At 44.1% G+C, this 72,089-nt stretch overlaps 1 protein-coding gene across 7 annotated transcripts; it reads right to left on the bottom strand.

The window, feature by feature from the left end:
- Positions 1-772: 772 nt before the first annotated feature.
- LONRF3 (LON peptidase N-terminal domain and ring finger 3) lies at positions 773-40,954 on the bottom strand. Of its 7 annotated transcripts, none has more exons than XM_077888336.1 (12): positions 39,874-40,954; positions 37,060-37,178; positions 33,298-33,420; positions 29,262-29,417; positions 26,897-27,155; positions 26,042-26,135; positions 15,267-15,381; positions 12,746-12,867; positions 10,716-10,874; positions 9,893-10,055; positions 8,528-8,677; positions 773-5,601 (listed from the first exon to the last, which is right to left on the bottom strand). In XM_077888336.1, exons 1-12 carry the CDS (start codon positions 40,772-40,774, stop codon positions 5,446-5,448), a joined length of 2,517 nt encoding a protein of 838 aa, XP_077744462.1. In that variant the 5' UTR covers positions 40,775-40,954; the 3' UTR covers positions 773-5,445. The 7 variants fall into 7 exon arrangements, with proteins under 7 accessions (XP_077744462.1, XP_077744460.1, XP_077744465.1 ...); XM_077888334.1 differs by having other exon boundaries at positions 9,893-10,058; XM_077888337.1 differs by lacking the exon at positions 773-5,601 and adding an exon at positions 5,609-8,087 and having other exon boundaries at positions 9,893-10,058.
- Between the last annotated feature and the right edge of the window lie 31,135 nt (positions 40,955-72,089).

Here is a 72,089-nt window from a genome sequence, read left to right on the forward strand (position 1 = left end):
CCTGGGAGTGATGAAATCATCAGAGAGAGGAAGGAAAAGTTGAAGTATCTGGTAGCCTGTGGGTCTAGGGCATTTGTTCTTTCCTTTTCTTGCTCTGATCTCATTTTGAAACTGGGCGTTCCTCCAGGGTGGCATCTTTGGCCCCAGAGAACTCATAGGAGCTGTGCCAGGGTGGATCCCAGAAAAGCAGCAGAAAGTGTTGGTTTTGGCTTTGCTCAAGGCCAGGAAGACAACTGCAAATGAGACCTTCTTTTTAGATGACCCAATGCAGTTCTCCAGAGAGGGTTGTGCAGGCATTCTGGGCAGGACTGCCTGAGAGGGAAGACCGTGCCTTTGGCCAGGGTGCGCTCTATCTCCTGACCGCCAGAGAGTGGCAGACTGGGCACACAACTCCAAAAGAGCCAAGTGTCTCCTCCTGGATCTACTGGGATCTACGTGGTCAGGAGTTCTCCTTTTTCTCAATTACCCAAAAGACCTTGTCACACAAAGGTCAAGCCAAGTGGGATTTGCTATCATTCTAATTGTCCCAGCTCCACTTGTACTTTGTTTCCCAGGGGCAAAACAGAACTTGTGCAAAGTCACTGATGGCAGGAGACTAAAACTGGTACCGAAAAGGAGAGGTTGCTGAATCTCTCTTGCTGGACTCAGCTCGGTCAATATCGCTCACTATCCCAGGCAGTTTGACCAATTTTCTTGTCAAAAGGTTTGCGCTTTGGGCCTTAGCTTTAGCCTATCGTGGAGACTTGGTTTAATGGAAATAAAAACACGTAACTTGTTTTTCACAAACATTTTATAATGGCAGAGAAAACAGAGTAGGTAGTGTATTCTGCTTTAAGCAAACTCAACATACGAACAGATTTACAAACAAACCCAGGGTGGATTGTTGGCAAAAATGTTTACAACATAAGTCTTTAACAGGATTTTCTGGTGCATTTTTAAAAAACAGTTTATGGCCAGATTTTCTAACATATCAGTCACATTAACTAACTCACGGCAGCCTCACTCTCAAATACATGAGAGCTTACTCTCTGAGGGCAAGTCTACTTTCTTGAAAGATCTGGTCAAATGTATTATAAGCAAACAGGAACAAGAACAAAATAGATGGTCTGATAGCTTTCCTTTTTATTCTGCTTCCAACAAAATGATAACTTATTTTGGGTCATTCTTGACCTAAGGTTACGGGTACAGTTTCGTTAGATACAAAGTGAAACAACAGTAAACATTTCTAATGAATGAACAGCTTTCACAGCAACTGTCTGTATCAATCACATTGTTGTTACAACATAGATAAGCTGAAACTGCATTTTTGTACAGATCCGGAGGAAAGAAATCCCTAAAGAGAAACCAAGCATATAGAGGTAGTTGAATAGCAATGGGGGGGAAGCATTATCTTAATTCCCCTTTCAGTTTATTACAGTGCGAAAATAAAATGGCTGCTGAACAAACAACTAGACTAACAAACACACAGACATATTTGTGACTGTTTGAGTGGTTTGCTTGATATTTTAATCCTGGCATGACTGAGGGCTACATGAAATGATGGAACTAGTTTATCTAAGATAAGCCTATGATGCCACATTGACCTATTTGCTCTCCTTTTATTTTGTTGTTTATTGTTGCTTTGACAATAGATAAATGTTAGGCAATTTTGAACATGACGCATAAGCTACAGTGGTGCTTTGTAAACTTCTGTTAATCACATTTGCTGCAACAAATTTTTAAACGGCTATAGAGTCATGAAGCAAAAGCTTTCAAATGACACCAAAAACAGAGATTACAGGCACTTCTCTCTCAAGGTTAACTTAGCGCATTTATAAGTGAAAATGTCTTTATTTCACCTCTGGATGTGCACTATCCAGAATCTTAAACAGTTGAACAGTGGGAGCTATCGTTCTAAGAGGAACTGAATGTGTACACTTTATGTGACTCCTTTTCCTTTTTTCTCTCTGCACTCAGGAAGGGCCACAAACTGAAACCCATGCAGCTGGCTGCTTTTCAGAACTGCTTTCAATCATAAATCAAAGCCTCATTTCTCAAGCCCCAGATGGGCTGAAAAAATGTGTCCTTTTCCATTATTTGGGCTGCCTTCCATTTGTATCTACATTATACACTTCTGATATGATTTTGCCTTGGTAAACAGAAATGGATGCAAAGTCAATTATGTTGGGAACTCAAGGAATGAGTCCTTAAATGAAGCTCCCAATTTGGAAAAGGAGTTAGCAGGGGGGAACACAATCCCCGATGGATTTTGGTCTATCAACAGCATGCAATCTGTTGACAGTAAGAGACCTCTGGGTGCTGTGAACCAGCCTCAGGAGCTCCACTGCTCCAATGGCCAGTCACAGGGGATTATCTGAGCCAGGCCAGCCCCACAGGCAGAGCTGGAAATGCCATGGGGCTAGAAGCAGTCAGCCTTCGGAAAAGGCAAATTCTCAACATAGTCAGTTCTCTGCTCCATTAAGTCAGGGGCAGGCACTCTTTTCTCCAGGATGTCTACAGAGAATTAGTTTATCATTGTTCATTTTCTACATTTTGCTGGTTATTAGCTAGCAGCAGTGGTACAGTACAAAGCAGAAAGGCATAATATCTGCTTGGTACCATATATATACGTATGTATACACACACACACACATATATATATATATATACACACACACACACACACACAAACACAGAGAAAATAATCTAGGTTATGATAAGAAAATTAACCAAATAAACGGCACTATCTACCAAAGGGGAAGTCTTGTACTTCTGGCCTAGACTTAGGCTTATGTTTTTTCTCTGTACACTCTTTATACCAGAACTTGGCAGCAAAATGGGCAGCCGGGGTGGCTCAGTGGTTTAGCGCCGCCTTCAGCCCAGGGCGTGATCCTGGAGATCCGGGATAGAGTCCCACGTCGTTGGGCTCCCTGAATGGAGCCTGCTTCTCCCTCCCTCTCTCCCTCTCTCTCTCTCTCTCTTTCTCTCTCTGTGTGTCTCATAAATAAATAAAATCTTAAAAAAAGAAGCGATGAATTGGTTATTCTAACGGAGGTAGAACTTCAGGTTTCCACTATATCAGAAATTCTAGACCTCCAAAGAGCACTACTTTTTAGTCCTACTGAAATAGGGAAAATGTACTGGCCTAGAAGTCTCCTTTGTCTCTAACCTCATTTGTTTTCTAGTCTTTTCATTTTCCCAAGCAGACCTGGCTCTAAAAGGAATTAACTGTAAAGCATCAAGTTATGGTCTCAGAATCAGTGGTGTGGATCCCTCCAACCACATTTAAAGGGGGTAGATATGGGTACTGTGTATAAAGCCAGTGTTTTATGCAAATGTGGGCCCTTGATGATATTCTATGACCATGAATAACCTAATCATGGCTATTATGTTTTTAATGTCTCATAGGTGCTAGGCACTCTGCTAAGTGATTTACATATACTACCTTATATAACGTTCATAACAACCCTATATGTGATAATTACTACCATTTGCTATATGAGGAACCTGTGGGCTCAAAAACAAGTTAAATCACAAAACAAAAACATCTACCAAGGGGAGATGCTTATGACATTTTCTTTGCTGCATTTACACTAGATAACAGGAGAATATTTTACTAGGACTGTGCTACGATTAGTGGTTGGGCACCGAGTGGGAGGGGGAGCCTTTAATTTCCCACTCCCTGAGCCTTGTAGAGTTTGCTTAGGCAATGACCATGCCTATACTTCCATTCTTCACTAGCTAAGTCTGGCTGCAAACATCAAGCCTGGTAACATAATGCTCTGACATATAGCATCCACTTAGGAAGTACAGAAAAGATCATTTGGTTTCTGCTTATGTGAATCTTTTTTCTGTTGCCTGGATCACCTCACTCTCCCTTCTCTGTTTCTGGCCAGAGGTGAGGACGGAAGAAGTCAGATTGGTTACATGAGGCACTCACCTCTTCTCAATGAGGTGGATGGGCTGCACTGCATCCGTTTAGCATCTGTAAGGGGATCATTTGCAAGACAGTGCGAATGGTAGGATTCACTTCTTGCCTGCCCTAATCTCTTTACTCCATCACTGTATACCCCATTCTCATGGCATTTCTCAGATTCTCCTGGCACTAAAGGAATCACACCAGCACAAAGCAGGCTAAACAGGAGCTCCTTCTTACCTTCTTACTCACTATTCTTCCCCTATATTGAAATCTTTGGCCCACAGCAGCTAGGAGGAAAGGCAGTGCTTAGATAAAAACCACTGTTTCCTTTAAAGAGATTTACAAACCAAAACAACAGTTTGTTTTTTTTAAGGGTTTTACTTTTTCTACTGGCTTCTTTATACTTGTAGTAACAAACAGCCCCTTTTCATGTGTTTCTACACATGTTAGCCAGGTTGTGAATCTCAGAGCCCTGAGAAGAGGTGGGATATGGAGGCTATGATGTGACAAAGTGAAAACCATTCCCTCTGAAGGGTTAAATATCATCCTGCCTCAAAATCCCACTCCTAACTGCACTGAGGGGAAATGATTTACCTTTAGAATTAGACTGTTGAGATAAATGCCTATAATAGATCATACTAAATGATGCTCCTCTGATTCAACTCTTCATTCAAGGAAAAGCATTCCTTCAGCCCTGCTCTGTATAACATATAGAACATGTTTTATTTTACTTTACCATGGCTTATTCTATAACGTATACCAAATCGCTTATGTATTTTATATTGTTGAATTCAAACTGAAAGTCAAATGGAACCTGTGAAGATTGGTGATCTCAATGTCACTCTGAACTTCCTTTAAGCATCCAATGGGGTAGATAGAAAAATGGCTCAAGAACTGGGATCAAACATAGTAAAATGTGATAAAAGCAAAAATGGCACATTTCTAATACTGTTACTTCCCCCTTGGTAAATGGTAAACCACGTTAATAAATAAAGCAACTGGCTTTTCAGTAACGAACACTTAAATAGTTACATACTTGTAGAAAAAAGGATACAGTAGTGCAAAAAATAAATTATTAAAACAGAAAGAAGGATGAACATTATTTTACACAATACTGTATAAAACCTGAACCATTTGGAATGAGAACTCAAGTCAGTGAAATAACACAGCAACATTATTAGTATCTGTTCTTCACATTTCAATCACACACTTAACTATGCAAGAAAGAAAATTAAAAGCAAAACCACTTTAAACTTTCAGAGAAGTTTATGTTGAAATCAAATTAATTTTTTTTTCTGGGCTTTTAAACACCTCTGCTGAGCATGTAGTTGTGCAGCATGTCAAGAAGCATCTTAAGACAGAAAGTTTCAAACAGGTCCCATGCTTTTGGTCTTTCGACATAATTTCTCTCTGTGATCAACAGCAGGGAAATGCCTATTTGATACTTCCTTCTGTTAAGATGTTATTGCAATTAGATATATTTACAAGATGACTCCCCCCATGGGTGGTGGGGAGGATGGGAGCTCCTCTCCAGCAATCCACTCTCACTAGTTTTGGTTTCGGGATATAAAGGCCAGGACTCGCCGAATACCGTTCAGTCTATCCTTTAAGGACCTCATTGCTAGGAATGGGAGCTGAGCTCGGCTTTCCAATGGAAGAACTGCTAAGGTCCACCAGCACCAGGCTGGACCATTCGGGTTAATCTACAACAGAAAAACACGATGGGTTCATCCTATTCCCACAGAAATGAGATCAGTCTGCAGGTTTCCCAAGCCACAAGGTAAATATCCCAGGTGGAACTGCTTCTGTGTAAGGTAAACACTGCTATTTACCCCCCAGGTCTACTTCCTCCTTGCCTGAGCTGGTCATGTAGCCACGCAGAAAACAAAGGCTGCATTGCAGTTAGGGGAGGCGATGAGACAAAGTTCTGGCTAATGAGATGTAAAGGGAAGTTCTATGTGCAACTTCTGGGTCATGCTCTGGGAACAGGGCATGTGCCCTCTGCCTTACTCTTTCTCTCTTCCCCTCAGCTAGAGCATGAACATGGTGATGATCAGCCTTCTTCTATCAGGAAGACAGGGCAACATTCTAAGGATGGTAGAGCTTTGTGATGAACGAGACTGGATTTCTGAATGATCTCATCGAATAGAGCTGCTCTAGCCCTCTATCTGGCTCAAGCTACCTCTAGTTATTTTTAGTAGTTGTCAAAGTAAACAAATCAATATCCTAACAGATACCCTATACCTCCTAGCCAGTGTGATTCTGTGAGCTAGAATGTTCACTACTCCATTTGTTCTACTTTGAAGATTCCATTTAGATTCTTTGGACTGACACACACCACATGTGAGCCTTCAATTCCCATGATCCCTTGTGCTTGGCATGTCTCTTAACTCCCTTTATTTTCTTGCTTCTGGCCGAAGGCAATATAGTACACACACCGTGTCACTCTAGAAGGCCACAGTTAGCTTCTCCTCCTCTGAAACCAAAGCTTATGATCCATAGCCCAAAAGTACAACAATCCCACTTTGCAAAAAGTCCAATTTGAAAACACCTTCACATTAGAAATGTATTCTGTCCCCAGGTTTCTTTTTAATAAAGAGCTTTCCCATTCCACACGAATTCTTCACCAATTCTGCTTGTCAGCAGCTTCACCGGCACATGATATAGTCACTACCGACTTATTTCCTACAAAGTCTGAAATGGGCTCTCAGCTCACAACTCTCAGAAGTTTAGACTATAGAGAATTTCATTTTGGTCAGACCACCTACATGTGGGACTATTTGCCTCCAAATTGGTTCACCTAATTCTCCCCCAAACCTTGCTCTTTCTTGGCTTCTCTGTGCCTGTAGCTTCATTTGAATTCTTTTTTGTCCCTCACTGTGATCTGTAACAGGCTCTCCCTCCTATTATTAGTTCTGAATGTGAAATTAACATATTCTAAACTTCTTTTCCCAGGGCTATTAACAAAGATATTTAAGCTGATGTTAATACTTGTGGTTCTTTCTGAGAAATCTCCTGAGGCTCAGAACATTTTTATTAATGGGACCACTGGGGCTGCAGCACTGACTGGATCAAACTGGCTGTTGTTGTTGTTGTTGTTGTTATTATTATTATTATTATTATTTTTGCTGCTGCTGCCAAAGCAACATGATAACAGTTCTAATAAGAAAGGAAATGAACCCAAGATTTCAGCTTTCTATGTCATCGAGCCCTTATGAATCACTCCGTGGCATCTGTGTTTTCTCTTGTGGAAGATGCTGTATCATTGCTGATTGCTACCTTCTGCCTGACTGAGGGAGAATGCTTTCCAGAAGGTGAAGGGGAACATTACACTTGATCGTGAGCTTGCTCAGAGCTCTGATGTAGTCCTGAGTCACAGTGGCCCAGAGCCAGGAGCTAGGTCACTGGGAAGTACTGACTGGCCTTTCTCCCTTCAACATTCATGATGCCTTTGCATGGGGGAAAAGAGCCACCTTTGTGGTCTGGAGAAAGTGAGATGTTTCAGCTCATTGGGGAACAGATTGGTGTCTTATAGCCCAGATGCAAGAGGAAGAGGGGACTTTAGAGATTTCTTCATCTACCTCCCTCATTTTAGAGCTGGGAGAAAGGTTGAGAAAAGGGAAGGGACTTACCCAAGTTCACACAGCTAGAATGGTAAGGATCAGTCTCTTGGCAGGGAAATCAGAACATACATATTCTATGTTACTATTGTAAAAGAGTCGGGAATGAGTCTTAAGTAAAGAATCAAGGAAATCAGGGAGTGCTGATGTAGAGGAGCCAGCTCAGAATGTAGGAAAGGTGATCATGGGCAAATATTTGACTAGGTTATCTCCAGCCTTGTTCTAGAGAGAATATTGTCTGATTTATACCAAGCAAGCAAAGTTTTGTGAAACTTAACTATCTCTACTTCCCTGAAGAGCTTCTGATCTACAACTTGATATCTCAAATGGATCTGTCCTCCCAGGAAACAGACTGATCCAGTAGAACCTAATGAACTGCTTTCTAGTGTAATTCAGCCAAGGGTAAATTTAAAGATTGTGTCTATTTGCTCATGACCGGCTCACCCCTGATGAAGACAATGACAAGGGTCTAGACCTACAGGGCTAAGTAGGGAGAGACCCAGGTGTGAAAAGATTCTGTGGTCTTGCAGTTGGAATCCTGTAAGGTAGCTGGTCCCATATCCAAGCTCCTGCAGCAATGGGGGAGAGGGTTATGAAGCTCCCCAGAAGTGGAAGCTTTTGGTCTTAGCTCCCAGGATACCCTTCTCTTAAGTCTGGCCTTTGCATGAATCTTGTCACTCCCACACATTACCGTGGTGTGAATCTGGACTCCCACAGAAGGTTCTTCTGTTGTTGGTGTCTGTGTTCCCAATCTGTCACTTGGCTTCTTTCTTAAAACCTGTCTTTGGATCTAAGTTCCTACCACTTTACTTTATTACTTCAATTCTGATTTGGGATCCTTTGGGTCTTACCCATGATGCCCACTGCTCAGCCAAACAATATCAAATTGGACTCATCTTCCTCTCTGCACTTGCTCTGCCAAATGGCAACCATGCACCCGTCTAATCCCAAACCCTAGGTTCTCTCATCTGGTGGGGGCATTCCATTACAAAGAGACATTTTTATATACCTGGGGATCAGCATCTTTCTCTGGCATTGGACCAAAGTGACTGAGTATCCGATTCTTCAGAGATGATTTGAGCGAATGAAACCACGATGATGCCTGCTCATAGACACAATTATGTAATCCCATGAGCTCTGCACAATCTTCTCCTTGAACCTGAAAGTATCAAAGTGGAAATGAAGCGCTCTATATTCTCCACTGCTCCCAAAGCCGCTGCTGACACTGACTCCCTTTGGGCAATCCAGCCTGCCTCTCTAGGAAGGCTCACCCTCCCAGCCTTCTCCTGTGTGGTGTGTGAAAGGTTCCTCAGCCAGAGGATGGGCTGTGTGTAACTGCCCATCTGCCAAGGGTAGAGGATGGAGAAAGGTTCCTTTGGGTAAATTAGCTGAAACAGCAAGATAGACAAAACCAGAGATGCCAACTGGCTTGGGTGGAGGCGTGCTGTTAAACTAGCTTATGCTGCTTTATGCCTCTCTCCTTTTCATGTTTTATATCTGCTTTTCCATTGTCCAGCGGGAAGAGAGACATGAGTGTATCTGTGTCTCACTGTGTAACTATTTTGCAAGTCAAATGTATTCATTCGTTGATCAAACATTTACTAATCTTGTATTGTGTAGTGAATGTAAATATAAATGAACATGGGTTATTTACCTCTTCTATTCATTAGTCCAGAACACCAAGAATTAACCAGACATGGTGTCTTTCTGCTTTACAGGATGATGGGTTATAGGGAAGAACTCTTAACCAGGTTGCACATTTAAAAATACAAATGTATGGAGGTGCCTGGGTGGCTCAGTCGGTTAAGAGTCTGCCTTTGGCTCAGGTCATGATCCCAGGGTCCTGGTATTGAGCCCAGCATTGGGCTTCGTGCTCAGCGGGGAGCCTGTTTCTCCCTCTCCCTCTGCCTGCCATTTCCCCTGCTTGTGCTCTGTCAAATAAATAAATATAATATTTTTTAAAAATACACATGTATGTGTGAATCCACAATTATCTCCAAAGAAAAAGTTTGAAAATATAAATAACTCAATAAATAAAGTGCACATGTATAGACATCGCTCCAGATCTATCCCTTGGTATCTCTGGCAAAGACCTAACTCCTAGGCTGAATGGGCCCCAGCGTTGTTGGTCTGGCTTGGCATTTCTTATGCATGAATACAACTCAGGAATGAAGCAGGGAAAGCCTGGACATGGAGTGCTCCTGATGCCATTCTAAAATTGAGCAGCAATCCAGCAGCCTTCAGTGTTGCTGTAACAATTTGGTGAGAAATCCCAAGGCCCTCAACAGTGCTGAGAAATTCTTTTGCAAACATCTTTGTGTGCCAAGCTATCGGGTAGCCTGGCTTTGGGATTCTTGGCACTGGCCACCCTTACCTTTTGGTCTTCAATGTATTCAATGTCGGCTGTATTGTAACCATCTCGCTGGCCCTGGTGGAGGACCCTGAAGCGCCTCTTGCCTATACTGTCCACCACAGAGCGACCATCAGCAAAGAACTGAACATTTCTGATCTCCAGGATACACCCATACTCCGCGAACCTGCTTAATAGGCATGTATAAAAAAGTTAAATTCTTCATTTATTTCTGTGGCCTGGCCCCCAGCCATTTCTGTAATCCTAGGCTGTGCCTCGAGGGACTTCTGCCTATTTGCCTGTCCTGGGGTCCACAGCTGCAACTACACAACAGGCAGTGCCTGTGCAAAGAAAAATCTTTATGTAATAATATAACTGCTCTCATTTATTGAGCATATACTATGTGTTAGGTACTGTGCTCAGTGCTCTATGTGTATTAACTCACCAATCTTCCCAAAAAACCCAATGAGGTAGGCGCTATTATTGTACCCACTTTACAGATAAGGAAATTGAGTCACAGAAAGGTTAAGTAATTTGCCCAAAGTCAAACTTGCTCAAAGGCTGAAGCCAGAATATAAACCCAGGCAGTAAGACTCCAGTGCCCACAGTCTTACAGTAAAACAAATTTTATAGTATATACCCCTCATTTAACAAAAGATTAATCCGGGTAGGCAGCGTATTACATGGTAAAATAGAGACCAGGGAGACCCTGGTCTCTACAAACACACATGGTCACGAACTGGCTAAATCTCAGGAGCTGTGCCTCCCCATCTCCTGGGAGCATCCCAAAGTAAACCCAAATCCCTCTGCACCCAACCTCCCTTTACTCACATAGGTCCTCACTTACCCTTTGACAGGATCTCCAAGGCACATGCCAAACTGCCTTGTGCCTGTCTCAATGCATCTACGAATCATCAGACGGTAACAAGGCTCAAAGATGTGCAGGGGACAAGGAACGGTGGGATAGGCCATAGTACACACGAAAATAGGCACGTTCTTATTTAAGCTGTCAGGAAGAGCAAATGACGTGGATTTCTCAAAGCAATGGAGCAGAACACAGAAAGGTTGGTCAAACGTCACCTTGTGGTTCCCCCACAGGAAGGCAAGAAGACCTCAAGTTTTGATGGCTGATAAAAAAAAATACTGTGATGCAACCGACACTACAGGCTGAGTTCCACTGCCTGATGCAGAGGTTAGCCTGAGTACTGAGAGACTGAAACTGATACCCTGTACGTTCTAATTTGGCTAAAGACATCCTATAGTACCTTCATGTTGTAGGTGATAGTTATACCTCATATTTTTTTTTCTTTCTTTCCTGCTCTCTACTCAAAACAATCTCTTCAGGTGTCCTGCTGGTGGTAAAAGTGAACCTAGCTCTCCAGGGGGATGGTGGAAAAATCTCTGCAAGTTCTCCATAAGCATTTCAAATTTGCAAAGCCCCCAGGAGATCTGCTTGGCAGGCTCAGCTAGAAGGAGACGGGAGCAACAGAGGGGCAAGTGTAATCTAGCCCAGTGATGCTCAAACACTCCCGTGCATCAGAGTCACCAGGGGCCCTTAAATCCAGACAACCAGGTTACAGGACCCCCAGAGATACTGGTATATTAGCTCTGGAGTTAGGACCCAGGAATCTGCCCTTCAGCAAGTGCCCATGAAGATGCAGACACCCAGACTGATGGGAAACCACCAACTGGGCAAGCTCCTCCTGAATCACTGTTTTCTTTGTTGTCTGGTAAGTCCAATACTGGAAACTATCAATAGATATAAGACCATCTTCCCAAATCCCCAAAGGATTAAGTTTAGGATTTCTTCAAATAGATATTTCTCTGGTATCTTCCAGTGTTTATTAATAAGGCATTAAATGATATTGGAGAAAAGGGCTCAGAGAGACCGAGGCAAATTTAAGAATCAAAAATAAAGATGCCCTGAGTAGATCTACTATATAAGTCAATGGGAAAAAAAGGATTTAATTTTTAGCTTCCCAAGCAAACATCATTTGAAGTAAGAGGCCTACTCAAATAAACCAGGGGCAGTTTAGAAACGTTCTCTACAGGGTGGGCAGAAAACCAGAGCAGTTTTTGCCATCGGGAACCTTGCCCCCAGAATGCTATGAGGATTCCACTAGGGATTGGGAGGTGGAAGGGCAGCAGTAGGAGAGGCAGAAGTGAGAGACTGCCTCCTGCTTTTCCTCAGTGAGCTATTCTTCGAGACAAGCAGAAAGCTTGGAGCCCTACTTCCATCTCCCATCCTTACCCTTCACCTCCCATGTGCCTGGCAGAGGAGGCATAGAACAAACAGCAGTCTCACTATTACCATTGATTAAGTACTTACGTGCACCAGCTCATTTGATCTTCATAAGAAGTCCGTGAGGTAAGAACTGATTATTCCCAAGCTACAGATGAGGAAATTGAGGCCCAGAGAGGTCAATTGACTTGCCTAAGGCCCCGAAGTATACTCACTTTGTGGCAAAACTGGGTCAAAAGCCCAGGTATGTCTGGCACCAAAGTTCTTAACCTCATAGTACCTTCTAATGTATTTGCAGTCTTCTGTATGCTCCATAAGTTCCCCTGATTTAGCTACTACAACTTACTCCTACCAGCAACACCCAGTCACAAGGGCCAAGATGTGACCTGGTCTGTGGTTTGACTTATGCTTCTTCAGTGGTGTGCTGGTAAGCACTGAACAACTGGCTTATGGTGGGGGGTAAAGCTCTGGCTTATAGCATTTGCCAATTTCTGTAGTGTAGATACTCCCACCAAGGCCAATGTCAAGCTACCAACATGATATTGCCAAGTGAAAAGTTAGTACGAAATGTGCACATTCAATTCTGTGACCTGCTATGAGTGAAACTGAAAAAAGAGAAACATGCATATACATACTTAGAAAGTTCTTCCATCTCTTCTTCATAAAGCCGCCTTCGTTCCTTGAGTTCTTCTGGAAGGAATTTAGCTATTAGCTCTTCCATTATGACATTTTTGCTATATTTTCTGGATGCCAAGCACTATAGGGGGAACAGGGCAATGAGATATTATGCAGTCATTGGAAAACCACAAAGCACTTCTGATATAATGAGTAGAATAGCTCAGTGACCCACATATTGGAGTAACTTGGACCCACACATTAGCAGCTAATAACATCATAATGTGTATATTCTCTGGATGTTACATGCAACTAATTACTTTTATAATTAGACAAAAATATTTTAATAAGGGAAAAAGACCTGCATTGAAGTTTTAAAAAGTCTCACAGCTTTCCTAAACACCAAATTGAGATTATGTTCTTGTCCAAAAGGGGAGGAAACCCTTCCCTTTCCTTTTTCTGCTTACTGCATTTACAAGCTCACAAAAAAATGGTCTCCATCTGGGATATACTGAAAGTCTGTGGTCAAAAGGTTTAGGGAGGGATCCCTGGGTGGCGCAGCGGTTTGGCGCCTGCCTTTGGCCCAGGGCGGGATCCTGGAGACCCGGGATCGAATCCCACGTCGGGCTCCCGGTGCATGGAGCCTGCTTCTCCCTCTGCCTGTGTCTCTGCCTCTCTCTCTCTCTCTCTGTGACTATCATAAAATAAATAAATAAAAATTAAAAAAAAAAAAAAAAGGTTTAGGGAACAAAAAAGCCATTTTCAAGCACTTATCTTTTCCTGACCTATCCCACCCCCACTGTACCCCACCCCAATTCTCGGCTTCTGGATATTGCCAATCTAAATATTTTCCCCCCTTGCACTTCAGCTAAATACTGGTGATTTTGTCTATTTGTTTTAAAAATGTATCATCTAGGTATCACTGAAATTATGTTATAAACCATGAATTCAGAAGCAAACTCAGGTATATTTGTCACTGTTACTATCCTTCTGGATACCCATGCTTCATGTGTATCCAGGGATTTGTAAGCAGTGGGAATTCAACTGTATGAACCAGACAATGGGAGTTAAAAACATCTGCCAATTGCTTGCTATGGACACTACCCACACAGATCCAGCAGGGGGAGCTCCTGAGTATAAAAATTGCTGGTTTGAGACCCTTTTTCCTTTCCCAGTATGGGCCCATATGTATCTATTCCGCAGTGAACAGGATTGGAATACAATATTTCTCTCTCTTGGAAATAGTGTTAAGTGCGCCCCTATGTCAATACACAGAGGCAGACAATAAGATCTTCTAGTCTCTGAGTCTGGGACCCCACAGCATCTGCTTCTAGGACGCCTTCTCAGTCACTGCCATCACCTGACTGCAGAAGATGAACTGCTTTGCCCAGCCCCAATCTTTGGGGGAAAAGCAATGACTCAGGAGGTAGCTAATCCAAGAAAGAGGTGACTCCTCCGCTGATGCTAAAACAAAAACCCAGGAAAGCCACATACTAAAATGTTAACAGTGGTTTTCTCCAGGTGCTGAACATTTGGGTAGATTTTTCTTCTTTCTGCTTATTTGAGTGTTGTAGTGTTACCACAACACAATGTGTTTTTTAAGGACCATGGACTCCTCACCTACAATCAAGCCAGCAGATCCCATCCCCCTGATCCAGGCAAGGTGTGATGGTGAGCCTCCCCTCCAAGTCCACATATACCTCCAGGGTTATCCTGGATGACTATTTCACTCGATTTCCTTAGTTCAAATGCTTGGGTGTTGGGAAAGCTCAACATGGGACTTCTCTGGACCTATATTCACCTAGAGATAGCCTTGCATGTCTGACCTCTTCTCGGGGACAACAGAGGTCAAAGAACACTAAGATTGACTGTAATGTGTCCTGCATAAGTCCCCAAGGGAGGGCAAACAAGATGAGCTTCCAGGGATTCCTGTTTTATTGGGAATTCCATCAAGGCCATCTGAAAAACAACAGTGGCAGCCTGTGTGGTTCCTTTTAGATGACCTGGAAGCCACAGAGCTTTCCAAGTAGCCATGTATCTGCTAATAAGTACAGTGGCTCCTGGGGGGGAGGGGGAGAAGGACCACACTGAAGATCTGTGAGGTTTTTCTGGGGACCTGAGAGTGATCCCTTCAAACCACAGAATAAACACTGATGATGATGATGATGATGATGATGATGAGACTTCAGAGCTCATCTAGTCCAAGCCCAGAGAGGACAGAGGATTCACCTAAGGTTGCAGTGAAGCAGGTACCATGACAGACTTAGCATCAGGATACCTATTTTTCATCAATTGAATACTTTGGTTTCCACCACAAATCGATTTCACTATTGACAGTTCATAAAAAGCTGGATGTTGCCTCATTTTCCTGAAGGACTGGGTGAAGAGGGGAGAGGTAGCTCTAAAACAGGAAAAATAGATAGATGGTCTGAGGGAGTAGTCTGTCCTAGCACAGTGTACTGGCTTGGGATCCAACAGGCCACCATTTTAGTATCCAATTCCAAATAAGCTAACCTAATCAAGAAAGAAAGAATGTCTTACCTGTGAAAGACCATCTTTGCATAGCGGACACTTTGCATTGTGATCTAGGCATCTTTCAAGGCATTTTAAGCAAAATGTATGCCCACAAGGTGTTGTGACTGGCTCATAGAATAATCTGAAATTTAGGAATCAAAAGGGAAGAAATATGAACAAGACAAAAGACAGAGATACTTAGTGTTAAGGTTTTATAGTATTATTTAGAAAATTCCGTATGTGTAAGGGGAGGGGTCTTTTCTTTTTAAAATAATTTCCTGCTATTGTTGCACTTCAGAAAAGCATTTGCTTTCTTATTTCTGACCTGGATTTTAAAATAATGCATTTATCAATATTTATGACATAGCTGGATCATTTTGTAACATCAGTTATAGTCAGGCTCTTCTGACTGGCATCCAGATTGTTTTTCCCTGCCAGTCCAGAAAAATAGAGATTAATTCCCAGAGTGTCTGAATAGATTAGGTTCTAAAATATTTAGCCAACCTGTTCTCCTAAGGTTATGTAAACACAGAGACAAACACACACACACACACACTGTCTCACACATTTACTCACTTATGTACTTTATATCACATATACAATGGAAAAAGACTTAGCTTCTTTGCTAACCTTGATTTCATTTTTCACCTAAGCAATGTTTACTGCCTGAAGGATCTCAATATTGTACCTGCAACACACACATAACTGCCCTTTATATGAATGGATTATTTTCTTAGAGGCAGTAGAGTAATACTATCAATGTGCTTACTGATACACACACATACACGTGTGTATGTATGTATATATATACACACACACACAAATGTAGGTATGCATCCATATACTTCAATTAGATCCTACTTTCATTGCTTTGCAGGAGCTGGATATTTTCAAAGCAATCTGGGGAATCTTTTTAAAAGCTGTTCTATACATTCAGAGATTCACAGATTTACTTTGCTTAAAAAGAAAGGCTCACCTGCAGCAGGACCACTGGATGAGGGCGGCTGAAGATGGTGGTTCAGAAGTGGGGCTCGCTCTCACCAAAGGACAGGCAGAAGGGAAAGACAGATGCCTGACCAGCCTATTTTGACCTCACAAGAGTGTTCAGTTGAGAGGAAGAGGCAGCCAGCTGCACATCCCCCTCGTGTGGCCAGGAGGTGCATCAACAGCCTGGCCCACACAGCCAGGCTGAGCAGAACCAAAATGTCAGAGCTTGAAAAGTACTCCAGAAATATTTGAACCCACCAACTAGAATGAAACTGAGGTCCAGAGGGGGAGGAAGTTACTTATCTGTTAGCAGACGAAAGTCTATCCAACTTTCACCTTCCAGTCGTATACTCTTTCTGTTAAAACAATGATTCTCAACCATTGCTGCGTGTGAGAATCATCTGGGGAGCTTTTTCTTTAAATAGGTTTATTGATGTATAATTGACGTGCATAAACCGCACATACTTAAAGTGTACAATTTGGTAAGTTTCAACATATGTGCACACCTATGAAACCACCTCCATAATTGAGGTCACGAGCATACCTGTCACCCCCAAACATTTCCTTGTGTTCTTTTGTAAACCCTACCTCCTGCTCCTCCCCGCACCAGCCCTCACCATCACCCGGGAAATTTTTTAAAACAATACATAGATCAATGGAACAGAATAGAGAATCCAGAAGTGGACCCTCAACTTTATGGTCAACTAATATTTGACAAAGCAGGAAAGACTATCCACTGGAAAAAAGACAGTCTCTTCAATAAATGGTGCTGGGAAAATTGGACATCCACATGCAGAAGAATGAAACTAGACCATTCTCTTACACCATACACAAAGATAAACTCAAAATGGATGAAAGATCTAAATGTGAGACAAGATTCCATCAAAATCCTAGAGAACACAGGCAATACCCTTTTTGAACTTGGCCACAGCAACTTCTTGCAAGATACATCCATGAAGGCAAGAGAAACAAAAGCAGGAATCCCTGGGTGGCGCAGTGGTTTGGCGCCTGTCTTTGGCCCAGGGCGCGATCCTGGAGACCCGGGATCGAGTCCCACATCGGGCTCCCGGTGCATGGAGACTGCTTCTCCCTCTGCCTGTGTCTCTGCCTCTCTCTCTCTCTCTGTGACTATCATAAATAAATTTAAAAATTTAAAAAAAAGAGAAACAAAAGCATAAATGAACTATTGGGACTTCATCAAGATAAGAAGCTTCTGCACAGCAAAAGAAACAGTCAACAAAACTAAAAGACAACCTACAGAATGGGAGAAGATATTTGCAAATGACCTATCAGATAAAGGGCTAGTATCCAAGATCTATAAAGAACTTCTTAAACTCAACACCCAAGAAACAAACAATCCAATCATGAAATGGGCAAAAGACATGAACAGAAATTTCACAGAGGAAGACATAGACATGGCCAACACGCACATGAGAAAATGCTCCACATCACTGGCCATCAGGGAAATACAAATCAAAAGCATAACGAGATACCATTTCACATCAGTGAGAATGGTGAAAATTAACAAGACAGGAAACAATAAATGTTGGAGAGGATGTGGAGAAAGGGGAACCCTCTTGCACTGTTGGTGAACAGTGTGAACTGGTGCAGACACTCTGGAAAACTGTGTGGAGGTTCCTCAAATAGTTAAAAATAGAACTGCCCTACGACCCAGCAATTGCACTGCTGGGGATTTACCCCAAAGATACAGATGCAGTGAAACACCGGGACACCTGCACCCCGATGTTTATAGCAGCAATGTCCACAATAGCCAAACTGTGGAAGGAGCCTCGGTGTCCATCGAAAGATGAACGGATAAAGAAGCTGTGATCTATGTATACAATGGAATATTACTCAGTCATTAGAAAGGATGAATACCCACCATTTGCTTCCATGTGGAGGGACCTGGAGGGTATTATGCTGAGTGAAATAAGTCAATCGGAAAAGGACAAACATTATATGGACTCATTCATTTGGGGAATATAAAAATTAGTGAAGGGGAATAAAGGGAAAGGAGTGAAAATATCAGTGAGGGTGACAAAACATGAGAGACACCTAACTCTGGGAAATGAACAAGGGGTAGTGGAAGGGGAAGTGGGCGGGGGGTTGGGGTGACTGGGTGATGGGCACTGAGGGAGGCACTTGGTGGGATGAGCACTGGGTGTTATGCTATATGTTGGCAAATTGAACTCCAATAAAAAAAAATTTTAAAAAACACAGATGTCAGGGACCACACCTGCAGAGACTCAGATCAGTTGGTCCAGGGTAAGGGTCAGGCACCAGGAATTTTTTTAAGGCTCCTAGGTGGTTTTTATGTGCAGCAAGGATTGAGAATCACTGTATTAAACAATTCTACTAATCTCTGCATAGGTGAATCTTCTCTGTATTGGTCTCCAAACCCAATTATCAGAGCCACTTGTAGAGCTTTAAAACCACAGACAGGGATCCCTGGGTGGCGCAGCGGTTTGGCGCCTGCCTTTGGCCCAGGGTGCGATCCTGGAGACCCGGGATCGAATCCCATGTCGGGCTCCCGGTGCATGGAGCCTGCTTCTCCCTCTGCCTGTGTCTCTGCCTCTCTCTCTCTCTCTCTCTCTCTCTCTCTCTCTGTGAGTATGGTAAATAAATAAAGATTTAAAAAAAATTAAAAAAATAAAACCACAGACATGGTGAAGCCCCGCTGGATAAGGTTTGTGATTCAGTGAGTCAAGGGGAGGGACAGAGATTTGATATTTTTAATAAGCCAATAAAAGACTAGCAGTTGCTTGCACATTCCCCTCTTTCTTTTTTTTAAATTTAAATATTTTCTTTATTTATTTGAGAGACACAGAGAGAATGTGAGAGAGAGCACGAGTTGGGTGAGGGGCGGAGGGAGAAGCAGACTCCCACTGAACAGGGACCTTGATGTGAGACTCAATCCTGGAACTCCAGGATCATGACCTGAGTAGAAAGCAGATGCTTAACTGACTGAGCCACACAGGTGCCCATCCCCTCCTTCTTGATTAAAAAAAATTCTAGTGGAATTTGAAGGGAAAGCATCTTGTGGGAAAGAAAGAAATAGTTTCTTAAAATAAATCAGTTTAAATTTAACAAGCTATCCACAAAACAGATTCTTACTTATTCATTCAGCAAACATGCTGTGTGCTGACAGAGCTAAGTGCTGGCAATATGACAAGTACAAGAAGGCATCTGACTTCTGGAAGATGACAGGATAGACACTGAACAGGTTATTGAAAAGGTGATATTTAATAAGTCTATACCAGTACAAATAAAAATTGTTAGAATGATGAAATTAAACAAAACAAGCAAATGAAGGTCTGGAGCAGGAGAGAGACTTTTGATAGATTCACCTTTTCTACTTTTTGAATGTTATATTCCTATTTTAGAAACTAGTTCATTTATTTAACAGAATTAATAAATTTTAGTTATTAAATCGGCCAAAAGTAAAATTAATTTTCAAAAACACTATGATGAAGGTCCTAACCAGTGTACTAAGGAAAGGTTTAGAATGAAAAAAAAAAACCCAAATCTGTCATTATTTACACATAGTGTGATGGTGAACTGGTCAAATCTAAAAGAATCTACGAGGCGTACTGGGTGGCTCAGTTGGTTGAGCGTCTGACTCTTGATTTCAGCGCAGGTCCTGATCTCAGGGTCATGAGATTAAGCCTTGTGTCAGGCTCTGCACTCAGTGCAGAGTCTGCTTAAAGACTGCTTCTCCCTCTGCCCTCTCCTGCACCCCCCATTCTCTAAAATAAATAAATAAAAAATTTAAATTAAGAAACCTACAGAATGATTATTAGAATTCATGAGAATTGCTAGTATTAGCCAGGATGTTAGATAAATATACATACACACGCAATTATATTCTATACACCAGCAAAAAAACATGAAAAACCCCAGATTTTAAGAAAGGTAACATTTACAGTTGTATTTAGAAACCAAGTATCGGGGATCCCTGGGTGGCGCAGTGGTTTAGCGCCTGCCTTTGGCCCAGGGCGCGATCCTGGAGACCCGGGATCAAGTCCCGCATCAGGCTCCCAGTGCATGGAGCCTGCTTCTCCCTCTGCCTATGTCTCTGCCTCTCTCTCTCTCTCTCTCTGTGTGACTATCATAAATAAATAAAATAAATAAAAAAAAGAAACTGAGTATCAGGAATAAATCCAACAAAAGTTGTACGAGACCTCTGTTGGAAAAAACTATAAACACCTCATTGAAAGGAAGTAAAGAAGACCTAATAATTAATCCTGATAAAAATCCCAGAGGCTTATTTCACTTGTTTGTTTTTATGAAACTTGACAAGTTGATTTCTAAACTGTATAAAAGCAAAGCAAAGGGTCAAGAGGAGCTGAGACACTTCTGAGAGCAGCAGTGTGGGAGGACTTGCTCTACCAGACACCAGACCTTATTATAAAGCTCTAGTGATTAAAACAGTGTAGTGCTAGCACAAGGACAAATAGATCCATGAATAGAACAGAAAGCCTAGAAATAGACCCAGACCCAGATTCTTGATTTATGACAACTGTGGCACTTCAAAGCGGAGGGGGGATTTTCAATACATGAATAGCATTCTCAATAAATGCTATTTGGGATAGCTGGCTGTCCATATGGAGAAGTGAAGTTGGGTTGTCTCTCACACCATACACAAAAATCACTTCCATGTGGGCTGGAAAGGTAAATGCGAAACAGTCAAGCTTATAAAAGACACAATAGAATATCTTGGTGATCTCAAGGTAAAAAAAAAAAAAAAAAGATTTCTTAGGCAAGACGTGCACCAAAAAAATCCCCACTAAAAAATAAATGAAAAGATTAATAATTTCCATTACATTAAAACAAAGAACTTATAAGTTCATTAAAAGATGCCATTAAGAGAGCAAAAAGGCAAGCCACAAGTGGGAGAAGGTGTTTGCAGTACACATGACTAACAAAGGACTAATATCTAGAACATACATAAAGCCCTTATAAGTCAGTAAGAAAAAGAGAGATAACCCAATTGAAGATGGGCAAAGATTTATATGCATTAGCATACATAAAAACTGCTCATAGCAACGTTGTCTGTAATAGCTCCAAACTAGAAACAACTCAAATATCCATTTATGATAGAACTGGTAAAGAAATTGTGGTAGACTCACACAATGGGCCACCCTACATGAATGAAATATAAACAAACTTCACCAATATGCAGTAACATGAATAAACCTTAATAGTCTGGAAAAGAAGCCAGAACAAAAAGAACTGTGTTCTGGATAGTTCGATTTATATAAAGTTTTTAGTAAAAACTAAATTACACCATTTAGAGATGCATACATGGGTGGTAAAACTATTTTTAAAAAGAAAAAAGTCAGGACAGTGGTTTTGGAGGGCAAAGGGCAAGGAGTCATGATTCAGAAGTGGCACAAGGAAGGCTTCTGGGATCCTGGCCATGTTTTATTTTTTGAACTGAGAATGGTTGCAGCAGTATCCTCTTTAAAATATTTTGTTAAGAGAATACATTTTTAATTTTATGTACTTCTCCATTGTGTATATTTCACAATTTAGAATGTGTCTCACAAGTGTGACTTGCAGGCTGATTTGGAAACCATTGCTGTGATCTACCGGAGCAGCCAAATCAGAAAATCTCACTTCTTCAGTAATTTGAGTCTTATGAATCTGAAAACTTGTTACACATTAGTCAATGACACTAATGATGGTGATGATTGAGGAATCCGTACCTGCTAAATTGTTTATCCTGAGAGCTTCAAAATTGGGCCTTTTATAAAACAGCAGTGATATTACTAGCTAATCAACTGCAATAAATGCTGACATTTAATGAGCAGATGAATGAAACAGACACAAAAGGAAACAGCAACTCTTAGCAAGAATTGTGATTAAAATGCCCCTGATCTGAGTGGTCACAGACAAGAAGACTGCTACAGATGCTATATAATGTTTGCTTTGAAATAATTCTAAGTTCAGATGCTCAGAATATATCACCATTCAAGTCTCAATTTGCTTCTATATTCAGGGCTACTTTGCTCCTCTACAGAGGCTGATGGAATAAAGTGACAAGAAACAGGTGGAATATATTTCTCTTGCTATTCTGGGTGTGTGTAATACTGTTTTTCAAATAAATTAACTTCATATGTTAATAGGCAATAATGATGACTAGTTCCATTTTACTACTGAGGAAAATAAGACCTAGACAGGTTAAATGACTTGCCCAAGGTCACACATCTAGCTAGGAAGTAGCTGGGCTTAGGGTATGAAGTCACACCTGATTCTCAAGCTCCTCTTCCTTCTCCACTATATGACACAGCTGCAACAGTGTGCACATCTCTTAGAACAGACAGCATCCATCCATGTGTAGACACACATACAGACAACACAGTTCTCTCTCTCCCTTCCATTTCTCTCCACCCCAGAAAGACAGAGAGAGAGAGAGAACTCTGTATATATAGATAGAGCTAGAAATAGGTATATACTTGAAGTTCTCTCCCTTTTATTTACCACTTTAGGTAATGATTGCAGGAAACACTTCAGGGAAGCATTTATAAATCAGAGTAGACACAGATTTTCTCACAAGAAAGCATTTTACATTGTCAAAATGGTGGAGTAAACAATAGTAATAATAAAAATAAATGCTTTCAGTTAGATGTCAGCCCGGATTAAATGCTTGGCTTGTCTGGAAATAGCTATCTTTTCCCACCAGTTACATCCTTGTATTGTGTTCTTTTGCTGCTATCAAATGAGAGAAGAAGGAATAAGAAGGAGGGGGTGGAGAAAGAGAAAGAAAAAGAGAGAGGGAAGGAAGGAAGGAGAGAGACAGTGTGAGGGGGAACCTCCTTAATACCCAGCTATCTGAGTAGCTAAAACTAGGTTAAATACAACAAAGTTTCATTTCAATTGACCAGGAGGTCACTGGGCCATTAGGTAAGTGGTTCAAATATCAAACATTCTTGTTCCACATCTCAAAATATCCTGTCACCCCAAAGGTGGTGTTCCACAACAGCTCCAGAGGTGGTCCCCAGTGTCAAGAGTATCCAGCTGGTAAATCTCAAGGGAAGGTTTCCAGTCACAAAAGATTGAGGGGCAGAGTTCCAAAGGATTAGAATTACGGAGCAACTTCCCTCAACAGAGCTCTCCCAATCCAGCCAGGGGGACTTGGAGATTGGAGTGTCTCATTAATGCATGCTCCAGTTCTTGTCCCATTCTCTTTTCCTATCCTTTTCCCTGCAAAACATACAAGTTGCTCCTGAGTTTCTCTCTAGAGTCAGATGGATTTCATACTCCAACTTGTCTTCTACCAGTGCAGCACCACAGGATTAGATTTCATTCTAGAAACTTGTACAGGAGGTACAAATGTCTAGTTTCATGACCCAGCAGATGGTTTGAAAATATCTCAACCCTTAAACACCCTCTCCCCAAAAGACACATGAAGGTCATAATAGAACCTGACAATAATCCTAATGACAATAAAAAGGGGGGGAGTACTAGAGAGGTGGATACAGGAACTTTGTCAAGACTCTGTTCAAACTAAAGCATGTATATGAAATAGTCTCTTTCAACAGCTGATTTCTGCATTACAGACAAACCCTGTTGGAAGGGGAATTACATTCCTCTGATCAAGGTCTACAGTTTTAAGAGCCTTGAGGTCAGAAATGTTCTCTGGACTTGGCGTGTTCCTTTGCTCCCTAAAGCAGCTAGAGTCCCCCTATCACCTACCAGCCTATACAACAGTTACCCCAGACAAAGATGGGCTTTTGTTTTGAAGTCTCACTTAGAACAGAGGGGCAGGATAAGGGAAATAATGGCTTTTAAACTCAGGGTGAATAAACCAGAAGGGGGTCTTATCCTCTTGGTGTTTATTTCTTGGAGCAAATTTCTAACCCTTCTCTGAAGCCCCCTGTTGAGATCAGGGACAAACAAGATGAAAGGGAGAAATCAGAGGAAACAGAACAAAAGAACTTCAACCCAGGATTCTGAGCCCTCAGTGAAAACACAAACAGGATGAGTCTGTGTGTTTGATTTTGTGTTGGCTGGATGTTGGGAGTAGTGTTAAGGAGGATACATCCAGCAAAGACTTGGGCTTTCTGAACAAGCTAAACCAAGTGTGGCAAAGTCTGACACCTGAAAGACTGTGGCTCACATTGCAGGCTTAGAGGCATGATGGTGGAGGCCCATTTCTCTGCTGCGAAGCAGAGTTTCTCTGCCTCTTACCTTGGCTCCACCATGACCCACCTGCTGCTTTGTTGTGAGGGGTCAAAGGTACCTGGTTATATAGTCCACCCCACTCTCACTCACTCCACCTAAAATTCCTGATTGTATCTGGAAGGCTTTCTTTGGGTGCTACTGCATTCCGTCTGTCGAACTGTTCGTTTTCAGGTCTGCCTGGGCTCAGCAGCCAATCTGACAACTCAATTTCTTTTTAAGAGAAAGAAAAAGTACATGTCCAGGTAATGGCCACCTTACTCATTTTTATGTGGACAAGAAAAGTCCTTCCAAATACAAATGCATGTGATTGATATGGAAGGCATACGTGCTTGCAAAGGGCAAGAAAACATCTCAGGATTCTTGGGAAGCTGGATCCCAGTGTGTGGTAGATCAAAAGATTTTTCTTGACATCTCTTGGGCCAACCATCTTTACTTTTATGCAAATACCTCAGTCTTTTTTTAATGCTATCTTGGAAAAAAAAAAGACACTTTTGAGACTCTACTGCAATCTGTGGACCTTGTTCTGGAAACACACACACACACACACACACACACACATTTTTACATAAAACTTCAGGGAATTCACAGATCTATTAGAATCCATACACAGAACTTCCTTCAGCATCCGTGGGCCTAAAGTTAAAGAATCTCTGGCTTAGAAAAAGTTAATATTTATGGAGTATTTACTATATGTCAGGCACTATTCTAAGTGTTTTAAATAGATTCTCTCAATTAATCATAACAACCTCATAGGATAGGTACTATTCTTCTCCATTTTACTGACAAGAAAACAGTGGCAGAGAAAATCACTTGCTCTAGGTCAAACAGCCAGTAAGTGGCAGAGCCAGGGTTCAAGCCCAGGCCATCTGGCTTTGGAGCTCCTCTTCTTAGCCACAAAGTCACAGCTGTGAAATGAAACAAATGAAAGTAATTTTTTTCACACAGCCCCAAAAAAGTCCACCAGCTTCTTTTTCTGAGGGCATGGGCAGGTGTGTGGATAATTTGCTTCCCCACTGGGTAGAGAAGGGATGCCTGGTCAAGTAGTACACGGCTACTACTAATATTGTTCAAAATGAAAAATCAGTCCTCTACTTGGCTTCCAAAGAATAGGCCTTTGGCATTCACAAGAGCCCTTGAGGTTTGAGATCTTGATCCAGTAGTTGAGATTAGTTCCAGGGTCATGAACTCAAATACCTACAAGGTACTAGGAAAGTAATGCAAATATGAGATACAGGCTGGTGTAAGGCAGTCCGGAGAGAGGGGAATCATGGCCAACTGGAGATTATATGTCCTATCTCCGAACATTCACATCTAACAACAACCAAAAAAAAAAAAAAATCTCAGGAAGGCCCAATTAAAGACATTCAGGATGTGGCCATCAGTCTATGACTTCTAAGCAGACCATTTTCTTCCCACTTTTTAGGTATTTCCAAGTCAGGAGTGCAGGTAATATAATCTGTAAACAAAGGAAACAAGCTAGCCCGTGTGACAAACAACAGAGTGATTTTCATTCTGTTAGAACTGTGCATTTCTGTGCTAACCAACTGAACAAGAGGTTACTGGCCGAAAGGCCAAGACTCCCCAGAAGAAGAAGCCTCAGGCAAGAAGTGATAGTACCCATCACATACCTCATGCATAGGGCGCATTCAAGGTCAGACGCGTCAACAAACAATGGCAGTGGAACACTGACAGCAGCTCTGGCCTCCTGGTCAGCAGGAGGATCTGTGATTGAGAAAGCAGTAAATCAGAGATGGACCAACCTTACTTTCACAGACAACACTTCTGAGGCAAAGGAACCGCATTCATTTTTCAGCTTGCCGCTCTCACCCTGCCTCCCAGAGAGTAGATTCAATGGCCCCTGGGAATGGGATCCCCTGAAGAAGGCTTCAGGAGGTTTCTAGGAGCCCCACAGGAAGAGAAATGCGAGCAGGGAATGTCTAAGAGCCCTGGGGACTTGACTCCAATGCAACAGGCATCTCACTCAACAGCAGCAGGAGCAGCTGCCATTCCATGGACCAAGCCAGCCCTGCAAGGCTGGTACCGAATCCTGGCACTGCCAACCTGTCCTGGAAAGAAGTGAGGCTGCCGCTGCCACTTCTGATGTCTACCTCTGGGCACCCCGCTGGGAAGGAGGAGGGCGAGGCCTGATCATATCTCCCTGCTCCCCCATTCCTGAGATGGAGATGAGAATAGGGACAGGTGGGCCTGAAAAGAGGTAATACCATTAAGGGCATGAGATGCCATTACTTGATACGGGGCCTGACCTCATGACTTGACTTTTCCTTATTATCAATGAGCCCTGGCAGTATGCTAGGAACTGTGCATGCTCTCACAGAGGCCTCATAGTGCCCTGAGGTGGCACAGCTGAGTGCCAGAGCTAGGTGGCACACCCAGAGCCCTCCAATGGAGGCTCAGTAACCCGCATACGCTGGTGAGCCCCGGCACCTCATCCAAGCCCCTTTCTCTCTGGGTAGAGTCAGTACCTGGCTTTGAGGCTTTAGTGGGCACCTCTGGATCTTGGGTTCCAGTCTGACAATGCTTCCTTTTCTTTTCTTGGCATTTGCCAGCCTTGGCAGAGGTAGCTTCTGCAGAGGCAGCGTCCCCCTTCTCCTCTCCTGCCTGGCCTTCCTGGTCGCCTTGCTGCCCCTCCCCCTCTACTTTAACTGGGTTTGCCAGGCTGCCGCAGTCTCCCCCTGCCGCTGCTTCCTCCTGACTAGAACAGTGTGGGAGCTCCGGATTTTCCTGGACGAAGAAAGAGCCAAATATTAGTATCACCTCAGGACCAGCATTGTCCTCTGACACTGCTACCCACCGGGGACAGAGAGAAAACCGCATAGCCCTGATCACTGAGTGGACACACAGCTTAACTGGGGTGTGTGTGTGTGGTGATAAGACATATCTCCTACTTCTGGCCACAGGGTATCTGCAACGAAGACATGCTAGGCTTGGGTGAAACAGAGGAACTTCCCTAGGCAAGGAAAGAAAGGCATGTAGGGGACAGACACCCTGGGCTATGGTGAAGGGGACAGATGTAGAGTGTGGCACCCATCCCTCTCCTAGCCAAATCTTTCCCCAGTTACCACCTGAGGGAAACCAAGGCATGCAGTGAGAGTAGATCCTATCACTCAATCCTTCCGGCAGCTTTCACTGCCATTCCAGGCCATCTGCCCCACCCCCAGCTCCAAAAGGACTTTTGCTAAGGCTTTGGCACAGGTTTGTTCACAGGCCTGTGGAGTTACCTCAGGTTCTAGAGCTCCGTGTTATACTAGTCAAAAGCACTAGGGACAAGCTACTCTTTTGACTAGATTTTGGGTGAAAAGTCTGAAAAAGATACAAGTCGTTTGGGAAAACGATCAATATCTCTAGCCTTTTCAAGACTTTTTGTCCAGGAGAGGGTATTTGACAATGGATCTGGAAATAAATCCAATGACAGAGTGTTTGTGCAGATTTACCTGGAGAACCCTGAACTGTACTCTAAATTCATAGTCCACGGATCCACATGCTCATGTTGTTTTCTTGCCCTCCAACCCCTAGCCACCCCCGCCCCCCAAATGGTAGATAGATGGAAAATAGTGTATAGTCAGGAGAGAACAGTGAGGTAAGGAGAAGAAGGATGTAGTTTTTCACAGTATCTAACCTGGGGAGTTCAGGGGTTTTGCAGCACCCCAGCAGGGCTGCACCCTCAACTTTCCATGAGCCCCAGGCATTGTCCACATGAGAGTACACTGCTTCACAAAGCAAAGTTGGTGTAGCAGCCCAATCCCTCACTCCCCAGCTGGCTCACCCTGGAAAGCCAAGGGTGCTATTTTTCCTCATTTCTGATTGAGCTGCAATGAGAAGTCACTCCAGGCACTTCTTCAGTTCACTATTAATGCTCTCAATCATGTACTAATTATTTCAAACATTACTGAAATGCACTAAGGGTCTCTGACTTCAGAAGATCTGCCTCCACTCCCACTCCCACCCCCGCCTTTAAATCAGGCACACCTGCATTTTATCACTTCTCAGGAGCAGGGAGAGAAGCAGGGAAAAAGTAAGTTTCCTGCCTATTAGAGAACCCAAGAAGCCATGGAGATCACAGGGCTTCCATACAGGAGAAGAACACATGGCACGAATGGAAGGTAGACTGTTGCCTCAAGGTGCCTCGGTTTTCAGTGCTAAATCCTGCCTTCACGTCTGGACTTCTGAGCCCCAGCTTCTGCCCACTTGCCCTGTTCTGGGAAAGCCAGAGCCTGGAGCCAATCTCTCCATGGTTCCCTATTCCCCTGTCTTCAAAAATGGGCATAAATGTCCATCCTTCCTTCCAAGGACTTAATTCTTCCCCAATTGCTTCCCTCTTCCTGGCTACAAATATGTACTGGAAGTCTACTGATGTGTAAGACACAGTGAGGGAATATAAAATTACTTCCACTTGGGGATCAAATGGAGTTGTCTCTGCACAAAGAACTCAGCTGGTGCTCAAAGACCAGCAGCTTGAACAAACAAAAAAAGCAGGAAAGGAGGGGTTGTTAGGCCTCTTCCCAGGCTCCGCCCCTAAGCTGATAAAGCCACCCAGACTGAATGGTTCCAGGGGAAGCAGGCCAACTCCTTTTTTACTTCTATCAAATCTCTCTCAGCTGGATCTGACCAAGAACTGAAAAATGAAGGTAATGAAACCAAAAACCCCCAGGACCATGTCTGAAATCCAGTTTTATCTGTAAGAAAGAACCTTCTAGCAAAGAACACAACCACTAGTGGCTCCATTTCTTCCTTCTCAGGAACCGAAGGAGAGGTAGGGCTCACTCCCACGTTTGCCCACACAACAGCCAAACGAAGCATCGCGAGCGAGCTGGGCGAGTTGAGTTTTACCTGTGACAACTTTGGTAGATTATGACTGGTGCCTTCAGTAGCCATTGATTCTACGTGTTCCTTTAATCTAGGGTGAGGTGCCAACAACTTCAGGATATCGGGAAAATGTTCCTGAGAATCCCCCGGGACTGATGGTGAAAAGAAACTAAGGAGAAGCTGTGACATAAAACAGAAGACTTCACTACTTAAGTTTCTACAGGTGCTTGGGTGATGGGGGGGGAGGGGAGGGAAGGGGCAGGGGACATGAATTGCAGGGTGAAACTCCAGGGAGGCAGCCTGGAACCAGAGACCCCAACATACCAGGGCGGGGGGGCTCCATTCAGCATATGTCAGAGGTACCTGGGGAGCTTATGAACATTCCAGGTTCCAAGTTCCCACGCCTGGCTCCCCCAGGTCTGAAGCGTGGCCCCAGAATCTGGATTTCAAAAAGGCACCACAGATGCCTCCGTCACCCTAGCCAAAGTTAAGAACCATCACTCCCACACTACCATTCCATAGAAATATCTGCAGTGGGAATTCAAGACCTATCTAGGAGAAAAGAGACAGGGAGATAAAGGTAGGAGACGAACCCCATCGGGGGACCTGCAATCACATCTATACACTCCCACAGGTAGAACGTTCACACGTCTTCTAGGTTCTTCCATGTCTTTCCCCTGCCAGCCCAGTTTGCTCATTCCTCCCTGGATTATCCTCCTTGGACCTTTAATCCCTTCCACAGTGAAGTGGTGGGAATAGCAGAACCCAGCCTCTCCTTCCTCATTCTGGCCTTCACTGTGCCAAGACTGTTGGGTAACTTCAAGGACTGGAGGCAGGCAGGTTCCAGTCTGGGACCAGTTTCCCTTGTGGCCGGAGAAGGTGGGGGGTGGGCGAGGGGGCAGCTAAAGACCCAGAGGCGCCAGAAAGGCCTGGGAGTCAAGGATGAGTGCAGGCTTCCCCATGAGCTTGCTTCAATTCTCCCCTGTGCCAGCATGGGTTGCAGACAGACATGTGTACATACTGCATGTAACATGACACACAAGCAGCTAGCTTGGCTTCTCACACATGTTGAAGTGTTTACCACTGGGCAGCTACTGCAGTACCTGGAGACCCACTAAAAGATGCTCCACACCCTTGCTCATTATTAACTGATCAAGGGGGTCTGACAGAAACTCTGACCATACTCTGTCCAGTTTGATTTGTTCCCTTGCTGGCCCCTAGAAGTGCCTTCACAAGATTCCTTCAGATGTCAGCACTTTCCATGTAGCCAAAGCCCACTCAGTCTCCAAGGCTAGCTCCAGGGCTATACCTCCAGCCTCCCTGATCTCACTCGTCCGATCATGCTCTCTCCCGCACCATAATGGAGTGCCTCATATTACATGGTCTTGCCTTGGTCTCAAATTGTGCCACACATGGAAGTCTTTCTCTCTAACCAGAGGGCCAGCTTTTGGATGCACAGGACAGATGTCCAATACATACTTTCACCCCGGGTGGAAGTGAATTAGGATACTTCTTCATCCTGGGGCCCAGGCAGAGGCTGAGCATTCAAGCCCAAAGCCCTGAGACAGATCACTGTCTCCTTCCAGCTCTGGGAAACCCATTTTCCAGGTCTAAGGTGGTAAAGGAGCAAGATGTGGAGGTACTCGCACCACCCAGGGCCATAAATGCCAGCTTTCAGAGGCCCCTCCTCCCCAGGAACCAAAGTTGGCCTTCAGGAAAGCCCTTCTGAGTGGCCCAACAGTACCAACCCACTTCTGAAGCAGTCTCCCTGAAGCTCTCCCCCAAAGGGCATGGTGCTTGCTTGTCAGGATGAACACCGGGTGATGTATGCAACTGTTGAATCACTATGCTGTACACCTGAAACTAATATGACAGTGTATGTTAACTAACTGGATCGAAGTAAAAACTTTGGAAAAGAGAGCATGGTGCTCTTCAGTGGCAGCCACATAGCATCCCAAGGTACAGGGTTAAAAGGGCAGAGCAAGGACAGGGGTGGGAAGGGAGGCAGAGGGGAGAAATCGAAGGAAACAAGGCAGAAATGGCAACAGCACTTCACTTCTTACCTTTACTACCTAAGACCTCATTCTAGACCTTCCCAATGACTTTGGAAAACAAAAGTTGGGGTCAATACAAATGCTAAAAAGAAACCCAGGCCTGGGAGTGTCTAAGGTAGCTAATTACTGCCAAGTGAACCTGAAACATCTTTGTCAAATCTTCTGCCCTGAAACTGGAAAGGTACAGTAAATAAGAACTGCTGAGGGCCCTCATCACAGTCAGTGGAAATTCGCTTCTAAATTCTTGGCTCCGCTTCTGAACTCTGGGACACTCATTATGGGCAAATGCTCCCTTTTGTATCGTCTGGCATTTATAGTGCCTTGTATAACACAGGCAGCATTGGAAGGTCCTTGAGGACTGAGACTGTGGCTTATGCCTCTTTGCGTCTCCAGAGCTTAGCACAGCGCCTTGCCCTGTAATGTTGCCCCAGAGAGAGGTCAACCCAGCTGACGACACTACAGCCTCTCAGGCCAAGTAGGAAATGGACGAATGGAGTAAAGAAACCCCTCGCCCCTGGATCTGACACTTGCCTCTGTTGGCTTTTGCACACTCTTTCCCCAAAGTCAAGATTCTTCTAACTAACCTTTATCCATCCCCCACCCCCAGAACTGGATGGTCCCATGGCTATTCTACACCACACCCTAGCAGTGACGCCAAACTCCCTGGCATGTCCTCCTGGGATAGAAGAATGGAGGAATGGCTAAGAAGACAGACTCTGGAAGCAGATGGAGTTGGGTTTGTATGCCCTTTCATCAATCACCAGCTGCATGACCTTGGGAAAGTCACCAAGTCTTGGCTTCCTCATTTGTCTCATCTGTAACATGGGGATAAATAACATCACCTATCCTCATAGGGATGTTGCGGGGATTAAATTATATCCTCCACAGAAAGCCCTAGCACAGTGTCTGGTGCACTGGAAATGCTCGATAAATGTTAGCTGTTATTATTATTATTCACACTATAGACTACATTTAAGATTCGGGGAAGGGTCCACAGCCTGGAATGATTCTCTGTCACCAGTACTCCTCTCAAGAACACCTTGCCCACTTTCCCAAACCAGGTCAAAACAACTCTCTAGAGAAGAAATATGTGTGAGGCACAACCTCCAGAGCTCAGCTTCCCCTAGTTCATTGGTTCTGCTAAAGATTCCTTTCTGGAGCTTTCAGAAACCAAGCTCCCTTTCTTCATCCATGGCTCTGCCAAACCTCACTGGGAGAGATGCACTTGAGACAGGTGGTGAGTAGGGGGAGGGGCACAAGGAGGGCAGAGGCTACCACTGATTGTCAGCATCCAACTTCCAGGCCAATTAGCTACATACCATGGAAGCACACTGCAGACCAGTAAACAATGCAGACCAGGAACTGAGGATGCTTGAGCCCTTTACTAATGCTAACATTTCATGAATTAAAAGGCAAAACAAAATAATCACATTCTCCTGGGATGCAAGAGTTAGAATGACTACTTAGATTATATCGTAATGATCCCTGACTTACATTTGTGAGATAGTGTGTATTCTATTTCTAGCAAAGGCTGAAGGCTGGAGTTCTGCATATAGCAGGGGAGATGGTGACCAACATTCCTGATGAGAAGCTGCCTGCCCTGTGTGGCTGGTGAAGCTGTGACTCAGCCAAAGCAAAGTTCTACAACTGCAGGCAGTCCCACACTCCTGACCTCTCAACAGCCAGATTCTCTTCAGTGAGACTCCATCCCCATGTTAACTTGTTTGGTTTGCTTTGGTTTGGTTTTCCTACTCACAACCCAGACTCTGGATCTAAAAAGCAAGAATATTCCTCAGAAGCTCCTCCAAAAATGCAGGAACTGCTCAATCCGATTGCGTATGCCAAGAGGCAATTGGCTCTTGTGTCTCCTTCCTGCCCCTTAACCAAGGGGGCCACACACTCAGGGCTTAAATGTCAGGGAGGGCAGTTCCCTCACTCCCCTCCCTGGAGAAGACAGAGAAGTGGGAGTCCACTGGGCAGCTGGACCTGACGTCATCTCAACTCACCCTCTGGGCTTCAGATCTTGCTCTTTTGTTCTTTCCATCGAGGGACACACAATATAGAAACTCCCTTAGTGCTTCCTCCACCTTGCCTAAGGTGGCTAAGGCTTGTGCTTTTCTGAAGTGTGCCTGGAAGAAAACATTAGCATTCAATCCTGTCCTTATTCACCTATTGACTTATTGACACTAGCCAAACACTTAGCGAGTGTTCACTACCATGTGAAGGGTTTTAGGACTACCTTATCTACGGCCCTATCATGTAGGCAAAATGTTCCAAAGCCCATTTTACAGAAGATAAAGCTGAGATCCAGAAAAGTGACTTGCCCAAAGTAACACAGCTGGTAAATTGTGGAATCAGGGGTTTAAGTCTGGGACTGATCAATACCAAAGTCCAAAAAAAAAAAAAAAACAAAAAAACAAAACAAAAAACAAAAAACACCAAAGTCCAGGGATCCCTGGGTGGCGCAGCGGTTTAGCGCCTGCCTTTGGCCCAGGGCGCGATCCTGGAGACCCGGGATCGAATCCCACGTCGGGCTCCCGGTGCATGGAGCCTGCTTCTCCCTCTGCCTGTGTCTCTGCCTCTCTCTCTCTGTGTGTGTGACTATCATAAATAAATAAAAAAATTAAAAAAAATACTAAAGTCCAATTTCCTAACCTCTGTGCCATACGACCTCCCCACTAACCCACTGTCATATTGGAGGCATTGCCAAATGTAGCAGGAATCCTCATTTAAGCACATATTAGCCAGCTTCCAGGACCCACCCAGATAGGCCTTCCTACTAACTAGTCTGTCAAGTGGAGACCTAGTCCACATTACTGGCTGAGTGATCACCTATACTAGCTGATCATTTTTCAGAAGAGGCCCAAAGGAAGGGGCATGATCTCTCCAAGACCTCAAGGTAGTTAGTGGCAAAACTGGAACTAGAACTGTAGTCTAGGACCCCCAGAATGCTCTTCCCCACAAAACAGACTTCACTTTAGAGGGTTAGCCAGGGACTGAGGACTGGTTAGTGCTTTCCCTCCTGTGGACTCAGCTCACTTCTGTTCCCTTCCCACATCTCTAAAAAGTATAAAGAAGTTTTAGGAGCACCTGAGTGGCTCAGTTGGTTAAGCATCCAACTTTTGGATTCAGTTCAGGTCCTGATATCCTGGCTCATGAGATCTAGCCCCGCATCTGGCTCCCCAGTCAGTGGGAGTCTGCTTGGATATTCTCTCCCTTTGCTCCTTCCCCCACTCCCTCTCCCTCTCCCTCAAATAAATAGATAACTCTTCTTTTAAAAAGTATAAGGTTTTAGGCCTCCCTGGGGTCCCTGCTCAACTGTCCTGGCAGAGAAACTCTAGAGGTAGCAGAGGAGCATCCTGGGAAAGAGCGGGGAACAAGAAAAGAGGTAGGAAGAGGGCTACACTCTGTGCCTCAGGACAGGTGGTCGTTGCAACTTGGCTGGGAGGGTATTGCTCCTGAAGTCATCTAGGGTGCCCCTGGGGGCCTGCTCCCTACTCCCTTGCCTCCATGGCTGACCCTGAATCTAACTTAGAGAAGGAAATGATCCAGATTGCAGCTGCTGGGCACTCCCAGCTTCCCCTCCTAACATGCTTCTACAGGCCCTGGGGTGGTGCCCTCTGGCTCCGGCCTGGCTACAGGCGCTGACAGGGATCTGCCTTCTCAAGCAGTGGCCCCCACTCCAAACCTCTTGAGGTCCTCCCCTGTGCCCCTCAAGCTCCTCCTGGAACCTAATCTCAGCTGATACTTGGGTGCTGACAGCTTCCCTCATTGTTCCTTTCTGCAGCATTTACCAGGGCCCCCTGGAGAAAAGCTTGCATGACATTTCAGGGGGCTAGAAGGGATAAGTGTTGGAAGACTGGAGAGGACTCTAGGACCCCTCAATCATACCAAATAGCAACCCATGTACTCCACCTGATCAGGGCAGCCAGCCCACCCACCAAGAGTTGTACCACCTGCAGGATATGTTGAGTACCACTGCGCCTGGCTGGAGTGGCTGGAATAGGGCTGCAGGAGGTGCACTCCTCCCCTAAGGGGCATCCTGTCTCAACCCTCAAGACAGTACCATTCATTTTCTACACTGCTCTCCCACTTACCCCAGCACTTTGGCCAAATGAAACTCCTGTTTACTACTTCCACCAACTCTGATTTCACTGGGAAGTCACTTTTCCCATTTCATCTGAAATGGTCCACTACTCAGCCCTGCTTCCCACTGTACTATGAAAGCTCCCACCCTTAGGCCCAAAGTTTATGGTGGGAGCAGAAGAAGGTGCAAGAGAAGTCCTCCTACCCCTAGGCAGCTTCTTCACCTGCACTGCTATAAAGCATGAAATGTTCTCACTGAAGCTCCTTTGGGTCAAGACTTTGGTGACTTTAGTAAACTATAAATCTGTTCCTTGGGAAGGAGAACATACAACTCTGCCATCGCCTGTGAAAACCTTCTCATCAAAGAACATAAGGGATTCAATCTGACACTAATGGCCCAGTATGCAGGTCCACAAATGCTTTATCTGAGGTTCCCAGTTCCAGAAACAGTCTGATAATCTGAAGTTTCATAAGCTTGGCATAAAAAGTCATTAGGTGGCAAAACCTAACCTACAATGATATGAAGTATGTTATAATCTTTATCTCACTTAGTATGAACCTTCACTTAACGTACTGCAGAAATATTAGTGTGTATGCCTATGGGATGCTGTCCAGAACTCACTGAGGTTATCACCTAGTATATGGTCTTTCTGAAATCAGAAACATTCTGGACTCTGAACACTTCTGGCCCCATGGGATGCAGATAAGGGATCACAGATCTGGACATAGGTAAGGTGGATTCCCGAGGTGGCATCCTGGGGATTATGTAGAGAGAGCACTGCACTAAGGCCCAGCAAATGGTAGAGCTCCCAGAATGACCTCTTGGTCATGCTCACATGTGACCCTCACATCACACCCTTAGGAAGCAACTGGGGTGGACAGCAATAGCTGTGCTTTGCAAATGAGGACACTTGGGGTCCAGAGAGTGAAGTAACTTCCCCGTGGTCACTTAGCTTGCAAGTAGTAGAGCCCAGGCTCAAACTTCATCTCCTAAACAAAATATTGACAAGTGGCTAAGGTCCAGTCCTGAGGCCAGAGATGCAGCAAGTGACACTTCGCATCCTAGCATCCCAAGAGGTGCTTAGCCTTTCTCTGACCATCCCTTCATGTGACCTAGATGTTTGGGGATACCAGCAGGCTGAGTGTATTAAGGACTCAAAATAACACAACCAGCCAGTAATACTTTTTTTCACATTCTTCTTTCTACTGTCCCTGAGAATGATAGAACATATAATGCTATGTGCCAGGCATTGTTCTAGGCATTTTACATATATTAGTTCGTGTAATCCTCACAATGAACCCTGTTAAGTAGGTGCTTTGAATATCCCCCCATTTTATAGATGATGACATGAGGCACAGAGAGGTTAAGTAACTTGCCTGGGACCACACAGCTGGTAGAAGTAGCAGAGCTGGGGTGGTCTGACTGCTAAGTCCATGTTCTGAAAAGTCATAAAGCCTAAGCTGTTCTGCAGGTCATCAGGTAAAGAAGTAAATTGGGCAAGAATCCAGTTCTTTGCAGACCCCTGAGTCACCCTTTGCCAAGGGACCCCCAGCTCCTTTACAAAGCCTTTTCCCTGCTTTGCTGGAGCCCTAGTGCCCCAAGCCCCCAGGGAGGTAGGACTTCCTGCCAATTCCCATCTATAGTACAACCAACCCATTGCCATCCCTCTCATCCCACTCACCTTAAAACCCATTGGGCGGAGCTTACATGCTATTTCTGCATCATGCAGTGCGTCCTCATGAGACTCCAAGGTGAAATATATTTGAGACCGGTTGCTATAAAGTAGGTGGTCATTTGGAGCTGCCAGAATGAGGAGGAAAAAAACAGCTCTCATTAGTGGTCCCAGCACAAACACATAATAAGTCCTGTATGAGGACAGATCTTGAGCAAATGGCACGTTATCTAGGATTTTTCTACTGGGGATCCAAAGGGTTAGCCTCGATTTCCAGCCCTGATATTGCCCTGCCTGCCACACCCCCCAACCACTCTGGGTCTGAGCTTCCCCAACTATAAAGAACTAATTTTTAAAGTTTATTTTTATTTATGTATTTATTTTATTAGAGAGAGAGAGAGAGAGAGATAAGGGGCAGAGGGAGAGAAAGAGAATCCCAAGCAGGCTCAATGCTCAGGGCTCCATCTTACAACCCTGAGATCATGACCTGAGCTGAAACCAGGAGTTGGGATGCTTAACCAACTGAGCCACCCAGGTGCCTCATAAAGAAATAATTTTTGCTCCTTTCTCAAGCAGATCCTTACAGGCCCTGTGGGGTCAGGGGTGCATTAGCAGCTCTGACATAGAAGAAACCCTGGCCCCCTACTTTGTGACTATGCATGGCTAACTGGCAGCCTGGCTTCTGAGTGAGTTATCACCCACGAAGAAACAGGCCAGGGACAAGAGAAAGGGAGATGGCCAGATGTGACCCCCATCATGTCCACCAGGAAGACAAGTCCAGGTTAGTCTTCTAGTGACATTGGCAACTCTCTGTCTACAGAGCCCAGTGCATATGAAGTTTCTCTGAATGCACTTGGAAGGTAATCACATTAGATGGCCAAACGTGAGTGAACCTAAACAAGGCTGCTGGGAAAAAAGTGAGCTTGGCTCTCACTAACACTATGAATCACTAGATGCCAGGGCTGGACAGGCATTTAGAGATCACCTGGCTCAACCAACCCATTCTTCAGATGAGGAAAATCAAGCCCAGGGAGCAGAAAGCATCCACTCCAAGTCATACAGCTAGCTGGTCAGACTTTGAAGCTTTTGAAGCTGGGGTGGGGGACATGTTCCTTTTTTTTAAAGGTGTTCAGTACTTAGAATAATGAGACACTGGCCACCTTCCAGCACATAGATACTCGCCTCCTGGAGAGGCCCCTTACTTCTTAAAACGGTAAGGCCGTCACGATTTTGTCACCCTGACCGCTCATATTAACAAAGGTGAAGGGAGAACCCCCAGGGGGAAAGTGGTAGCAGCAACAAAGGAGGAGGAAGAGAGCGGGAAGGGGCTTTCCTGGTCCCTTTGGTTCTGCAGCACTCGCCTGCCCAGGTGCACCTGGCCATGTGCCTCGCCTGGGCACAGGACGTGCGTGGAGGGAGGGGTCTCCCTCTTCCTCGAGCGCCAGCCTTGCACAGCCAGCCTACGCTCCTCCCCTCCCCCCGCTACTTGTTGCAAATTCGGGGAGCGACTCCACACGTGGAGCCCCGAGCCCAGTCCCTCCTCCACCCGTCGGGAGTCGGTCGGGCTCAGGGTGCCCACGGATTCCAGAGTCCCAGCTGCCCGGCCCCGCCACCTAGGAGGCCCCGCCCGCTTCCAGCGCCAGACGCCGCGCCCCGCCGGCAGAGCTCTCGGCAGCTGGACCGAGCTGGGCATTACCGGCCCCGCGCCTCGGCAGCCACTTCCTGGGTCGGGACGCGGAGGATCGGCGGGAGCCTCTCCTCGAGGGAGCTTGGGCGCCCCGCTGCGGCCAGAGCCGCGGGGCTGCCCACGTTGCCCTTGAAGCTGCCAAGCCCACCCGCCCTCCGGCCCGCAGCGCGGCAGCGGGGGACCGAGGCGCCCCCCCCCCCCCGCCAGCCCACGGTCCCCGGGGATCCCTGAGCAGTTGCGCCGCGCGGGCGCCGGCCGGGCCGGCGGGGTAAGGGTTCGAGGAGAGGGCGCAGGCTGCGGGCGGGGCGGGGCGGGGCGGGGGGGGGCGTCTATTTCAGCCGAGGACCGTGTGATAGGAAGCGGTGACAATGAGTCACAGGGCAGCGGGGCGCGAACGCTCCCCTCCCCCCGCACACGCTCGCGGGATGGTTTCTGAGGCGAGCGTGGCCCACTTCGGTTACCTCAGCCGTTACACAATCCCGCCCGCGCGGAGGAGGGGCCGCCCTGCCCCGGCCGCTCGCGGCCCTTATGCAACCAGTGCTCTCCTGACCTAATTCCACGCCGGACCCACCCCACCGGGAGCCGCGGCCCCGGAAGGGCCAACTCCCGCCGCCGCCGCGGCCCCGGGGCCGGGCGGGAGCCGGGGACGCCCGCGCCGACCGAACGTCGCGGGCCGGCGGGAACCCGGCGGCCCCCGCGCGAGCGTCTGAAGGGTGCGAAGTTCCTCCGCGGGCGGGGAAGGTGCAGGCAGGTGCAAGGAGCCGGGTGCGGGCAGGAAGAGGCCGAGGCGACCCACACAGGGACGGCGACCCCGCGCACGAAACGGGGAGACAAAGATGCCAAAGGCCCGCGAAAAGAGACAGACAGTGACCGAGACAGAAACCGGCTGGGAGACTCGGGATTATGGGCTATGAGGAGACACAGGAAAAGACGAAGAGCGACGGAGACAGGGACACAGAAAGGGCCATAAATTGGTAGCGACGGAGACCAAGTCAGAGACGGAACTCCAGACACCCCTCCCCCACTCCGGGACGTCCCCCCTCTCCCTCCACGGTCGCCCGCGTCCCCGTGGGCCCCAGCACACCACCTCCCGACTCCCCGTCGCGTTCTTTCCCGGCCGCGCCCGGTGGGCTCACCTAGGCGAACCGCCTCGTTGTACTTCAGCAACGCCGCCTCCACCTGGCGCTCTCGGTACAGCCGGTTGCCCTCGTGCCGGAGTTGCGACGCCCGTGCGGGGCCGGGGAACAACTTGCCCAGGAGGCCGCTGAGCACCACGTTGACCCGCAGCGGCGGCGGCGGCGGCGGCGGCGGCGGCGGCGGCGGCGGCTGCGGCTGCGGCTGCGGCGTTTCGGCGGCTTCCGCCTGCTGCCCGGCTCTCCGGACGCCGCGGGCCCTGCTGGCGGCCACCATCAATGCCGAGAGCTTAACCCCGCACAGAGCGCAGCGCCGGTCGGCTGCCCTCCCGCGTTCCAGGCACAGTTTACAGAAGGTGTGGCCGCACGACAAGGACACGGGGTCTGACAGAAATCCATTGCACTTCCGGCACTTGAAACCGTCCCACACTTCGGTGGCCTCGGCCGCGGCCGCTGTCGCCCCTGCCCCCTCCGCCACCGCCTCACAGCTCGCCGCGCCGCTCCCGTCCGGGGGCGCCGGCGGCAGCGCCTCGCTTTCTGAGACTTTCTGGGCCAGGCAGCGCACCAGCTGTTCCAGCTGCTCGGCCACCAACTGCTGCCGCTCGGAGAGCTGTCTGTACACCTCAAGGGCTTCCTGGAGGCGCCCCCCAGACGCCAGGGCGTCAGCCTGCTGGAGCAGGACTTTGCTCTCGGGCGTCGAGGTCTCGGGAAGCTGCTCCTCCGGCCCCGGCTCCTGAGTGGCTGGAGGAGCGGGGCCTTTGGTAGCCGCCTCCGGCTGGGGGTCGGTATCTACGCGGGCCGCTGATGTCGCGGGCTCCGCCGGCTCCGGCTCCGCCAGTTCTAAGTTGTTGCCGCCGAGCTCGGCGGGCAAGCTCAACATCTGTCCAGTCTGAAGCGAATCCATGGCGAGAGGCAGGCGCACAGGGAAGAGGCGTCTAGGGCTAGAGACCTAGAACAGAGAGCGACGGCTGAAGGGACTCCGGGCTGCCACGGCCACAGCGTTGCCGCGTGCCGGTCCTTGCCGCGCCTCCGGGAGCTCCATGCCGGCCGCCCCGCGCCGCCGCTAATAACTGTCTTGTCTCAGCAAAGTGTTATATAAGACAGTACCACGTGACGCGCCGCCACGCCGCTCATTGGCCGGCGGCAGGGAAATTGTTACAAAACCAGACAGTTTTGTAACAGTGTTGCGCTTGCTTCTCTTGGCTCCGCTTTTCTTGGCTTCTTTTGGAGGTTGTTTGTGTGTTTACTCTCCCCCTTATCCCCCCCTCACAATGTGGTTCCTTTTCTGAGGAGAGGCGGGGGAAGAAAACCCAAAGTTTTCTCTCAGGCTTCTCCGTCACCCGACCGTACCGGATCCCACCCTCAGACCCGCCGGCAAACAGGTCCCCTCAGCCAGCCGCTCGCTAGCGGCCCTTCCCCCAACCCGTCCCCAGAGACGCCGAGATCGCGCGCGCAGCCCACCTGGTCTCTGAGAGGCAGAAGGCTTGCCCTCCTAGGGGCTACGGCTGACGTCTGCGAAGGGAAGCGTGTTGGGACGGTCCCCCGGGAAGCCCACAACGCCCCCCCTCTCGTTCCTGCCCTGGGAACCCCGTCCCGGCTGCTCACATTAGGGGTCCCTAATCGCCTTCCCCGAGGGCCGCCCCCCCCAAAGGTAGTGAGTGTAGTCGTCCGAGGGTGCTTGCTCTTCTGCACTGGGAGCCACCCGGAGCAGGGAGGGCCCGGCGGGCGCAGAAGTTGGGTGGCGCTCGCCGAGCGGTGAGGGACGCGTCAGGAAGATGCGCTTGCCGCCGGAGCCCAGGGAAGGCGCCTCGCGTGCCCGGCTCCTCACCTCTCGCGCCAGCCAGAGCCCGAGCCTGCGCTGAGGGCGGGGGGAGGTTGGGCACGCGGTCCTGGGGACTCCCCGCCCCCGGCCAAGGGACGCGGCCCTGCAACTTGGCCCGCTGGGCTCCGTGGGTGCCCTGGGGAGGTGGGAGAACCGCAGGTGGGACTGGACCCGAGGGTGCTCCTCGGGGGAAAGTCCACGAGTCCCGGCGCACTCGAGCGGCGGGGCCCAGCCGCCTCCAGGGTCGCAGCTCCCGAACCTCGGCGCGGCACAGCGGGGGGCTGCTGTGTGTGCGCCCCGGGCCGTGGTGCTGGGGCGCGCGAGTAGCCAGGCGGCCTCGAGGGTGCCCTGCTTACTTCCAGAGGGCCGTGTGAACGCTCGCGGGATCTCTCTCCGCACTCTCCCCCTTCACCTCCCCCCCCCCCCCCCCGCAGTCCTCACACTTCTGACGGGAGCCACCAGCACAAACAAATACGGCTTAGAGACCTAGCGGAATACTGCACACCCCCCAAGGCCACGCTGCTGCGAGCAGAGAGGCGGGGGCTGGGCTTGCCTGGCTCCGTTAGCCTCCTCGGCTTGCGGGCTCCTCGGCCTTGCCTGGAGCCTCGCGCTGGGGCCACGCGCCGTCCCAGTGCCCGAGGACCTACAGCTGGCTCCTGCTGTGGCCATTTCTTAGTTGAGTGACCTTGGGCAAATGACCTAAGCTCTAGGAGCGGACGTTTCCGGTTCTGAACACATGCCAGGGATGATCTTAGTCGGGATAAAGTCATGTTTCAGAGCTGGGGACCACCGGCTCCGTCAGGGCTCTGTGTCTTTTTAGGCCATTAATGTCCCGTGGAGTCAACATTAGGTCCCAAACAACAAGTACACTGTCTTGCAGTGGTATCTAGAGCCTCCCTCTGGTGAGACAGGACTGGGGAAAGGGTCAGAGGGGAAAGTGACCAAGAAAAGAAACCAAGGAATGCAGGATGTAGCCAGGAAGGCATAAGGCGCTCCTAGGAAAACTTGGCTTGCAGCCTTGGCTTTGCCATGACTCGCTCCCTATGAGACTTCAGGCAAGTTCTCCACTCAGGCCTTAGTTTCTCCTGATCTCCAAGGTTCCCTCCAGCCCTCACCTTCAGTGGCTTCTATCCTAAGACTGAAATTTCATGACACCAACTCAACTTAAGTAGTGTACTTAAGTCTTGTACTTAAGTACAAGACTAGTCCAAATGCTATGTGGTATGTGTGCGGTGCGGGGGGGAGGGGATGGCTTGGACAAGGGGGTGAGGTCAGCAGCAGCAGCAGTAGTAGGAAGGCAGGGTGGCTAGACTGCTGTCCTCTTCATCGGGGTCAGGCCTGAGCTGGCTTTTGAAGATAGAGAGGTCAGGGGACTGGCCAAGAGGGGAGGAGATGGCCATGCCAGGCAGCGGAGGAGAAGCTGGGGCTCCCAGTAACGTACTAAGTAAGGGAAGCTCCTTTCACCCTTCAAATTCCCCCACTGTTGAATAGGCTCTGTCTTAGTCCATTCAGGTTGCCATAACAAAATACCATAAACTGGGTGGCTTATAAGAAACAGAAATTTATTTATCACACTTTTGGAGGCTGAACAAGATCAAGATCAAGACTCTAGCAGATTCGGTGTCTGGTGAGGGCCCACTTCCTGGTTCATAGACAGCCATCTTCTGGCTATGTCCCCAAATGGTGGAAGGTGAGGGGATCTCTCCGGGGTCTCTTTTATAAGGGCACTAATTCCATTCACGAGAGTGAGAGCCCTTTTAACTTAATCACCTCCCAAGGGCTCCAATTCCAAATACCATCACATTGGGGATTAGGTTTCAACATATGAATGGGGTGGGCGACACAAACATTCAGTCCAGAGCAGACAAAGCAGACAGAGCAGACAGACTTCAGGAGAGTTTTCCATTGTATTTGCATATCAGGACTGCCTGTAGGATAACACCGAATGGGCTTCTATTGAATTCTGGAAAACATTACCGCAATGACTTTCTTTCCTTCTTTATTTAAAGTAAACAAACATTACCTCGAAATACATTTGTGGACCAACTCGAAAGTGTCCTACTCAAAACTTCCTCAACTCTGCTCTTACTCATTGGAGCTCCCTACGAGGAGGGGAGAGGAGAGATTGACAACAGTTTTTCAGATGCAAATATTCCGTTTGGAGCGCCTGGTTCTTCAAAGCTCCATTTATTTTGTTAGGATGCTAAGGTGTGGCTGGGATGCTAAGGATGCCACCATGTGGCTAAGGTTAATGAGAAGGGAAAAAGAGCAAGGGTTGATCTGCACCTCCTTTCCCAGTGACTACAGCAAATTTTCCAACTGGGCACCGAGGAACCTTTCTGGGCCCACAGGAGACAGCTGGCAGGGCTCTACCCTAGCTCCCTCTCCCAGGGCAGCACTGCAACTGTCTGTCTGTTTTGTAGTGAGCTTTGGGGTATAATCTCATTGAAGAAAGGCTTTCTCTTTTTCTTTTTTTTTTAAATTTAAATTCAATTAGCCAACATCCCTTCTTTAAAACAAAAAGTTTGACAAGAGGGAATCAGAGCGGGAGACAAACCATAAGAGACTCTTAATCATAGGAAGCAAACTGAGGGTGGCTGGAGGGAGGAAAGTGGGGGGGGGGGATGAGGTAACTGGGCGATGGGCATTAAGGAGGGGACATGATGTAATGAGCACTGGGTGTGAGGTACAACTGATGAATCACTGAACTCTACTTCTGAAACTAATAATACACTATGTTAATAGAATTTAAATAAAAATAAATAAAATAAGAAGTTTGAAAGCCATAGTAATTTTCACCTATTTTCATTTATTTGTAGGGCATCTTCTATATACCAGGCACTGTTGTAGGTACTGGAGATATATCAAAGCAGCACTTGGCTCTCAGATGCTCCCTTTACAGATGGTTGCACGTACTTTTCCCACACATTCTTATCCCAACTTGCTAGACAGACTAGAAGTTCTATGAGGGCAAGACTAGTGCCTTGCATCTCTTCCTCAAAGGACAGTATTTGTGTTTTGTTTTGTTTTGTTTTGTTTTGTTTTAGAGAGGGACAGGAGAGAGATGGAGGGAGAGAATCTTCAAGCAGTGAGTGTAGAGACCGAAGGTTCGATCCCACCAACCTGAGATCATGACCTGAGCCAAAATCAAGAGTTGGACACTTAATCCACTGAGCCCCCCAGTTGCCCCTCAAAGGACAGAATTTGAACAGATCTTACTGAAAATGGCAGTGGACATTTTGGCTCTGGTTGGGAGAGTGCCGAGGGACAAACGGACATCCAGCTAGAAGGTCATACCTTTGCCCTGGGTCATTCACAGAGGAGATAGCAGGCACGCAGATAATAAAGAGTTGACAGTTCTGTGCTCACTTGGGCAGCACATATACTAAAATTGGAAAGAGCTGACAGTCCCGTACAACCCTGCACACATGCTGTGCACGGAAGCTTGGCCAAAGCACTTACTCTTCACTTGAGTTTCTCAGTTTATAAATGGGGGGTGACCCAACAATTGTGCAGCCCTTATAGGGGAAGAAAAAATGGCACCATGGGTGTTAAAGACACTGCCATGAAAAAGGCTGCCCCTTGCTATCTAGAGTAACCCAAACACAGAGCTAAAAACTAAACGTGTAAAAACTTTACAGCTCAGCCCTGGCTTCACAAATGAGGGAATTGAGGGCTAGTGAAAGCTGATGACCTGCCGTGGGTCATAGAGGGAATTCATGACACAGCCAGGATGGGAAGCTAGATCTCCTGTCTCTTTGATTAACGTTCTTTCCATGTGAGCAAAGAGCTTCCAAAGGACACAGAACATCTCCCCAAATAAGTTGGAAGTTATTTCGGGTTTCTTACGAGGTTTGCAATTCAACAAATATTTATTGAACATATACTATGTGCTGATGGAGCTGGCATTTGTGGGCAATAATAGAAAGAGATGGCATAGTTCTTATCCTCCAGTAGCTAACTGAGGAAACAAGAGGCAAAGCTTTGAAATAGTTAAATAAAAATAACAGGCAGTATGTGAGAAGTGCCAAAATTGGGGGAACAGTGAGTCCAAGCGACAGCTCAAAGGAGATAGTCGGCATCACTCTTCATCTCATAGAGAAGTTGCCTTTAAGCTGAACTAGAGAGGATTTAGCTAGAGAAGTTAAAGACTGCCTCACTTCTCAACTCGAGGGGGATTCCCTTCACATTAGGGGCCACCTGGCTGCAAAAGAAGGAGGAGAAATTCAAGTAAGCAGGGTTGGTTAAGGCCCAGGAATTTCTATTTTTAAAGGCCACCCGTGTGATTATGATGCTCAGCCAAGTTTGGTTGTAAAGGATAATGCAGAATGGATTGGATAAGTACATCCCAATCCTTCTCTCCCTAGCCTATCTCCAGTTTCTCTGAGGGATAGGTATCAATGATTCTTTTTTTTAAAAAAAGATTTTATTTATTTATTCATGACAGACACAGAGAGGCAGAGACATAGGCAGAGGGAGAAGTCCCTGTGGGGAACCCAACACAGGACTCCATCCCAGGACCCTGGGATCATGCCCCCAGCAGACGCTCAACCACTGAGCCACCCAGGCGTCCTGGTATCAATAAAGCTTGTCTACATTTTACTGAAGGGAAAACTGAGGATCCAGAGACTCTGTTGATGGTTTGGTGTTGTTTTGTTTTGTTTTGCTTTGCTTTGTTTTGTTTTGCTCCAGACTTTCAATGAGATGTTCAAGGTCATTCAACAAGTAGTGTGGTCTCTGGTTTCCTGCCAACCTGTAGAAATAGAAAGATTGCAAGATATCATCTCAAGGAAGGTTTTGCTTCACTTCTCTGCAAGACAAATCAGACCCATTTGGTTGGCCCGAGTTGGTTGCCCAGGGTACAAAAAGGAGCAAGTCTCTGGGGCTGCCAGGTGTGTGGGACAAAGCCCAGGCGAGGTTATAGGCCGGGAGCTCCGAGTTCTAACTTTGCTATAGGACTCAGCCCAAGCCACTTCCTCTCTCTCTTTGGGTGTCCTTCACCTATTAATAATGATGCCCAATGTCACTGTTGGGATTAGCTACCAGTGATGGAAAGTGCACAGGGCAGTTAGTCCTGGTATGATTCCTAGGAACAGAAGGGATCCACGGCCATCTGCCAACAGTGTAAGTAGACTGTACTGACTGCCTTCAGAGTAGAAGCCTTTTCTTCCCAGGAGAGTGAGCTAAAGGCCTGAGGAGAGGCCCTGACCTCCGCAGGGGTACTGGCCAATGTGGAGGTCCGGAAGGTCCTGGCAGAGGGCAGTCTGGTCTTAAGAGGAAAAACAAATCGAAGGCAGATTATCTGCAGGTTAAACAGCAAACATTCATCAGATGGAAATTACCTGAAAACTGGCAGGCCTGGGAATGGTTAAAATCTTTTATATATTGTGGCAAAATATACAAAACATAAAACTCACCATTTTAACCATTTCAAGTGTACAGTTTGGTGGTAGCAAGTACCTTTGCATCATGATGCAACCATTACCACCATCCACCTCCAGAACTTTTTTCATCTTGCAAAACTAAACCTCTGTACCCATTGAAAAGCAACTCTCCATCCCCCCCCACTCCAGCTCCTGGCAACCATTATTCTACTATCTGTCTCCATGAATCTAACAACCCTAGGTACTTCGAATAAGTGGAATCATATAGTATTTGTCTTTTTGTGGCTGGCTTACTTCACGCAGTATAATGTCATCAATGTTCATTCATGTTGTGGCATATGTCAGAATTTCTTTCCTTTGAAAGGCTGAGTAATATTCCACTGTATGTATATACATCTCACTTTCTTGCTTATTCGTTCGTCAGCCAATGGACTTTTGGGTTGTTTCCACCTTTTGACTATTGTAAATAATACTGCTATAAGCATGAGTATGCAAATCTCTCTTCCAGATTCTGCTTTCACTTCCTTGGGATCTATACCCAAAGGAAGAACTGTGGGATTATATGGTGACTGGCTGGCAATTCCAATCTTTGCTTTTCTGAGGAACCACCATATTGTTCTTCACAGCAGCTGCCCCATTTTCCATTCCTACCAGCAATCCATACGGCTCCAATTTTTCCATAGCCTTGTCAACACTTGTTATTTTCTCTTGCTTTCTTTTCATGAGAGCCACCATAATGGGTGTGAGGTGGCATCTCATTGTGGTTTTGATTTGCATTTTCTTGATGATGAGTGATTTGAGCATTTTTTTTTCATTTGCCTACTGGTCATTTGTATGTCTTCTTTGGAGAAATGCCTATTCAAGTACTTTGTTGATTTTTTAGATCGGTTGTTTGTTGTTTTGTTGTTGGGTATTAATCCTTTATCAGACATGTGACTTGCCATTTTTTTCTCCCCTGTCTCCCATTCTATGGATTGCTTTTTTTTTATGGGTTGCTTTTCACTGCCAATAGTGTCCTTATCTGAAAACGTTGGGAGAACTGGGAGATGCCAAAATTCAGGTTTGGATCTATTTGAGGTTGTGTAAGTTATTTAAGCTCTTTGAGCCTGCCTTAGTTCTTCCACCCAAAAAATGGGGATGATGCTTATCATAGAACCTAGCTCATAAAATTGCTATGATGACGCATAAATGAGATCACATGTCTCCAATCTTACCGCAGAACCTAGCCCAGGTTAAATACTCCGTAAGTGGTAGCCTTTATTAGTATTGGCTTTAAGAAGGAACCAGAATGATGTAATTGAAATGTGATATTCGTTATTATCAAATGGGTGAGGAGGCCAACAATATTGAATAACCAACCCAAACATGACAATATTACATAATACTGAACACTTGTGCAGCAAGTTGCGATTTACAAAGCATTTAAACATTCATCATTCATTCAACAGGCCCCACTGGAAACATACTGATGAGTAAGACAGCCCTGTAGAATCGAGTGGGACAGACTGACAGAGAAAAAGGCAGTATTAATCAGGAGAGGAGGGCTAAAAAGAAGAAGCATAGAGGAGATCAGTTCAAGGGAGGATTTCTCCAGCGGGCAATGTGAACCCAGACTTCTGCAGGATTTGGGGGCTAGGGGGAGGTGAAGCATGCTGGAAGGGGCTGAGCATTCAAGCTAGAGGGAAATGCCACTACAAAGCCTGGAGGTGAGAGACGCTGGCTTGCTAAGGAACCGCCACTTAGTGTATCATGGCTGGAGCCAAGAATTTAAGAGAGAAGAGCAGGGTGAGACAAGTCTAGAGAGTTAGGCAGGTGCCAGGCCATGAAGGGCTGTGTGGACCAGGGTGAGGACTTATGATTTTATCCCGAGAGGGAGAAGATGCTGTTGAAGGGTTTAAAGCAGATTCATGATGTGACTGGCTTTGCTGCTTTATAAGATCCTTGGCTGCAGTGTGGAGAGTGGAATGACAAAGACAAGGCCTGAAGGAGACCAGGTAGAAAGGTGAACTAAAGGAAGGACAGCAAGGCTAGGGAGAAATGAGGGCTCAAGAGATATTTAGGATAAAATGGAGCAGATATGGGGACTGACTAGATGACCTTAGTTGACTCTTTGGGGACAATTTAGATATTAGCATTATTTTTTCACTTCAGACGAGCAACAGACTGAGGAAGGATCAGTGATTTGTACGGGGTCCCAGAGCCAGAAGGAATCTGATCAGGACCCTGGCTTTCCACCCTGACACCTCCTGTTCACTCCTCCAGAATTTGCTGTTACATGAGTTTCCAGATCTTTACTGTAAATCCCTTTTAAGGAATTCAAGTCTTGTTTCCCCATTGACTGCTTTACAGCATATAATCATTTCAGAGGTACTTTATCTGAGTTTTTAATTGGTTGTCAAGGTACAATGGCTTCACACCCCTGAGCTTCAAGACATTCCTTTTCCTTTCTTTCTACTTAGTGTTTAATGAGTAGTCTGGAAGCAAACCCTTCTATCCCAGGGAGGCTCAAATGAAGAGTCTGGGGCTCAGAAAGAATGAGCCTAAGTCCTAGGCTTGGCCACTAATTAGCTGTGGGATAGAGCAAGTCACTTTCTATAAACTCCCATCTGAAAACTCTGGGGGCTAGAACCTACTAATGCATACTCGCTCAAATTCAATAACTGTATGAGTCTCTTCTAAAAAAGTATACCTTCAAACTGAATAACCACTCTCTTATGAATCTGTTTGGTAAGTTGGGTTTCTGACTCCATAATATGCTCATAGTATTACAGATTTTCCCTGAAACTCTACTGTTTGCTCACCAGGGAATATATCTCTGCTCTGTAATTGCCAACTGGAGTGTTATCAGACTTAACTGTCAACCAAGATGCATGGATTTGTTTGTATTTCTCTCAGGCATTTGTACTGCTAAAGCTTTTTTTTTGGTAGAGTTGGAGGAGAACAATTCTCTAAATTATAAAACCAGAAGGGAGAGAAAAAAATGAATGAAGAAGGTGAATTTACACTTTATGGAAAACCCACTACCTAATATGCCTATAACAAGGCATCAATGAGATGGTGGAGAAGTATCTCTGTGAATGGCAAGGCCCTGCACAAGTGGAGGGTGCTATGGCATTATCCTTGCTTTAAACCCCGTGAGCTCGGTGAGCCTGTGAGGGAAGAAGAGCCTTTGGCAGTGTCAACTCACCCAGGACCAGGGCCCAGCCGGGCTGCAAATCCTGCTCGACAGGGAGTATGGAGACCTGACCATCCATCCCACTGCCAGGTGCTGGGCTCCAGGTCCTGGGCCTGTGCTGTGACCCTCCTGGGACAAGGTCTAGGCCCAAGAGACCAGCACTCCTGTAGGTCCCCCGCCCCTCCCATGGCTTCCACGAACAGCAGGAGGTGCTGGGCTTGAGGACCTTTTCCCTGAGGGCTTGGGGCTCTTGCAGGGGATGGCACCCCTGTATGGGTACTTCTCTCAGCTGAGCACCCACAGTGCAGCCTGGCTGTGACACACTGGGACTAGGAGACCAGGGATGGGCCGAGTCACTCTTTGTGCAGGGCCAAGGCAGGGTCTCACCTGGGGGTTGCGGTCCTTCACTAGGAGGCTGTGGAGAGGATCTAAAGAGAGAGAGAGGAAGGAGGATAAGGCCCTTTGCAGACGGTCAAGCCCTAGGTGGGTAGAAGAGAGATGCCGTCGATCGTGACAGTGACTGCAAAGCTCTTGGGAGTCCGTCAACAAACGTTTGCCAAACGCCTACCCGAGCAAAGACACCATGGTTGTTACAACCTTGAAGGTCCGGATGTTTCTCCCCAGTGGCCGGTGCTCACAGGGAGCTAGACAATGTCCACACACGTCACTGTAATTCAGGACAGGCTGTGGGGGTGGTGGGGGGAGTAGACACAGAAAAGAAGGCTGCCTGGAGGTGGTGAGTTTTGGACCGGGCTGGGCTGTGAAGGAAAGCTCTAGACTGGTTTTTGGGGAGTGGCCCTGGCCATGCCTGACATTCAAGGGAGCCCTCCCCAAGTTGGTGTGGCCTTGGGTCCTTCCTCCTGTCCCACTCTGACCCTGGTGACAGGACTGCAAAGGGCAAGGACTCAACCACATCTATTGACTAACAAGGGGAGAGAGGTGAGGAAAGAGAGCGCCTTTCCCTAAGGAACTCTGTCATCATGCAAGTGTCTTCCTCCCTAGACCATGAACTAAGGCAAACACTAGTCATAGGCACCCGTGAATCCCCAGCCACTAGCACAATTCCCTGTATATAGTAGGTGTTCAACACATGCCCAGTGAAGGATTGAATGACTAACATCTGGAATATTTGTCCTGTAACTTTAAGTGGACAGCCCAGCTTTTCATGACCTAGGAAGACACTGGTTTTCCTGTAAAAAAAACTATATCCCTGGGAACATTTGATTTTGCAGTTAGGCAAAGGAGCTGCCTTATTAGTCATCCCACTCATCACAGGACTTCCATCAAATCCCCCAGGTCTGTCCTCAGACCAGCACAATATCCTTGTGCTTTCCTACCCCAAGACTCAGGCTTTTCTTACAGCCAAGGAACCTCTGAGGCCTTGTGTGCATTTTAACACAACACCTTGTGGAGACAATGTCTTAGCTTCAGTGCCCCCAACCCAGTCAGGTCATGCTGCCTATCTTTGAAACCCAAATTCTTCTTCCCTCTGGAGACCTTTCTTGAGAAGAGTCCACACACCATGACCCGTCCTGATTGTCTTGGCTGCTCAGTTGAGTGAGGCATTCATTATATTACAGGTTATCACGCTTGATTCACAGAGATGTTTTGTGTACTGCCTTTTCTCCAAATAGATGGTGAGCCCCTTGTTGCCAGAGATGATAGCACCTGCTTCTCTGTCCCCAGGAATGTCTCCCAAACATGCGTTGCACATAGGTGTGCAATAAATGCTTGCTGATCGAGGGGGAAAGCAGAGAACTGATCTGGCCTTTTGAGGGATCTTCGAGTCCCAGACATTTGCTTTGTCTATGACTGGATAATTAACCTTCTGCTGTCGAGTTGCCCTGGGAGCTGGACAGACAAGAAGCAATGCTGTCTCAACTTTGGATTAGATATCAGGAAATCTTGATTATGGACCTGACTCTGTCACTAACTAGCATGAACTTTGGTAAGCCAGCCAGCTGCTCTTGGCCTCAGTTTCCCCAATTAAAAAATAGGGAGACTGCTACTTCTGGCTAAGGATTTGTATTTACCCCCCTGCATGAAACAGCCAAAAAATTTTTTAAAAAGGACAACATGAAGCAACAGTTTCAAGACACTAGATATTAGACAACAAATGATAGTGATCCCAGAGAGAAAACAAAGATGAGCCCTATGAATGCTTCAGTTTATTTTTTTAACGGTTTTGTTGAGATGCAATCCATATGCCATGCAATTCACCTGTTCAAAGTGGACAATTCAATGGTTTTTTTTTTTTAGCATATTTGCAGATATGGGCAAACTTCACCAAATTTTTTTTTAATTTTTATTTATTTATGATAGTCACAGAGAGAGAGAGAGAGAGGCAGAGACACAGGCAGAGGGAGAAGCAGGCTCCATGCACCGGGAACCCGATGTGGGATTCGATCCCGGATCTCCGGGATCGCGCCCTGGGCCAAAGGCAGGCGCCAAACCGCTGCGCCACTCAGGGATCCCAAACTTCACCAAATTTAGAACAAGTTCATCACCTCATAAAGAAATCCCATACTCTTTAGCTGTCTATTCCTTTCTGCTCCAGCCCTACGCAACCCCTTATCTACCTTCTGTCTATAGATTTCCCTATTCTGGACATTTCAAGTAAGTGGTATCATACACTATGTGGACTTTTGTAACTGGCTTCTTTCACTTGATATAATGTTTTCAAGATTCTTCCATGTTGTAGTATGCATCAGTGTATATTTCATTCCTTTATACAACCAAATCATGTTCCATTGCATGGATATAGCACATTTTATCTATACGTTTTTCAGCTGATGGACATCAGGGCTGTTTTCACCTTTTGGTTATTATGAATAATGTTGCTAGGTACAAACTATTTTGTGTACATATATTTTCCTTTCTCTGATGTACATACCTTGGAAGAGAATCACTGGTTCATATGGTAACTCTGTTTAAACTTTTCAGGAACTACCAGACTGTTTTTCAAAGTGGCTGCATCATTTAAAATATCCACCAACAATGTACAAGTGTTCCGATTTTTCCCCATTCTTGCCAATATTTGTTATTACCTGACTTTTTTATTACTGCCATTCTAATGGGCATAAAGTGGCATGATTTGCATTTCTCTGATGACAGAGAGCTTTCTTTCTTTCTTTCTTTCTTTCTTTCTTTCTTTCTTTCTTTTTCTTCTTCTTCTTCTTCTTCTTCTTCTTCTTCTTCTTCTTCTTCTTCTTCTTCTTCTTCTTCTTCTTCTTTTTAGGGAGCGACTTCTCATGTGCTTATTGATCATTTGTATATCTTCCCTGGGGAAATATCTCTTCATATCCTTTGCTCATTTTTAAATTGAGTTATTTATATTTTTATTGAGTTATAAGAATACTATATATAGTTTAGATACAACTCCCTTATAAGATTAATGACTTGCAAATATTTTTTCCATTCTGTAGGTAATCTTTGTACTTTCATGAGTATTCTTTGAAGCACAAAAGTATTTAATTTTGATGAGGTCCAATTTACTTTTGCCTTTTGTTGCTTACCCTTTTGGTGTAATAAATAAAAACACTTTGCCAGGGCATCTGGGTGGCTCAGTCAGTTGGGCATCTGACTCTTGGTTTTGGCTCAGATTATGATTGCAGGGTCACAAGATCAAGCCCATGTCTGGCTCAGCTCTGCGAGTGGAGCCTGCTTAGGATTCTCTCCCCCATCTTCTATCTCTCTCTCCTTCTCTAAAAAATTTTTAAAAATTAAATAAATTCTTTGCCAAATCTGAGGTCATGAAGATTTACCCCTATGTTTTCTTGTAAGAGTTTTATAGTTTTAGCTCTTATATTTAGGTTTTAAAATCCATTTTGAATTGATGTTTGCATATGGTGTGGGACATGGTCCAACTTCATTCTTTTACATGTGGTTATCCAGCTGTCAGCACTATTTTTGAAAAGACTATTCTTTCACCATTGAATGATCTTGGCACTCTTGTCAAAAATCAGTTGACTATAGACACATGGTTTTATTTCTGGATTCTCCATTTTATTCTATTGATTTATATGTCTATCTTCATGCCAGTACCACACTGTCTTGATTGTCATTGCTTTGTAGTAAATTTTGAAACTGGGAAGTGTGAATCCTCCTACTTTGTTCTTCTTTTTCAAGATTGTTTTGGCTATTCTAGGTCACATGCAATTCCATATGAATTTTAGAATCTGCTTGCCAATTTCTAAAGAGAAGCCAGCTGAGATTATTATAGGGACTGTATTATATCCCAATCTGAGAAGTATTGCCACTTTAACCATATTAAATCTTTCAGTCCATGAGCATGAGATGTGTTTCCACTTACTGAGATCATTAATTTCTTTCAACAGTGTGTTAAAGTTTTCACAGTATATAAGCTTTGTGCTCCTTTTCTTAACTTTATTGCTAAGTATTTTATTCTTTCTGATGCTACTGTAAATGGAATTGTTTTCTTTTTTCAAAGATTTTATTTAATGAGACAGAGGAACAGAGAGCACGAGCAGGGGAGGACAGAGGGAGAGGGATAAACAGATTCCCCACTGAGCATGGAGCCCCGATGGATGTGGGGCTCCATCCCAGGACTCTGAGATCATGACCTGAGCTGATGTCAGATGCTTAATTGATTGAGCCACCCAGGTGCCCCTGGAATTGTTTTCTTAATCTCATTTTGGGATTGTTCATTGCAAATATATAGACATACCGTTGATTATTGTATATTAATCTTGTATCCTACAACCTTGCTGAACTTTTTTATTAGCTGTAATAGTTGGATTTATGTGTGTGTGTATTCCTTAAAATTTTCTACATACAAGATCATGTTATCCAAAAATAGAGATAATTTTACTTCTTTCCTCTCCATTCTGGATGTCTCCTATTTCCTTTTTCTTGCCTAAGTTCCCTGGCTAGAACTCCAGTAAAATGTTGAGCCGTAGACATTTTTATTCTGTTCCTAATTTTAAGGGTAAATCATCTTCTCTTTCACCATTAGGTATGTTGTTAGCTGTGGGTCTTTTGTATATGTTCTTTGTTGAGGAAGTTCCCTCCTATTCCTAGTTTGTTGAGTGCTTTTGTCATGAAAGGGTGTTGGATTTTGTCAAATTCTTTTTTTGCATCTATTGAGATGATCATGTGATTCTGTTTTGTATTCGATTGCTATGATGTATTACATTAATTGATTTTTAGATATTAAACCAGTCTTTTATTCTTAGGATAAATACCACTTTTCATGGTGCATAATTCTTTTTATATGTTTTTAGATTCAGTTTGCTACTATTTTGATGTACGTTTTTGTACTCATATTTGTAACAGATAATGATCTCTAGTTTTCTTGTGATGTCTTTGGTTTTGGTATTAGGGTAATCAGGGTGATATCAGGCCTCAGAATGAATTGAGAATGGTTCTGAGTTTGTGAAGTTAGTATTAATCCTTTGAATGTTGTAATTCAATGATAAGCCATCTGAACCTGGCTTTTTTCCTTTGTGGGCAGATTTTTTAAAAAAAATTTCTAATTCAGTCTCTTATAGTAGATCTATTCATATTATTTTTTCTTCTGGAATCAGTTTCAGTAATTTGTGTTTCTCTAGGAATGTGCCTATTTCATCTGTCTAATTTGTTGGCATATAATTGTCCACAGAATTCCTTTATATTTATGTAAGGTCATTTCTAATTCTAGAAATTTGAATCTTCTCTCTTTTTTTTCTTGGTCAATCTAACTAAAAGTTTGTCAATTTGGGGGATCCCTGGGTGGCTCAGCGGTTTGGCGCCTGCCTTTGGCCCAGGGCATGATCCTGGAGTCCCGGGATCGAGTCCCATGTCGGGCTCCCGGCATGGATCCTGCTTCTCCCTCCTCCTGTGTCTCTGCCTCTCTCTCTCTCTCTCTCTCTCTTTCTCTCTACCATAAATAAATAAATAAATAAATTTTAAAAAAATAAAAGTTTGTCAATTTTGTTAACAAAAGAAAGTTTTTGGTTTCACCGATTTTTCTCTTTTGTTTTTCTATTCTCTCTCCCATTAATTTCCACTCTGATCTTTATTATTTCCTCCTGACTTGCCTTAGATCGAATTTGCTCTTCTTTTTCCAGTGTCTTAAGGTGGAAGATTTGGCCCAACTTGTTGCCTTCGGAAAGTTTCCAGGATAGGGCGTGGGGAAGGGAAGCTGAGGTAGAGCCTGGCAGACTCCCTGAGTTGAGGACATAAATCTGAGAGTTCAGGAAACCAAGTCAGGTGCAGTTTGTATATTTTGTCCTGGTTTTTGGTTGTTTCAAGTGAGAGGGTAAATCCAGTACCTGTCACTCGGTCAGAAGTGGAAACTGTGCACAGCTTTGTTTAAATTCCAGAATGGCCTTTCTAAAAAAAAAGAAAGAAAGAAAGAAAGAAAGAAAGAAAGAAAGAAAGAAAGAAAGAAAGAAAGAAAGAAAGAAAGAAAGAGAGGAGGAGGAGAGAAGGAAGGAGGGAGAGGCAAGTGTTTGTGGTTTGGGGCAACAGAGACAAGGCAGGTGTGATCAGGGGTTGAAGCCATCAGATACACAGGATTCCAAATTACAAACAGAAAATGTATTTTCTTTTCCCCTTATTGAGATATAGTATGCACATACATAAGACTATTTTCTTAGATTGAGAAAGTCCCTGGTGCAGGTTAATGTTGTCTAATCATTAGTTTTCTCTTATTTTGCCCTGTAGTTGGAAGGAAAAAGATGGAGAAAAAAGAAAGCATCTGTTCTTCACTCTTTTTAGTTTTTTGTTTTGTTTTGTTTTGCCCAGGGAATTTTATCAACACTGATATTTACTCCAAAGTTCTTCACCCAAAAAGCGATATCCACTAATATCTGACTTTTATCCTAAATTCTACACATATATTTGCCAGCATTCCTTCAACTTAGACATTAAAGTTTGTTTTAAATGAATAAACTTGAGTGTGGACAGATTTCTTTTTAGGTAAATAACACTGAATGAAATCTTTCCCTACACTGTTTTTGTTTTGGCCCACCTTAACTTCTTTGAAAGCCATCACTTTGCATCATTGGGTAAGCCTATTTTGAGTTCTTTTACTGGTATCCAGAATAAATTAAAATGTCAAGTTAAAACAATTTTTGTAAAGAGAGAGATGCACAGCTAGCCTCTGGATCCTTGTTACTAAATATGTGGTCCATGCATCAACAACATTAGCAACACTTTAAAGCTTTGTAGAAATATAGAATCTCTGGGCCTCCCTGGACCTTCACAATCACATTTTAACAAGGTTATCAGGTAATTCCTACACACATTAAACTTTTAGACACACACTGCTGTAGAAAGCATAGTGATCAAAGGAAACCCTATATATAATATATAGTATTATATATATGTATGTGTGCATGTATAGGCATGCATGGCAATGATGCATATAAATGTAGCATCTATACAAAAACATGCATAGGAATTATAACACATTTAGGATAGTGGCTATCTCTTGGAAGGTGTATTAGTTTTCATGTGGTATAACAAATTACCCCCAAACATAGCTGCTTAAAACATACATTTTCTGGAATCCAGGTATGGCTTAGTTGGGTCTTCTGCTTCAAGCTCTCTTACAAGGTTACAATCAAGTGTTGGCCAGGGATGCAGTCTCATCTGAAGGCTCTACCGCAGAACATTGGCTTCCAGGTTCATTCATATGGTTCTTGGAAGGATTCAGTTTTTCACAAGCTGTTGGACTAAAGATTTATTTCCTCATAAACTGTTGGCTAGAGGCCTGTCTTGAGTTTTTGCCATGTGGGTCTCCTATAGAGTATCTCAAAACATGGGCAGCAGGCTGTATCAGAGCAAGTGAGAGGGCAAGAGAGAGTGCTAGCAGGATGGAAGTCACAATCTTTTGCAACCTAATTACAGAAGTGACACATCCCATCTTTTTTGTCATATTCTAGACATTAGAATCGAGTCACTAAGTCCAGCCCACACTCAAAGGGAGGGCATGAATACCAGAAGATGAGGTTCAATGAGAGTCATCTTTGAAAGTCGCTAGTTAAAAACAGAGAGTGTCAGTAAAAGAGAATTCTAGGGTGTGGGAACACAGGGGGCTTCGATTATATCTGTAATATTTTACTTCTTATGATGAATTGTGGGCACATGGCCATTTATTGTAATGTTTTATGTAACTGTTTTTAGGTCAGAACTATTCCCTAATAAAGAAAAAGGGGGGGGGGTGCCTGGGTGGCTCAGGCAGTTAAGCGTCTGACTCTTGGTTTCAGCTCAGGTCATGAGAGCTGAAATGAGCTGCATGCTTGTTGTGCATCCTGCTTGGGATTCTCTCTCCATCCCTCTCCCTCTGCTCCTCCTTCCTCCTGCACTTGCTGTCTAATAAAAAAAAAAGAAAGAAAGAAAGAAAGAAAAGAAAAAGAAAAAAGAAAAAAAATAAAACAAACAAAAAAAACCCATTAAGGTCGAATGGGCCTAATAACTGACTCTGTTTAAGAGAAAAAGGGTGAAGGGGTGGTTATTCAGAAAAGGGGAATGAGAGAAGGGCAAGGGCCCAGAGGTTTGAGGGTCGATAGAATCATCTTTATTTTTAGTGAAAGCTTCTTAGATGCTCTCTAAGCATCTAGTTAGCATGAATGCCTTCTTCTCCTGTACTATATAATAGCACATCTCATTGTCTGTCTGACATTAATATTATGTAGGCATGTCTGTGTGTATTTATCCACCACCACCACCCTCCCAGACATTGTCAGGTTCTGGAAGGTTCATATCTTATAGGATTTTATTTCTCTTTCTATCCTATCTCATCTAGCACTATGCTTTACATGCTGCCAAATAAATGTTTGCCAAACCAAAGTGGACTTAATGCTTACCTGCCCCATTCTGCTATCTGTGTTAACAGTTTAGTTTAAGATGCATTATATCTTATTATTCATTATGGCCATAACCTTGGGGTTAAACAGAAGGCATAAATCCATTTGTTATCATTATTAAGTAGAGAGAGCGAGAAAAATAAGTAGTTACCCATATAATATGTGAGGTATCACAAAACTCCTCTTCCAAATAATATACTCTGTACCATGAAGCCTGCTCTTCATTTATTATAGAACTCTTTCTTTAGGCTAAGGAATTATTTCCAGGAAAGCTCTTAAAATATAATCTTCAAATGGAAACTAAATAAGCCTTAGTGCAATATTTCTTAATTTTTAGAGGGACACTGACCTCTTTGAGAATTTCAAGAAATCTATGGATACTCCCTACTCCCTATACATAACATTTTTCAATTTCAAGTAAGGACTTGTGAACTTCCTAGAGAAACTTCTGCCCACGTCCTTCAAAAGATTGAATTAGGACACTGAGGGAACAAACCACCATTCAGGGATATTTTAAGGTTGAGCAACCATAAAAAAAAGAGATTGTAACTACCTACTGAGTGGGGAGCCTGATGCAGGGCTCGATCCTGAGACCTGGAGATCATGACCTGAGCTGAAGGCAGACGCTGAACCGACTGAGCCCCCAAGGAGTCCGTAGCACATTTCAACACAGAAAGAAACTGGGTGGCCCCGACATAACATTGTGACTGAAAATGCCTGAGTCTCGGGGGCCCATGGGGAAGCAGGCAGGGAGGCAAGAGTATCACCAGGGTAAGGAGTCAGGCTGCCTTGAGATCCTATGGCAAACTGCCCACAGAAGTCAGAGTGCCATCGAAGTGGACTTTTTAAAAAGATCTTCATGTTAGAAGCACAATGGGGTTAATAATAGCTGTAGTTGGTGAAAATGTCATGTTCAAAATCCTTAGGAAGTTCCAGGCATTGTTATTAGTGTTCAGAAAGCGTGGTGATCATACCCATGCGAAATCATACAGATTTCGTCCCCAGTACTGTTATGCTTTCTGATCACTTGACTCATGATCCATGCAGTAGAATGAAACACTTCACTTTAGGACAAACTGTTAACTGCCCGTTGGCGGGGTTGGGGGTGGGGGTGGGATGAAGATGGCAGCTGTGTGCTCGTTCTGTACAACTCCGAATGGTATCTTGCCCATTCCCAAAATAGCAATTACAAACTTTAAGCAGTAAATTCAGTTCAAGTAAGTGAACCTGGACAGATGCCACATATAGCCCGTGGCTCCAGTAACCACTGCTATATTCTCTCTGTCTTTCTTAAGAAAACATGTCTGTGGCTCCTTCAGGAGGTCTTTTCTTAAGAAATGCCATTGTTTACTATACTGGAATGAGGGCCAGATAAAAGGAATGGCACAGTAACCCCACTTTCTTCTCTGGTAAGAGAATCCTTTTAGTATATACCCCACCCCCGGTGTGTCCCTTGGGCCCAGGAGCACAGAACCTGTCCCGCTGGAAGTGTTGCAGGCCATGCTGTTTCTCTTGGCAATTACTTTAATTCCCCCCAATAATCCCTTGACCCCTTTGAACTTCCCCGCAGAGAAACTGAGATGAGGAGGGGCCAAGTCCACACAGTTAACCACACTGTCTCATCTCTCAAGCCCACTTTCACTATGTGAAGCTTTTGTGGAACCCATAAGGGAGGCCTGGAGGCAGACTCTGAAGGGCCTTTAATGTCCTTTAAAAGTTTTCAGAAACAGGATTTACCAAATGTTCAAAAATAATTTCGATGAATCACAATCATGAAGAAACAGTTTTGTCTTTATTACAAAGTTATTTTTAAAGTGTTTCTTCATGAATCATGCAAAATAACTGATTGCAACATAAATTGTCATCTTCGTGACTATTTCCGAGAGGGAAACTCTTGTTTAAAAAAGGCAACCAATATTTCAATTATAAGAACGATGTTCTGCACAGTAACAGAAATGATACAGTAATGAAACCATACACTCCCCAAATGAAAATTATATCATTACTTAATATTACTCTTCTTAAATTTTGATGCAGTTTGAATTCACAGGAAGGCTCTAAGTTATCTTGGCAAAGTGGCAAATCCCTCTAGATTATTCCATTCTTTCAGGATCAGAGCAACACTGTATCTTATTTTGTGAAATTAGAACCAATTTTTTTTGAGAGAGAGAGACCTATTGATGATAGGAATCTATGAATTCTCTGTCCAAACTGATTTCTATTCGAAGTGAGGTGAGGAACACTGAATACTCTCATAGGCATTAATACCACCTACCATTTCTTTGTTTAAAAGAAAAAAAAAAGGAAGTATTTTAGTAGAAGAGTGTTATCTCTAGTCTCAACTCCTTCTGTTCTCATCACTACCACGAATATCAAGCATCTGGTTGTACTGACACCCATATTCTCAGGATACAATGCTCTGAATTGTGTGGAAGGCATTAGGTGCTTATAGTCCTGGGATGCTTATGGCTCATAGACTCCTCCTTGTATCAGATGTTGCTCCCATGATGACAGTTGGTCCTATATGCTAAGCACTTAATGAGATTAGCTCAATTAATCCTCACAATGACTCTATGTTGGGGTGCCAGCAGGTTGAGTAACATGTCAGAGACTATACAGCTAAGTTAGATGCACAGCCAGGATTTGAACCCAAGCCGTCCAGCTCCAGAGTAATGCTCTTGACCTCTAAATGCTATGCTCTGCTCCTTAGAGCAGACATTCAGTAATTTTCAACACAAATACTTATTTGTTTGATGTTTTTTTCTCTAAACACATATTGGACCTTAAACATCCAAATGGATGTAGATCTCAAAGCTACATCCTGGGAAGCTTCTGCTGCTCAAAACCCTTTGTGATTCTTTCTTTGGAAGAGTTTTCAGAGCCAGCTTATGATTAACAGAAGAAAAGCAGTCAATACATTATAATGACAGCTCCTCTTTAAATAAAAACACTGCTATTCAGTTTGGTGAATACCTTATTTGCCCAACATATTTCTGAATAACATCTGTTTTCCAAAAATCACATTCTCCGTTAGAAGGAAGATGTTGTATCCTTGAAGACAGTCCAAAACTATGATGCAGAGACATTTTTCAATCAACTAACAAACATGTACTGAGCAACTAGTCCTGTACGTGCTCAGCTCTGGGGATACAAAATCAAACAAGACATCTTCCCTACCTTCAGGGAGTGCTCAGCCTGGTAAGGGAGACAGACAACCAGTGTGATAAGTGCTTTGACAGATGTAAGCACAGGATGCTCAGGGTACCCAGAAGAGGGGCATAAAACCCAGACTTGGGGTGAGGGCCAGCTCCCTGGAGGAGGAGGGGAGGTCTAATTTTAGTCCCAAAAGACAAGTAGCTGTGGCTACATTACAAGAACCAGGGCACAGACGCTGATGGTGGCTACGCTAACTGGGAGATTATGTCCTTGGATAAGCACACCCATAGTCTCCAAGGTTTTATTTTTAGATGATAACCGTATTATTTTATGTTCACACCTGGTATTCGAGTTGTGTTTGCCTTTAAATGAAACCTGGAAAGATATGTTGATGGTAGTTTAAAAGTTGCCTAACTTCATGTTTGTTGTTTGCTTTTGTAACTGAACCATTCAAGCTTTATGGGAGAGTTTGGCTGCTGGAGTAAACAGAAAACAAATCAGCATACTAAGGAGGTCATTGTCAGTAAACCACTTGTATATGGTAGGTACACGATGGCCAATTTTTACAAAGAAAGGAGTGGATCCTTAATATTGATTCTCTGTAATTTAAACAAAAATAACTTGTGAACCAAGGTAGGACAGAACAACTCACACATGGAGAGAAATGGCTGCCCTGGTAGAGGCTTATAGTTTTCTCAGTATATCAATCTGAAGGACAGTGACTTCAAACCATGAGCGGGAGATACAGCAATCCAAGAAGGGGTTGTTCTGTTTCCATGGCTTACCTGCCCTTGAAAACCGAATGACCCTTGGATCACACAAGTATAAAAGAGAGGGGAGAAAGGGCTTGGGAGATGGGGAAGTATTGTCTAACACAGGGGGCCTCAGAGCTGAGAGATGGTGACGCACGGTGAAAAGTACAATAGCCCAGTTGCATGCTGTGGCAAGAGTTTGAAGGCCCTCTTCTCTGTAGCCCTCATCATCTAGGTGGCCTGACCCTAACTCCATAGAACTGATGGAGAGAGAGCAAGAAACAGAACACATAACAAAGAAGCTGATAAGGCTTAGGGGAGGCCTTGGGCATGGGATGCTACATGGGAAGAACAGGGTTTCCTGGGATTTGAGAGTGAAATGAACTTGGGTAGGAGCACATCCTGGATACTTGGGAGAAACACCTGGCAGGCAAAGGGCACCAAGACAAAACTTGATCTCTTTCTCCAAGGTGTCTAGAGTTAGGCCCAGTGAGCTCCAAGAGTAAGGGGCAAGAGATAGTTGGAGAGAAAAGATATCTGCCTGCCTCCCATTTATTTACTCATTTTGCACGTGAAATGTTGAAAGAACTGTGCTAGGGAGCTGAAGGAGATACAAGAAAAGTAACCTAATTTCAGGAGAGTTGATTCAGACATCCTTAACCACAGTTCAATGCGGAGGTGGCTCTGTGGGCTAGCTTGGGGCAACCAAAAAGCTGTCCTTCCCCCAGAACATGTCCTTTATTGACCTCACTTTGTTACCAAAAATGTATCAATTGCTTTTCCTGTTCCAGAACATCCCAAACCACCCTAACTCTTTAACAATAATCTTTGGTTACTTTTTAAGATAAACATTTGCTGACCAAGAATCCCAAGAAAAAGGGCCACAGCATGGTGTGGTGTTGATGAGGAGGCAGGAAAAAAATACTCTGGGAGGCTGTTGCTCCAATGGATAGATCTAAGTGCCTAGAGGATGCTGATGAAGAAATGGATAAAATGAAATAGTATCTATTAAACATCTAATTGTATGTCAGATGTTCTCATATCTCCTCACAAAACCTCATGGCTCTCTCAATTTTTACCTAGTAATGTTCTGAGGATTAGAGAGATGAAGTAATTTTCTTATACAGCTAGTAAGTGACAACAGAACTCATGCCATTGGGAGCCTAAGTACTATCGCCATGCTGCCTTGAGGATGAAATTTCCTGAATAGATGTATCAGCCAGGGTCTAATCAGGAGAAAAAACTATAGCAGCTATTTGATCAAAGGGGATTTACTATAAATACAAGTACTGGATAATCTGATTTATGCAAAGTGCTAGGATAGACAAATTTATAGAGATAGAGAGGAAAAATGGTGGTTGCCAGAGGCTGAGGAAGGGGGAAAATGTGGAGTTATTTAGTGGGTATAGAGTTTCAGTTTTACAAGAGGAAAAGAGTTCTAGAGATGGCTAGTGATCATTAATGCCACTGAGCTGCACACTTAAAGTGGTTTAGACAGCAAACCTGATGTTATACATATTTTACCATGATTTTTAAAACTTAAAAAAGCAAAGTTGAAATAAAGACATTTTAGACATACGAAAGATTAAGAAAGTTATTGTCAGCAGACCTGAATTGTAATAAATGTTGAGGGATATCCTTTAAGCAGAAAGAAAATGAAACCGAATGAAAATATGGATCTACACAAAGTAATAAAGAATACTACAAACAGAAACTTCATGAGTAAATATATATTTTTCCTATTTCTTAAATGTCTTTAAAAGATATTTGACTATAAACAAAAGTAATAAAAATGTATTATGGGCCTTATAACTTATGCATAAGAATGATATGAAAACTATAACATAATGATCCAACACCTTATACTACTTTCCTGTTGTTACAACAAATTATCACAAACTCTGTAGCTTACAACAACATAAATCACCTTATAGTTAGTTCTGCAGGTGAGAAATCTGACATAGGTCTCACTGAGCTAAAATCCAAATGTCGGCAGATCTGCACTTCTTCCAGAGGCTCTAGGGGAAAATCTATTTCCTTACCTTTTACAACTTCCAGAGGCTGCTTTCATTCCTTGTCTCATGGCCCCTTCTTCAATATTCAAAGCATATGACGCCAACCTCTGCTCTGTCATTACATCTCCTTCTCACTCTGACTCTCTTGCCTTCCTATTTGTAGACTTTTGTGATTATATTGGGCTCACCTCAATAATCTGGGATAATCTTCCCATATCAAAATCAAAATTCTTATCACATCTGCAATGTCCCTTTTGCCATGTTAGGTAATATTTAATAGGTTTGCAGGATTAGAATGTGGACATCTTTGTGAGGGGTCCACTATTATCTACCATACACACCTCAATTAAACGGAAAAAACTGTCAGACTGGATAAAAAGTAAGACGCAAGCGTATGCCGTTTACTGTACTCTTTAACTATAAATACAAAAATAAGTTAAAAATAAAAGGATGGGAGGGGCGCCTGGGTGGCTCAGTTGGTTTAGGTATCTGCCTTCAGCTCAGGTCATGATCTTAGGGTCCTGGGATCCAGCTCCACGTTGGGTTCCCTGCTCTGCTGCTCCTCCCTGCTCGTTTTCTCTCTCCCTCCCTCTCTCTCTCTCTCTCTCTCTCTCTCAAATAAATAAAGTTTTCTAAAAATAAATAAATAAAAGGATAGGAAAAGACATACTTTGTGTAGTAGGCTGAATGGTGGCTCCAAAGATATGTCCATGTTCTAATCCCCAGAACCTGTGAATATTACCTCATTTAGCAAAAGATATGATTTAACTCAAGGAATTTGAGAAGAGGAGTTTATCCAGGAGAGCCCTAAATGCAATCACATGTATCCTTATGAGACATACAGAGGGAGATTAGACACAAACACACACAAAAGGTAATGTGAAGATAAAGCCCGGAAAGAGATGCAGCCACAAGACAAAGCATGCTAACAGACACCAGAAGTGGGAAGACACAAGGAATGGTTTCTGCCCTAGAGCCTCAGAAAGGAATGTGGTACTGGCAATACCTTGATTTTAGACTTCTCACCTCCAGAACTGTGGGAGAATAAATATCTTGTTCTTAGCCACCAGGATTTTGGTAATTTTTTATGGCAGCCACAGTAAACTAATAAACCTAGCTCACTAATAACCAGATCCATGAAAGACAGATGGCTATATTAATAACAGTCAAGTAGATTTCAGATCAAATAATATTACCTGGGATAACAATTATAAAGGGGACAATTCATCAAGATGGTATAACAATCTAAATGTTTATGTACCTAATAATGAAGCTTCAAAATACATGGAGTGAAAAGCATATTTGAGTCATACATGGTATGTATTCTGACATCAATAGAATTAAATTAGATTATAATAATAGAGATCTGGACATTCCTCAAATATCTGGAAACTAAATAATATCACAATTATAAATAACATGTCTCAAAGAAAAAAAATCAAACGGGAAAGCATAAAGTATTTTTAACTGAATAGGAATGAAAACATATCAAAATGTGTGAGATGCCTCTAAAGAAGTATGTGGAGGAAAATTTATAGCACTAAACGCATATGTAAGAAAGACAGATTTCAGATCATTGACATTAGCTTCTACCATAAGAAACTAGACAAAGTAGGCCAAATTAAGCCCAAAGTAAGCAACAGAAATCAATGAAATAGAAAACAGAAAATAAACAAAGAAACTCAGTGATCCTAAAACTTGGTTCTTTCAGATAATGAGCAGAGTCAATAAAACTCTGGCTGTGTGGATCAGGAAAGAGAGAAGACACAAATTACTAATGTCGGGAATGAGAAAGAAGACAGCACAGCAGGTTCTATAAATATTGAAAGGATAATAAAGATATATTATGAAAGGATTTATGTCAATGTCAATTTATGTCCAGATGAAATGGACTAATTGCTTCTAAGACTACCAAAACTCATTCAAAAAGATATATAACATGAATAGTCTTAAACCTAATTTTTAATGTTTTCTTAAATTTTTATTTATTTATTTATTTTTGGGAGAAAGAGAGAGAAGGGGAGAGAGAGCATGCACGAGCAGAGGGAGGGGCAGAGAGCGAGGGAGAGGGAGAAGCAGGTTCTCTGCTGAGCAGGGAGCCAGATGTGGGGCTCCAGCCCAGGTCCCTGGGATCATGATGTGAACTGCAGGCAGATGCTTAACCAACTGAGCCACCCAGGCGCCCAGTCCTAAACTTATTATAGACATTGAATTTGCAATTATAAAATTTCCTACAATGTAAACTCCAGGCCCAGATATTTTCTTTTTTTTAAGATTTTATTTCTTTATTTATGAGATACACAAAGAGAGGGAGAGAGAGGCAGAGACAGGCAGAGGGAGAAGCAGGCTCCATGCCGGGAGCCCGACGTGGGACTCGATCCCGGGACTCCAGGATCAACCCTGAGCCAAAGGCAGGCACTAAACCGCTGAGCCACCCAGGGATTCCCTGGGCCCAGATATTTTCATTGGTGACTCCTACCAAAAACTTAAAGTAGAAATAATATCAATTTCACCCACATTCTTCCAGAAAATTAAAGGGAGGGAATCCTTCTTTATTCATTCCATGAAGACAGCATTACCTTGATACTAAAGTAAATAACATTATTTAAATAAAACTTAAATAAGTAAAACAACATGCTAACATCCCACATGCACATAGATGCAAAAACTAGAAATAAAATTTTAGGAAACTGAATCCAGCAATATGTAAAAAGAATAATATATCATGTGCATATGTGGTTTATGTCAGGAATGCTTTCTTTACTTGCAGATAACCTGTTCATATACAGAAAACTGGTTGAAATATAAAACAAGTTTCTAGAACTAACACACAAGTTTAGTAAAGTTATAGGCTACATCATTAATATATAAATATTTTTACAATGGAAACTATTGTAATGAACAATTGAACCAATGAACTGAAAATTTAAAATTTTCACTTATAATAACATCTTAAATATTAATTAAGTATAAATCAGACAAAAGATGTACAAAACCTGTACATTAAAAAATATAAAGTATTGCTGGGAGAAACTAAAGAAAATCTAAATAGAGATTTATACTTTATTCATGGATCAGGCATAGACTTCACACTATAATTGTGAGTCAGTTCTTTTTAAGTTTTATTGGCCCATTCACCTGTGTGTTTATCCATTCACCTGTTGATGGACGTTTGGCTAGTTTCCATTTTTTAGCTATTGCAAATAAAGCTTCTATGAACTTTTATGTACAAGACTTTCTGTGGATGCATGCTTTCTTTTGTCTTGGGTAAATATCTAGGAGAATAATTGCTAAATCATTTCATAAGTGCATGTTTAACTTTTTAAAACACTACCAAACTGGGCTGCCTCGGTGGTTCAGTTGGTTAAGCATCTGCCTTTGGCTCAGGTCATGATCCTGGGATTCTGGGATCGAACCCTGGGTCGGGCTCCCTGTCTAGCAGGTTGCTTCTCCCTTTGCCCCTCCCCTCTACTTGTGTTCTCTCTCTTTCAAATAGATACATAAAATCTTTTTAAAAATAAAACTTTTTAAATTTTTAAAAAATAAAACATTAAAATTAAAAATTAAAACTGCTTTCACAAAGTGGTACCATTTACATACCTCCAGCTGTATATAAAAGCTATAGTTTATTGGTATCCTCAGCAACACTTGCTATGGCCATTCGTTTTAATTTTAACCATTCTGCTTGATATGTAGTGTTATTTCATTGCGGTTTTAATCCGCATTTATTTACCTAGTGACCAATGGTGTTGGACCTCTTTTCATGTGCTTTTGTGCCATCTGCATGTCTTTGATATGCCATTTGTATGTCTTTGGTGAAATGTCTGTAGTTCAAATCTTTTGCCGATTTTATATTGATTGGGTTGTTCCTTTTCTTCTTATTGGGCTTTTAGAGTATTTTACATATTCTGGATACAAATCTTTTATCAGATATATGCTTTGCAAATATTTTCTCCCAGCCTGTGAATTATCTTCTCCTTGTCTGAACAATGTGTTCAAAAGAGCCAAAGTTTTATATTTTCATGAAGCCTAATTCATCAGCTTGTTTTTTAATATATTGTGCTTTTGGTGTCATATCTAAAAAAATTATTGCCTACCTCAAGGTCATGAAGATTTTTCTCCTGCATTTTCTTGGAGGAGTTTTACAGTTTTAGCTTTTACATTTAATTCTATGATCCATTTTAGTTAATTTTGTGTGTGGTGCAAGGTATGAATCCAAGCTGCTTTTTTTCCCCCTGCAGATAAATATCTAGTAGTTCCAGCACTATTTGCTAAAAATGTTATTCTTTTTCCAATGCATTGCCATTGTGCCTTTGTGATAAATCACCTGTCCATATTTGTGAGAGTATATTTCTGAATTCTCTATTTGTCCTATTGTCTCTATTTGTCTCTTTTGATGCCATACTGTATAATTTCAGTTTAGGCATATGTATCCACCTATGAAATCATTACCATAATCAGGATAATGAACATAACCCAAAGTTTCCAAGTGCTGTTGGTTATGTTCATTATCTCAATTGTGGTGATGGATTAATAGGTGGATACATATGCCAAAACTGAAATGTATGGTTTAAATACATGCATTTATTGTATGTCAATTACATGCCAATAAAACTGTTAAAGAGGACTGACTCATACAAATATATCCAACTGATTTTTGATAAAGGAGAAAAAGCAATTCAACAGTATGTGAGGAAAGGCTAAGTAAGGCCTCACAGATTTGGTGAATAAAGACACAATGAGCCGTTTTTAGATTCAGCCAGTTTATTACTTACATGGAGAATGAAAGGCAGAGTAGCCAGAGGTACCAGCAACCTATGCTCCTTGTCCTACATATCAAATAGGATGACTCCAAAGCAAATGTGCCTCCCATCCTCTTGTGTTCTGAGTGGATCACAAGGAGTTCTGCTAAGATTCAGAGAAGCTGCGGGTCAAGAGTTTGCTTCTGTGGCCTCTGTCACCAGATTGCCATGACAGAGCTGTTCCCCTATACAAAAAAGTCTCAGATCCTGAGGCTTGAACAGGCTTCCCTGGGCAGAGTTATTCTGCACGTGTCCCTGTAGCTCACTGCTAGATAGAAAGCACATTCTATGTGGCTTCAGATGGGGAAGTCTATGCCTGACCTCTTTGAACTCTGTCCAATGCATATTTTTCCTATTGCTTTTGGTCTGTATCCTTTGCTGTAATAAACCTCAGTGATGAGTAAAGCTTGCAATTGGTTTTGTGAGTCCATCCAGTGAACCCCTGAACCTGGGTGGTCACAAGGACCCCCCCAAAAGGTTTTTTTTTCAATCAGTGGTGCTGGGAAAATGAGATATTCATAGACAAAAATATAATAATAAACCTAGACCTCAACCTCATCCCTAACATAAAAATAAACTCAAATTGGATCATACATTTAAATGTAATATTAAAACGTTTTATTTTTTATTATGTATTTATTTGAGAGACAGAGAGACATAGAGCATGTGTGGGGCAGGGGCAGAGGGTGAGGGAGAAGCAGACTCCCTGCTGAGCAGGGACACCCACCCCCCCACCCTGACTCCGACTCCAGGCTCAATCCTAGGACTCTTAGATTATGACCTGAACCAAAGGCCTATACTTAACTGACTGAGCCACCCAGGCACCCCAAATTATAACATTTCAGAAAAAGATATAGGAGAAAATATTCATGACCTAGGAGTAAGTAAAGAGTTCTTAGGCATGACACCAAAATCAATACATAAAAGACAAAATGGATAGATTGAACTTCATCAAAATGGAAAACTTCTGCTCTGTAAAAGACCCTATGAAGAGGATAAAAAGACAAGCTACAGACCTGCAGAGCATATTAGCAAATTACACCTCTTACAAAGGATTTGTATCCAGAATATATAAAGAATTCTCGAAACTCAACTGTAAGAAACCAACCACCCAATTTTAAAATGGAAAGAACTTGAACAGAGACTTCACCAAAAGTGATATACAAATGGCAAATAAATGCATGAAGAAATGTTCAACATCACTAGCCTTTAGGCAAATGCAAATTGGAACCACAATGAGATGCTAGTACATACCAATTCGAATGGTTAAAGTCAAGAACACTGATCACATCAAATGCTGATTAAGATGCCAATAAATTGGATCTCTCATTCATTGTTGGTTAGAATGCAAAATGGTACAGCCACTCTGGAAATCATTCTGGCAGGGTTATCATATGACCCAGCAATCACACTCCTAGGCATTTATCCCAGAGAAATAAAAATGTATGCCCCCACAAAAAAGTATACTCAAATGTTCATGACTATTTGTATAGTCAAAAATTGAAAACATACCAAATGTCCTTCAATACGTGAACAGTTACAAACATTGTGGTATATTTCTACCATGGAATACTACTCAGCAAGAAAAAGGACCAAACCATTGATAAACCAAGTAACTTGGATGGATCGTAAGGGCATTACACTGCATGAAAAAAGCCAATTTCAAAAATGTTAGAAATTGTAAAGATTAAGAACATATACTGAGTTATTAGGGGTTAGGTGTAGGGGAGAGAAGAGATAACAGTAAAGGAGCAGCATGAGGAACCCCCTTTGAAGTAATGGGACAGTTTTGTCTCTTGATTATAGTGGTGTTAGTTATACAAACCTATACAAGGGATAAAATGCTGTATAATCACAACACATACAAAAAGTAAGTGCATGTAGGGGTGCCTGGGTGGTGCCATCAATGGAGCATCTGGCTCTTCGTTTCGGCTTGGGTTGTGATCTCAGGGTTGTGAGATGGAGCCTTGCATTGGGCTCCACACTCAGCGCAGAATCTGCTTGGGATTCTCTTTCTCCCTCTGCCCCTCCCCCACCTCTCTCTCTCTTGAATAAATCTTTTAAAAATGAGTACATGTAAAACAGATGAAATCAGATAAGATCTGTAGTGTAGGGGTCCCTGGGTGGTTCAGACGGTTAAGCGTCTGCCTTCAGCTCAGGTTGTGATGCTGGGGTCCTTGGATCGAGACCTGCATCGGGCTCCCTGCTCAGTGAGGAGTCTGCTTCTCCCTCTCCCTCTGCCTGCCAACCCCCTGCTTGTTCTCTCTCTCTCTCTCTCTGTCAAATAAACAAATAAAATC

This window comes from Canis aureus, chromosome X (genome assembly GCF_053574225.1).
Source record: "Canis aureus isolate CA01 chromosome X, VMU_Caureus_v.1.0, whole genome shotgun sequence".
Taxonomy (NCBI): domain Eukaryota; kingdom Metazoa; phylum Chordata; class Mammalia; order Carnivora; family Canidae; genus Canis; species Canis aureus.

Excerpts from the sequence above, each read along its gene's own strand:
- LONRF3 (XM_077888334.1), bottom strand. The coding sequence starts at position 40,774 with ATGGATTCGCTTCAGACTGGACAGATGTTGAGCTTGCCCGCCGAGCTC. Across the intron at positions 29,418-33,297 it reads CAAGATCTGAAGCCCAGAGG|CTTCTCCTTAGTTTCTTTTC; the intron begins GTGAGTTGAGAT and ends TTTATGTCACAG. Across the intron at positions 15,382-26,041 it reads GAATGCGCCCTATGCATGAG|ATTATTCTATGAGCCAGTCA; the intron begins GTATGTGATGGG and ends CCTAAATTTCAG.